The 72,089-nt window shown below is 39.8% G+C and overlaps 1 long non-coding RNA gene across 1 annotated transcript; it reads right to left on the bottom strand.

Moving 5' to 3' along the window:
- Positions 1–16,730: 16,730 nt before the first annotated feature.
- Positions 16,731–61,628, bottom strand: LOC126921698 (uncharacterized). Its single transcript, XR_007712522.1, has 2 exons — positions 60,654–61,628; positions 16,731–17,226 (listed from the first exon to the last, which is right to left on the bottom strand). It is a non-coding gene; the product is annotated as an uncharacterized LOC126921698 (long non-coding RNA).
- Between the last annotated feature and the right edge of the window lie 10,461 nt (positions 61,629–72,089).

The following is a 72,089-nucleotide window of genomic DNA, read 5'->3' as shown; positions in this document are numbered from 1 at the left end:
CCATACAATTATTCTTTTCTAATGATCATTTGTATTGCATTAACACTCCATCATTTACAAGGGAAATACTAAAAATCACAAGCAAGAACGAAATTAAGCCTCGTGATATTCAATCAAATTACATTAATATAAACATTTTAATATAAACAAGAATTGTATACCTACATAAAAAAATAATATTATTGAATAATGTCGAGCTATAGGACAGCATTAAACAGAACACAAGAGAAAAATAGCTATATCTAACAAAACAATATAGATAATATAGTAAACTAACTCGATTTTGTGAAATTGAGAGAATAGAAAAAAAGCTCGGAAGAAGGATACAAGAAATGTTTCTGTAATTTACATTCCCAGTCGTAATAAAAACAGGTATAGCAGATTCTTTCCTTCTTCAAATCGCATACAGACGTTCGTTATCAGTTATCGTCGTTTCCCATGAATTTCTTCGCTTCTTATCAGCGATGGACGCGCACAATCGGAAAAAAGTCGGTGAAAAATGGTCGATGCGCGGGCGTTCGCTTCATTCGATTTCCCCGATCGAAAAATCGAACGTTAACATCGAATCGGCAATGAGGCGGCTCGTGCTGGAACCGGATTATCGAGATCGAGTAGGGAAAAGAGATAGAGAGTAAGGCGAACGTGCTTTAATCTCACAAAGTACTCGTACATTTCGAATTCCGTTCATTCGACGCGTCACTGCCCCCCTCCCACTTCCTGTCTAGCAACGATACAAAATAATCTATTAACAGGGAACATAATCGTATTTTCGGACAGGTTTCGAACGTTATGAATGTCGTTAGAGGAAGCTTCTCGCGTTATGAACGATCAGGAATGTGTACAGAACGTTGTTCCATTGTTAATTATTAAATTGGCGCATATGAAATGTCCTTTTTTTTTTTAATACAACGTAGTTCCTTCAAAATATCATATTTCTCCATTACTTAGTCTAGTGATTTTCACGTGATTTAACGCATTTCTCCAGCGACTAATGAGTTTCGTTATTACAGATTTTTAATAATTCTGATTTCAGAAGAATTCAAAAATTCCTAGAATAGAATTTATAGTTGTTTCATTTACAATTCTATTCCCCTTGAAATAACGTATGTATTAAAAAACGTTCTAGTTGGAACACAGAATAAATAATGCTACCCTCGCCTAAGTACCAATAACCAATCTCGCTTTCGTATTTATAAAAACACTTGTGTTCTTTCACTTCCTATCCTGTATTTTATAGTACGAAAAAGGCGAGATCTAGCGTTAGAATCACAAACAGAGATATCGTATCGTATAACCAAGAGACAATTTCGCCAAGAACGATATTGTACATTCTTCGCCGGTCAGGTGGAGAAAAGTTGTACATCAAGAGACTAAATCGTCAATACCCTTCCAAAGATGAACTACAGTTCGACTCTGACAAGTTGTTCCGGTCACCTATTCATCCTACGTCCCCCTTCCTCGTGTCATCCCTTGAGTTCCTTCTTGTCTGCACTATATCTTGGTCTCCGTTCATCTCGCGAGCAGAACACGCGGCTGTTTTTTCCGTGGCGGCACGTACCATCATTTTTGCTGTTCCAGCGAGGCTCGAACAGCGTCGCGGCGAGGCGCGGCACGTAACGCAACGCGACGTAACGTAATACGGAGAAATAATAGGTTGATGAGGGGGATGAACGTGGTTACACGTTGGGAGGGAGGAGGAGCGGAGGAGGCAGCGGCTACGCCGGCGAGAGGCAGCCACGGGGAGACAGGGGCTTGGCGAGGCACGAACCGAGCTCTAGGGGGTGGCGGCGTCCTGTTCATTATGCAACGACGCGACTGTATCCCCCTGGTACAACGAGCGCCGGTTCTCTGTTGCACCGGAAAACCGGCGCAAAGTACAATCGGGAGCCCCCGTGGTTAATGAGTCGACCGAACAAAGCGAAAAACCGTCCATTAAATAATGCGCGATGCAACGTCGGACCGCCGGAGCTCCTGGATATGCACGGAACCAACCGGCGAAACGGGATCCCCCTTTTCCTGGAAATTCGCCGTCATTGCATCCAACGGCCCTATGCACTTGCGATTCGCGATTCGCGATTCGCGGCACTGACGATGGGGTCGTGAGTGGCCAAGAATTCCGTTTGGTAATTTACAGAAGTTGTTCGCGAGAATAGATAAGTTAACGTTTTAAGGTCCAAGCTATGAAATAATTATTATACCGACTATTAGAAAATAATGTGTATAAACTTAAGGTGTACTGGAAATTTTCATATAAGGAATTTGTCAGTCCGGTTCAAGAAGACTACTCGAAAATCAAAGTTATAATCAGAGTTGGGATAGCATCATTTTAGAAATGATTTTCGTTTAGTTGCGTGACAGATTTAATGCAACAGAGAAGAAAATATGCGTATTCGGGTTAGTTATTAGAACAGAAGGAAAATATTCGAGGATATTGGTTTAAAATTGATAATGAGGTATAGTAATCTGTATTAATTTGATATGATTGAATTAAGAATGGAAATTAAACGATAATGGCTGTTTTTCTAATTTATTGGATAAACTGATCGAAATTACCTTTTAAATACCCGTTTTGACCAGTATATTGACAATATGAGAAAGAATTTCGAAATAGTTCTGGCTACAGTAATTTTTATATAGCATAGCGTCGTTGGACCCGTTTATTTGTTTAAAAATTTGCACATTTTTTGCACAATTTCAATTTTATAGATAAAATTAGCTCAACGATTAAAACGTTAAGCATCGTTTCTCATGTTAGATGGTACCAAAAAATTAAACGTTAAAATGTACTAACATGAAATGTATGCGGTGGATTGTTTCACATTCCAACAACCACTATGGTACATTTATTAATTTTCTCGGTATTAATTAAGTGGTTTCTCAACGTTCTCTCTTAACCAAGGTCCTTCCGCTATCTAAAGATTTCCGATATTATATACAGAATATATTATATGCAATTACGTTAAACCGATTACGCTTGATTATTAAAGATATAATATAGTGTATTAATACTGCCACTTCTTCCATGTTAACAAAGAAAAATTTCTAGATGTTAATGATGTGTGTTTTATAAATTTCATTTCTCATTCACTTTCTCGAATTCTCCATTGAAATTTCTTGACAAACTATTTCATCATGTTGAGATTTTTTACTATATATTTTCGTCTTATATTATATTTCGTATATCATGTCGTATTATATAGATATCACGATAAATAAATATTTGCAACTTCTATATTTTAATACTTTGATGGAGAAGTGATACCTATGAAGAAATTATTTGGTTTCCTTAGATATAGCTCTGATACGACCTAAAAATGGTAGAGAACCTTTTAACACTCGTAGAATTATAATTTCAGACATGTTGAAAATTTAATGAAATTACATTATTAATCCAGTCTAACAGGACGAATAAATCAGAGATGAAGCATAAGTATTTTGGTAAGAAAATTATTTTCTCGTTTCATGACTTATTCATACGTACAACTGCGTTTAACTTCAAGTTCTCTATTTCAATTCGTTGAATTACTAAACAGCTTCGTAAAAATACGTTTGAGAAAGTTTCAAAAGAAATCGAATTTATGTTGATAAAAATGATATTAATTAAATATTCCAATACAAGTTGTACAACGATTACGGAATATCCTGCGTGAAATTTTCGAAATTACAAACCACAAATGGACTTCGTAAAACCACTGGAAGAATTGCCTCACGAGTTTCACATTTATAAATGTTCAAAACAATTAACAGGAACAAATTGATATTGACAGAGAATATTAATTATTCTCAATCAAAAACTACACCGATAACATAATGTTTAAAATAGTCATATATGCCTAATAACAGCCGATAGAAGAAATAATATCTTGCCACGTGAAATAATTTGCCAACGTAGACATAAAAGATTCTGGCCTGGCTGACGAAACGAAAAGGGTGGCTGGGTCGCCATTCACATCCGTGCGCGCGTAGATTCCCGGCAAGCAGTCTCGGCGAAGAGCGAGCTGACGCACCCTGCGTTTTATCTAAACTTTCATCTAAACTCCCCTATGCATCTAATCGCGCCACCCCACCACTATTTTCTATGAAAGGGCCAGGAAAGGAGTTGGAGTGGGGTTGGTCGAGGATGGTGGGGAAACTTGCACACACGCAGCTGCGAGCGAATAAGCGTATATGGATCGCGCTGGAAGGGGTAACAACCCTTAATAAGTGCGCACTCGAAGAGGGCGCAGCAGCTCGTGAAAGAGCGTTAAGAAAGATCGTCGTGAAGCTGTCTTAGGGAATTAACCTACAATTTTACGACCCTTTTATACTGCGTAACAATCATCGCGACCTTCTAGGATCCTAACCACCCTTTATACGCTTTTTCGTGTCTCTGAATTTTGAAACGACAGGATTGATCGAATATGCTTTCAGTTGACGAATAGAATGTTAGTAATTTTGCATAAAAGTAAATTTTCAATTTTTCAGGTGGATATATATATACATAGCTTTTACCTATAGTTTCAACTAGTTTTATTCTTCATTTTTAATTGATATTTATGAAATATAGCAAAGAGGCTAGAATATTTAATAGGAAGATTGAATATCGTTTAAATATCTAAACAATAGGTGCTATAAAGCCTAGATAACTATATTTGAACAAAATCTCTTTCGTACACGTACGCTAAAATACTGAATAAAATTTCTATCTTAAGCATTTTTCTACAACACGTTTTCATTTATTAATAGAAGTACCCTGAAACACAACGAGACATAAGCAAAGCACAAAAACCAATGAATTACAAACTCTACATTTACCATACCTACAAACTAAAACATTTCGTTTAAAAGCCAAACTACCCTTTATCATTTTAACAGCAAAAAGGAATATGCTGATTATTTCTTACGTGTGATGAAATATCTCATTCAAGGCCACCGATAATCAATTCATTCAATCAATGGAAACGACGTTCATCTCAGGATAAATCGATCCTTCTATTTCCATTAGTATTGGTCACCGCCTCACCTGGTTTCACCAGGGATTTGTCTCGCCGAATCCAACGTCACGCGGAATAAAAACTCATTCTCTCGTGACGGGCGAGAAACGTCGTCGGAAGATTGCTAGGGTTTAAAAGAAGCAGAAGAGCGAGGTCGAAAGATGGTCAAGGGTGACGATCGCAGGGCGAGACCCGTCATCTCTGGAAAGGACGGAATTTTTTTTTTCCTCCTCGCGAAGCGGTTAAAATGTAAATTAAGTCGACGTGCTTAAGAATGTGAGATTATTAAGAGAGACTGCCGCTTCCGCGGGTATTACATACTTGCGAAAACATTTCTCTACTTTTTATTTTTTCGTCGGATACGACCGCGCATTATAAAGCACATATTTTCTTCTTTTCTTCCTTTTGTCCTTTTTCCATCTCTCCGTGGCACCGTTGTTGACTTCCTCGAGAGACGCGACCACGCTCGTCGAGTGCTTCTTAAAGTTTCAACGAGCAGACCCTGCCCAGCTCAAGTTCGTTGCAGTTAGAAGGAAGTCCACGAGAGTGTTTTCCGCGAGAAAAATTTCAGCCTCGCTCGTGGACTTTGCAAGTAGATGGTACGGAGTAAGGAAGGAAAGTTGAGTGCACTTTTTATGTTAAATGAGACTACGGCGGTAATGGAGATCTGGATGATGGCGAGTAGAATTAACGGTAGCGAGAATCGTAATTTTCAAATGTGCACGGAATGGTATAATTTTACGCGCGTAATGACGTGGAAGTGAGCAAATTGTGAAATTTATTTAGAATCGTTTCGCGTTTATGGATGAATAATTGAAAGAAATATTATGACATTATTGGTAAAGTTGGAATAATTAACATTGAAAGTTTCTAAATAATTGCGGCGAGTTATAGGATATATGTATGTTTTATATATCGTGGAACATATTGAATTTAAAACATGGAATTCTAACGGATTTGCAAGACACTCAGAAATATAGAAATTCGATAAATTTTATACTTCTACGTGTATTATATTGTAATGTAAATAGGTTTCATTAAATTGCTCTCCAAGAGTCATAGCGAAATTGCTAAGGGAATTTCTACATCGAACATAATTTAATTGTTACAAATAACTGAATTCGGAGACTTGGTTTGGTATTTGCAGAAATTTGTCTGCAACTGTATCGTATGGTCTAATTAATGAAATACAACAAATGCGAATATTAGAGCAGGAAGGTACCTACGAATACTTTACACATGGACGTGAAAAATTAATTAACAGCAGAAATATAGTATATGTATAGTTTTATCAAAATGTACTGCCTTTAAAAATTACTTGTTTGTAGTTCTAGCGTTGCTTCGGGATTAAACAAGAATATATCAATTTTGTACATTGTACATTGTACATACAACAGAACGTAAGTATAGCAGTATACCAGAAGTAAAAACGTAGATATATTAAAACCATCTTTTCAATCTACGCACAGTAGCCATACTTCGTTGAGAAAGATTCGTATCGTAAAACAGAGCTTCAAAACCACCCCTTCTTTATCTCAGAAATTATTCAGAAGAAAACTTGTCCGTGCAATTCTCGTATGCTTGGACAGCGGTAAACTCTTCAAACCGGACTACATCTAAGGCACGATTCAATTACTAAAGGGGTCCGTACGATTAGATTCTCCCCTGCGCTCGATATTTCCAGCATCCCTCGCGAAAAGAGGGCGCCACGTAACCGTGCCTAGAACATATCGAATTAACATTCTTCGCGGCCCACGTCAAACCGATCGACACAGGAAAAATCGTTCGCTGGCCGCGAAAGATAAAACTCTCCACTATGCTGCGCTCCTCTTTCCATACGTATAAGAAAAAAACCGTCGAAAGACCGCAGAAGAAAACGGTAAAGGAAAAGGAGGAGGCAACGTATGGAGATAGTGTGGAGGCAATCAGTGGCAGCGTTCACAAGGAATCGCCGAGTACCGATTACCCGAGGCCATAATCGAATCAAGCAGCGCTATTTATTTTTCCATCCATTTAAAAACGTGTTAAAATGCAAAAAAGCGAATGGCAGACTACGAGAAGCAGGGATTGTGCGACGGTGGAGCGCGGCAGGACGGTTGGAAACACCGGAATCTCGCCGGAGGAAGCGGCGCAGGAGGAAGAGAAAGAGAGAGAGGTGGTCCGGGAGGAGAAAGATCGACGAGCACGAGAACGAGTGAGGCTGCTAGCGAAAAGGGATGCCAGGGGGTGGCCGGGGCGCACGCAGGGGTCCCGACAGGGGGGTGGGTAGCCACGATCAGGCCGGGTGCGGCGGAGTAAAGGGTGAAAATGCAAAAAGGCGCCGGGGGCCTCGCTCAATACCGAAGCGGCGGCGCAAGCGCCTTCATTTTGTTTTTCGTACGTCGCCGCGTCGCTTTCGTTTTTCCAAGATGGCCGCCCGCTCTCGCGTGCACGACGTCGGTAACTGGTCCCCTTGAAGTGGTGCCGTACCGCCGCGGCGCATTCTACTTTGCCGGCCGGAGAAGAAATCACCGCCGAAAACGCGGCCACGCTGCGGCGCTTCGCTCGCCGCGGAATTACTACCCTTTCGAATCTCACCCCGGGAGACTTCGATACTGGTAGAACGACGATCTTCGGATTTGGATAAAAAATCGGAGGCGGTCACGTTTTTCTGACATTGTTTTTATAATTCGAGTTTCTGCTTGAACGAGATAATAGTAACGTTCCGGTCTTTTTTCCTCTATTTAGTCGATGCTATTAATAAATTTTTAGAAATTACAAGTTACAGGATATCGCTATCGATGTATGATAGTAGTAACTTTGGTAACAAGAGAAATTAAATTTCAGAAATATTTAGTAATTGAAAGATATCTGATTATTATATTTGAGAAAAAATTATAAAATTGTAAAAGGAACATCTATAATATATAACTTATGATACATCTAATTTTCCAACGTTATTATATAGCTGGTAAATTACAGTGCAACGACATCCGACCTCTTCTGATATACAAGCTTACTAGGTACGCGAAGTTGAGAATGATAATTTTTTCTGAATTTTTTCATAATCTTTCTTAACCTTCGTTCAATTTTTTAAAGCTCAATATTCTTACGGGTATTGAGTATTTTAAGTTATATAATTGTACAAGTGGGATTCAACCACGGATGGCTTAATTAATGTTATGCTATTTCATAGGTATGCATTCCCCTATAGATATAGGGGAATCTATGCAATTTAACTTTTCTGTTGTAACAAATGGCCTACAATAATTAATTAACAAAGATATTTAATTTATATTATAGTTATCTAAATATCGTGAAACAACAAATATCAGACATAAACATTAGACTGTTTTCATAAAAGATAACTAAAAGCTGATGTCGTTGTATAACAAAATTTCCATGAATGACTATGCTCTGTCTTCGTAGTGAAAAAATTAACTAGAGGATAATATTAAAATCGAGAGAAGCTTTATTTGTATGTAAATTTCACATTGTTATTTCATCTTGTATCAATATACAAAGAGAAAAAGGTATGACCAGGCAAGGTACCAATTTTTAATAAGTCCAATAATAGATTATAACATTTTGCCTTAGAAGAAAAGTAGCACATAAAAGTAGTATATTATTACACAAATAACCTAATACTGTGAATACATATATATGTAATTACATTATATTTCGAACAAATTCTAATACAATTCTGCATCGTCTACAACTTATAGTATAGTAGAGACTCAAGAGAAAAAATATAATAACGTATAGCATTTATATTAATATTAATCCACCTCGACGAAAAGCTCCATTCTAATAAGCTAGTACGGCATATTTTAATAATTGAAAAACGTAACATTTTTCTTGCAACAATGAATTTCAGGACATCTTGATTGACACACGAAATCCTGAAAGCAGCGCGTTCAAATTATTTAATGTGCGTCTGACACGTGACTCTGTTGAAATATTTTTTTCTCCCGCCGTTTCCTCCCTTTTTTTACGGAACGTCTCATTTTTGCGGTACATTTCGCTTCGTGCCTGTCGCTCCGTGTTAGATTCTATTAAAGGACATTTTAAACTTGACTCCTTTTTCCTTCTTGAAAAAATGAAAAGAGAAGAAGAAACCGATAGTAGATCGCGTAACTGCATTCTTGCCTCGTGTATTATTTTGACTTGCACCAAAATGCTTTTAAACTGTCTTTCAGCGAATGCACGTGAATAGATCAGACGTTGGTTTAAGTATCTTTTTTCTTTACGCCAGATGGTTTATTATGCGTATATAATTATGCATTTTCTTACGTTTTTTTGGAAATTATTTATTCTGTGATACTTCATTATAATTCCACAACTCGATATACAATTTATAAGATATTAAAAGACATTGGGCTATTAAGAAATAATCAATGTAGTATTGGATCGATTAGATCGATTTCGAACGAGGACATCGGTATTAGTTTCGAGAAAGGTCTTTTAAACATTGAATATTTAAAATGAATTATTTGTTACAAGATAATGACTTGCCCTGATTTAAACATGTATAAAATACCACACAAAATATCTTTCAAATTTTAATCTCAACTAGAATGATAAGAATAGAAGAATATATAAAAATATCTTAATAGCGACAAATACGTATGTTAATATTTTAGGAGATTTTCGCGTGCTATGCTCGGTCTAAATAATGCTGGCTGCCATAAATGAAATTCGAAAAGTAAAATTTAAACAGAACCCATCTGTCAACCTTCCACTCTCACTTTCCAATTTGCTAATGAGAGAATCAATTCCAATGTAGGTATCAATCATAATCCATTAACAATTCTGAATGCAACTTCTAGATGCACATATCCCTTTGGACACTGAATATCCTCAACATCCTGCTTATTCAATGTCCTCTTCGCAGTGAATAATCAAAGTAGTTATCATATCTGTTGAGACGAAACTGTGGTTCATATTGAACTTTACTATTAATTAACTGAAGTTTGCTATTTTTTGCATGTATGTGCGCATTATCAAATTTTTCCGTACAATGTATAATTTTTAACATCAGAGATTAAACGTTACTATTTTAGTACATTAAAGTTGTAAAGTGTATTATATCAACTTTAGGTTAATACCTGACCACTAACGATACTACTACTTGGATTAAATTAACTACTAAGATTATCTAACTTAATATGCTCTATAGTTCGAATGCTCTATTTCTTTAATTTGAATCGTCATCTCATTAGTACCTGTCATGATCAACTACCAATTACGCAATATCGTAGTAGCGTAACAAGAATGATAATTCGACTTCCAGATGACTTATATATAACTTGTAACAAACAGATTCAATTACAGATATATTTACTTGGGATTCATATTGTAAGCTTGATTGGTAGTGATTATGTATGCGAGTAAATACATATATATGTATATATATATATATTATATATGTATCTTTTTCGTTCCATCCGCGATCTACACTTTCCTGCCACATAATTCCATCATTCGACATTGCAATTTCTGCTTCAAAGGGATATGCGTGCTGAAAACTGCGACCTCTATTTGTATTGCTCTTTCAACAACGTTCCACGTGGGACGAGTTTTTTTCGAGCGCGCCGCTACAGATCTGAAACGTAGAATAAATGATATCGACAACCGCCAGAACTTCCATGTCGCGTATTCTCGCGACTGTCCTGCCTAATGATTTTGACACCGCTAGAACTACGTATATATCGTTGAAAAACATATTAACAACGACTGGAAAAGTGAAATAAGATGGTTGAAGAACCTTGGTATGTAATCAGTGAATGTTCGTTCCGTATTTATATTTTACATGTTGCGGTGAATTTTGTATCGCGTGATAGGTATATCAAACGATGATCATTCTCTGTCTGGTAGATGAGTTTGGTTATAATGTTCATGGATATCTTGTTTTAATATGTAATTAGATAGCTTTAGTGGAGTAACTATTTCAGAAAGGTTTCAGTGTTTCAGCGAGAAATGCTTGTGTTACAATATTAGTTCAATCTGAAATTGAATTTTAATATCCAAAGTATAAGCTTGAATTTGATACTTACACAGAATTGCTCTATATTCTATTTTACAAGCTCCAATAAAATGTTACGAAACTACTAGAGCTGTAATTTCTTAAGATATTGAACTTAATGACAGCCTACATTTGCGGAATAATTTAAGGGATCAAGCTATAAAAAAAAAAAAAAAAAAATAATGAGATTGCACTATAGAAAAATGCATCGATGCACCTGCGAAAAAGTTCACACGATAGAACGATAGAGCTCGGAAAATATCGCAAAATCTTTCTCTATATTTTTTTTCAATTTCACACGAAACTGATGTAGATATAGTCCGATATATTTTCAATTCCTAAATATTATTTCTTAGATCCCTGAAAAATTCCAGGTGCTTAAACATTCCAAATCGGAGCGTTTTATCGCAAAACGGTCACGATGAATTAAAACGATCCAGAGTAACGTTTCAGCATGTCGTTCGCCGAATATCATCGCGAAATAACGAGAACGATTTGCAGTGAAAGAGGCGGCGTTTGCCGGAACGGTAGACCGCGTTGGGAAACAACGAATACTCCTATTTATCATTTCCGAAACGGTCGTTTCTCTGTTCTCTACCATTTTGAAAATCGCTACTCGCATTACCGCGGCGTGTCGACCGGAAGCAACTCGAGCTTCCCGGGTATTCGCGGTTTTCGCAATACCCTCGCAACGATCCGCTTCGCTGGGAGAAGCGTCGAATACGTTTGCGCGCGACGAAATCCGAAACACTGTAACACCAGTGTCTGATAATCGACTGATAATTGCTGAAACGGTCCACACGCTTCAGAATCCCATCAGCGGTACATTACGGTAATAAGATTGCCCGGCACCTCGTTCGAATTCTTTCAGTATCGCGCACGAGACCGAACATCGACCTATCGTGACGTACACGTTCAATGCCGAATATCGTATCGTGACACGGATTTGTTGTAGTGACAAACACAAGATTTATATTTATATTTTTGACATTTACGAGGCGTTTTCGTTACATATATGAAATTTTATATTCAACATATAAAACTTAAGAAACGTTATAATATGAAAATTACATACATTTATAACATACATTTTTATTTATATATAATACGATTTACATATATTCTTAATATTTATAAATTTGTTTTATTACGCAAACAAAATTATGTATCAACTACATGTGTGTAAAATGCATATGTAAAATTAAGAAACTCTACAGCACTTATTATATATAGTACCTACATAATATTTTACTGTATTATATATAATATTTCACTGTATTAATTTCTAATCCACTATTAATTTTACTCTACCATTAATTTTCTACTATTCTACTATTAATTTTTAATCAAATATAAAAATATAAGAAGTCATTTTTCTCCATATTTCGAGGATATTGTTTAAAAAAATGTTAAACTTAGATACTCATTTTTCATTCTGCGATCAGCGTTTTACTCATTAGCGATAATTACCGTATGTTCGTCATCGCAGCGAGGAAAAGTTACGCGCAACATGTGTTTCGCCTTAATATCGCAATATTTCGAGAAGCATTTTTCTCGACGTAGCCATCGTGCATCGCTGCTACATCAAAGAGTATCATTCCTGCTACGATTTTATTTGCATTTTAAATGCATATATGCCTTAAAGCAATCGTCATCTTGAATTGTACGTTGGATATGGGAATTTCGACTTCCATAAGCTTTCCGTGATTTTCATGAGCTGCCAGATCTACTTAGCAAGCACGAAACAATGGTGTCGAGCATTGTTAGCAGATAATGCTGAAAATGAATATAATTCGAACGTATACTGTAGCAAAATACCGTGATATCCAAATAGGAACGTAGACTAGGATTAGACTAACACTTAGTAAATTGAATTGTGAAACTATATCTAATATTTATTTACGTCGTTTTATGCTTTTTTTATTTTTAATAAAGTATTCTTATATATACCAAAAGTTTTCATTAATTTGGAAAATTTAATAAAATCGTACTTTTGGATTTATAATGAACGTGGTTACGAAACAGGTTCTGTTTTCGATTCATTAGAAAGCTATCATTAATCAGCACGTCATTTTCAAAATCTGCTGTTACGTTTAAGTAAAAATATTCCGTAATATTTTTCATATTCGGTATGTTTAATTACAGGTAAAGAAAAAATTGCCAATAACAAATTAAAGTGCAGTACACGTATTAAATTGATTTTCAATACCTTTAATTCAGTTTTCTTTTATCGATAATCTGACGAAGATTTAAGTATTATAATATCTATTTAGGAAAATTCAAGTATTCCAATATTTGAAAACCTAATGACAAATGAAATCAAGTTTTAGATAAATCGATAATGGGTAATTTGAAATTTTTTATTTGCTTAATGTGCGATTACGTTATACCCAAAGAGGAGAAAGAACGATATATTATCCGAATTATAAAAAATGTTATCACTATTAGAAAATTATCCAAAAAAGGGAAAAATGCGATATCGTAACATCTACATAGAAGGAAAAACATTGCTTTTGCTACGAGAGAACCGATTGTGCTTCCTATTAGCATGAATAATTTCATCCCGAAATGTTAGTAATAATTTTTCAAATCACATTTAATCTTCTGTAAAAAATCTACTTTTCTATTTTTCATTTGTTGTTTAACTTAATTATCCACTGAAATTTCAATTTTTCCATTCGCGGCCATATTCCTTTATTTTCCTATATATACAGAGTGTATTTCATCGTACAGTAAGTAACTATGCAAAGGAAATCGATACTGACCTTGAAAGCCTCGAAAAAAATGGGCGAACCGAATATTTTTTTTTAATAAAATAGAATATAAATTTCTTTCGAAAAAGAGCAAAACCTATTACTACTGTTACTAGCTTTTATACAATTTTTCCGCGATATACGGAACAAGTTATAAGTAATTTACTGACGCTCTATTTTGCTGTTTCGAAAACATTTGCTTTTAATTTTTCGCAGAGTAAACGTTCCGATATTTAATCATTTCCTTAAGATATATGCAATAGAAATTAAAACATTTTTTAGATATTATTTGCAGTCATTATTTCGCGTGATACAATTTCGAAAACCTTGTAAAATACATAAAAATCGTAAAATGCTGCAAATGGAATAATATTGAGATAACAAGAGGATTGAATTTTACATAAAAGTTTTTGCCATTATTACCAATGAAAAACGTGTTTGTTTAAAAAAAAAGAGGAGCAGCGCGTAAAAAATACAAATAAACGTTTAAAACATACAAAGATAATATTCAAATATTTCACTCTAAAAATTCCTACGCGTCAAACAATCGCGTATTAAAAATGCTTCAAGTTACATCGCTTCTAAAATAAATAAATAAAAGAGAATCACCGTTGGGTGGTAAAAGAAACCTGTAAAGAGGTGCAACGACGTCTCCCTAATACACGAAGGTAGGAAGTAAAAAATTCTACAACGTAGGAATAAAAACAAAAACAAGCGGTAACAATAAAAAGAACATCAAAGAATCTTATTCAAGATCGTAGGTTGGAAAACAAAATGTTCTCGAAGCAAGTTGCCAAGCTGTGGCAGTGTTACGGTATCGTCGACAAGTAGCGCAGCGATATTATGCCATGACATTGCGTTTTCCGCGACATTACGTCGTATTGGCGGCCATTAAAGCAACTAGAGCAGGCGTTCGCGACTCTCGCTGAGTTTTAGCCGGTTGATCTCGCTCGCCTCGTTCCACGAAAGATGGGAACGCGGCGGAAAAACCAGCGTTGAAAAAAGAGGATCCTGGTGACCGTAGATGCCGTGCATCGTGGCGAGACCAGATAACCGGCGATATTAAACATAATTCGCGCGTTTATCGCGCCGCGGCCGCTCGTAATCCGGCATTCGACGCACCCGCGCGCGATGGCGCCGCGACGACCAACGCGGTCGTTTACGCCGCGTGGAGAGCCCCGCGGAAAACAAAAGAGAGAGCCGACCCTTCGAAAACACGCTGCGATACCAAGAGATGGATAGATAGAGGGAAAAAAGAACGACGCTGGGTGGTCGCGGGACAGAGACAAAAGACCAGAATCAAAGAGAGCGCGATGATAGTCGCGGAGAGGAGGACGCGATAGCGGCGAAGGAAAGCGATAGAAGGAGATAAACGGGAAACGAACGAAGGAATGGAACAAGGACGGACGAAAAAGAGGTTGTCGGGATGAAAAAAGGAAGCACGGGATAGGCTGGCGGAACAGAGACGGAGATAGGTAAAGAAAGGACGAAGGGACGAGTAAGGGTGGACGCTGGGGAAAAAGAGAGTTGATATCAAGCGAAAAGAGAGAGGGAGGCTCACCGCCGTTGGACATTAAGAACGTTTCGTGCGGCAATTTAACCACCTAGCAGGGACGCCGAGAGCGGCGCAGTCAGCGTTGCTGCTGAAGCCAGCCTGAACAGCTATATACGCGAAGGGAAGGTATATAGCTGAAAAGAAACGCGGGAAAAGAGTCGAAACGAGACAGACAGAGAAAAGTAGATAGGTTCCACCACGGTGTATATGTGTAGCGGCGGAGTTTATACGACTTCTTCGCGCGTGCGCCTGCACACCTGGAGATTAGGTTTAACAGCCTTAATTTTAAAAAATTGCCACCTCTCCCCAGACGATCTGCTCTCTCCTCTTGCCTCTCGGACGAGCTTCCTCTTGTTCTTCCCTATCCGACTCGTTCGACCGTTCACGCCACCCCTACGTATCACCTCGACACCCTTCCCACGACGAAACGAAATTGCGCCGCTTTGCGCCGTTTAGAACCAACTTCTCCACGGCTTTCTCTGTTTCCCTCGAATCCTTGATGGTGTTTCGACGGTCAAGAACTACAACTGAGGCACATTGGCCATCGTGGACGTGGAAAAGCAAGGGGAGGCTCAGGCCATTTGCTGCTTGCCTATACGCACCGATCGGGATTAGACGTCACGAAGTGGCAGGGATATGTCGTCGGAATTTCAGGGAAAATTGTTTGGGGGTGACTAACGTGGACAAGGGTAGACACCAGGGAAAATAAAATTGTGAACCAATGGAATTTCGACCAGAGACCTGCTTCATTTTACGTTGCTGCGTTCAGATCATAAGATAGTTAATTGAGGCTTGGGAAATACATATTTAGATGTTTCAATGGATTAATACGTTGTGTTAAAGATATTTCATTTTGTAATTATCCCGAATGTATTTCGACATGTTAAGAATTGTAATTATCGCTTTGCTTTGTTTTTGTAATTGGGAAGTTGAAATGCTGAACGATGCAAATCCCACAAGTGATGTTTTCTAAATCAGGAAACGTATTTATGTTAATTCTAGGGCTTATATCGTTTATCACTTGAACGCTATTGATCATCACCTTTATCAACTTAAAGGGAAAATAAGTAGTAAATATCTATTAGTTATTAGTTAGTAGTAATTTTTAATTACACGTTTCGAGATTTATCTATGCACGATCCGACTAATTTCCAAAACTAATTTGACCAGAAGCTTTTCGTTAATACTACTATTAACTAGTTAATTCTAGAAATACCCAAACGTATTTATCTAGTTTTAATTAACAACACACAATTAATTTTGTAATTAACTAGAGTAAACTAGTTCCTATAGACGAAAAGCATTTGCAACTACTATTGACAGAATTCGGCTTTTACCCATAACACGTGTACCAAATTACCTTTATCTCACCTAAAAATACTATTCCTAGAAATACAACAAATATTCTAAAAGATAAATAATATTAAATAATAGTAAGGAAACAATTTACAGGTTGCCTGTATGAAATTTGCAACGCTAATCTTTTACATACAGACACATATATTTCTATTCTATTCATAATGCATACATTTCCATATATATCTTTCTCTCAGAAGACAAATTGATGAACTCCATTTTTTATCAAGTTCTTAATTTCATTACGTAAGTAATTGATCAATAATTAATCGCTAATAATTAATTCGAAATTAAATTCTAAGATAAATTCTAAAATAAACGTAGAAGATAGTATTTGTAATGTCATCAGTTTTCTGAACTTTTCAGAGCAGATCAATTAAGCTTCTCAACGGCTTATACGATTTATAGCGGCTATAACGAGAAACAAGTTAATTACTAATTTTGTAACGCCTTTGATGACGCAAAAATTATTCTTTGCGCAATCATCGTCGGAGCTCGATCATCGCCATTGCATTCTTCTTCCAGATAATTTGACTCGATCTCCAGCTAGCTTCGCCCACGATCGAATCAACGTTACTGGTGAACCTGTAAAAATAAAACGAAGGCTATCAGCGATGTGAGTATAGGAGATATTTCTTTTTTAAAGTTTCCTGATACGATCACGTGCCACGACGCGTATCGCGACGACGCGACTCTGGAAGCGGAAGAAGTTGCCGCCTTCTGCCATTCGGCGCGAGTCAGCCGAATAACTCAACACGCGTGGCCCGTGTTCGCTTCGAGCGTAAATTGATGATGCATCCAGTGTATTTGCGAGTTTCGTCAGACAAGTTGCGTAGAGCGTCAGCGTAGAGAGGAGCAGAATATCTAGATGCCTAGATTAATTAACAACTTCGTAGACCGTCCTTTCTCGTGGACCCCTTTCCGTAATTCCGTGGAAATTTTTGCCCCGACCCCGCCCTCTCCCTCTTGGTAGCCGACTGTACCGGCCGGCCGCAATAAAATCCACGTTGAGCCAGGTTCCAGACTCGTGTGAAATATCGCCGCGAATTATCATACCATCTGAAATTAAAGGGCTGAAATTTCGGGCTGGTACCGCGCCGGCGGTGGTGCCCACTGGAAAATAATTTTGATGCTCGCTCTCTACTTGTACGCACGCTTTGCCCCCCCCCCCCCCTCCCGCCATCCTCTATGAACCCCCTCAGGCCGCTAATCCCGCTGTTCACCCTCTTCTTCCTTTCCTACCTTGTCTCCTTCTGTGTCGACTAACGTGGAACAGACAGAGCCGAGAGTAAAGTCGCGAGTAGAGGGACGCGAGTGGAGAAGGGACGAAAGCAGGCGGCTCGGTAACCGTGACGCGATGGGGATGACGACGATGGCGAGCGAAAGAGAGGTAACCGAGCCAGCTCTCGGTGAAGAAAGAGCAGGCCGAAAAGCGCTACGGTTATACGATGTTCTCGATCGTGAAGCGGAGAGACTACGAGGAAAAAGGAGAAAGTTCGACGCGAGGGACAGAGAGGACACGAAGGGTAGCAGAGAGCGATGTGGAAAAAGAGGTACCGACGATACTAACGTAAAGGAGAAAGGAAGAGGGCGACTTCCGGCGGAGCGAAAGGGCGCCCTCTTTGCCCGCTCGTGCGCATTTGCCTCTCTCTTCCTGTCCTCTTAGCCAGCGACCCCCGCGCCCTCCCTGCACCCCGTTTTTTTCTTTCGCGCAACGCGTCGCGCGTTTCCGGCACGGCGCGCGCTGCTTTTCCTGGTCGCGAGCGACGATTTTTCTTTGGCAGCGTCTGCGCGGCCACGCCCTCCCGCTGCAATGGCCGCGGGACCGAAATTTCTCGCGGGGGCGGCACCCTTTTCCCTGCTACCCCGCGATCTTTTTCCTTCTCGCTTCCAACGCAGCTTTCCCCTCGTTCGTCTTTTTTCACCTACTGTTCTCCCCCAACTACCCCCCACCCCAATTTTTCTAATTTTTCCACCGGTTTTTTTTTCCCCTCGTTAACTACTACCCCTTCACACGCTATACATCTCGCGGCCTCTCTCCTCTCTTGTCTCTCCTTCTCTTGTCTCTGTTATCCTTTGAATGAGAGCGACGACGACGACTAGTACGACGACCAGCAACAGCTCGCCGACCAGCTTTCCTTCTCTCGCCGCTGTGAGCTGCAAGGGTGTGTTTTAAGAGGTCTCTCAAACAGGCCCGTGGCTACGACGCCGACTGTCTGTGTGCATTGTACTTGGCTCGTGTAATGTGTACGTACGTCTTTGATCGAGTGTTTATACGGACTCGGCTCAGGAATCGATTGGTCCCTATGGTTAATGAGTCGCGCTGAATGCTATTGATGTTTCCGATCGATTTATGGAAGCTGCTCCGCTTCCATCGTTATTGAAGAAGAAACGCAGGACAATCGTGGCGGACTTGATTAGATGATTCGCTCTATGTCGTATCGATTTCGTTCGTACGCTTTTTAATTGATCTGCTAGTACGTAATTCGATCGGGATTTGTCAGGATCGAACGCAACCCCAACGTCGACCAAACACGCTGGTTCAGCCTAAATTTGAACGCAGGCAACGAATTTAGCATCGGTCAACCGGGCTTGTTTAGAGGCAGGTTTGACGCGATTTCACGAACCTTGGTTTTCGATGAATCGATGGAAAATCGTACTTGGTGGATGTTATCGTGGAAATCGATGAATCTGACTACGTTATAAAATAACGCCCTGTGAAGTGGGACCACAGCGAGGACTCGATTTAACAGCCGATTATGCCGAACGATTAGCAAAGCTCGTGGATGTTATAAACGATAGATTTACAGGATTTAAGAGTTGATATCTGCGGATTAGAATTTGAGATATAATCCGCACTCGACGCGCTGTGATTACTGATAATGTGCTCAGCGTTATTTCATATTTACGCGACAGCTTGAAAATATTGCGAACGTAAACGAGCAAAAGTAGCTATGTGAATATACGTACGATATTCCGTAGGGACGTTTTCGAAAAAGTAAGATGAATTCAGGTTTAAGAACGTCGATGAATTTTTCAAACGCTAAATCACGTTAAAAACATTCCATCTATTCTCGTATTGTCGTGGAATATTTTCTTAATTAGAGCTAATTTGATCCGATGAATGACCATCTCTCGATCGTGTGTATCCAAAGGAGTCAATATTTGTCCGACTTGGAGAAATGTGTACTTAGCTCGTGCAAGCTTCTTGAAGCTTGTTTGGGTCGATAATTCGTGCTCGATGCTAATCGAACACCTATCAATCATTCCCATGGTTGGTTTATCGCCTTTTCGCTTGGCGGGGCGTTCGATCAGTCCAATTTGAGAAGCAACAGAGACCAAAAAAGATTAAATTAAGAAGAGAATGAACTTTTCATTTCCGCTTGAAACGAACATGAATCATCATCATGGAAGATTAAACATAGTTTTAGCCGACGTAACAATAATGAGATCGAGCAGTTCGTTCTTCATCATGGTGCGTTTGTAAATGAACGAATGATTAACATCAAATTCGCTGGAATATCGTGAACAGCCATCGACGCGATACCACGTTGCGCCCATCCGCTGAAATTTGTCTATGAATTTTGTCATGAAGCACGCCAACTGAATTTTATTCTGAATACGAGCCTAAATTAGTACCGTACAATTCCTGTGGCGCTTTATTAGTACGCGAATGTTAAAAGAGGAAGTTAGAAGGGAAATTTTAGATGAGGAATTCAAAGGGAATATTAAAGGACGGGATTCGTTGAAATTAGAAAATCAGGTGATTCTTTAATTTGTTATTCAAAATTACGTACCACGTAAACAATAATTTTCATCTACGAATAAAGTTTGCAAAAATTTTCATTAAAAAAAGACTATTGGCAAAATTTTTTTTAGAACAGTTATTTACAGTTAGTTAGTTTAGAAATGCGAGATACATCGGAATACTAATTACATAGAATTGAATGAATCGAATGAATGAGACTTCTATGATAAAATATGGAAAACAATTTTCGTTCAAGTATAAAGAAAGCAACATTTTTTACTCTGTAACAGAAAAGAATATTAAACAAAGATTTAACAGCAAAAAGATTTGAAATCGGCATATTAATTGAACAGCGTTAAAGTAAGTCCAGGGGAAGAAGAAATTTTCATAGTAAAATACAAACAAAATTTTCCATTCTAAAGTATAAAGGATATTCAGAAAAATGTTTGGAGGTGGTTATTACTGAGGAAATCGGAAAAACTTGAAGTAATTGGAATAGTAATTATACAGGGTTAAATAAATCGAACGAAAGAAGTTTCGATGGTAAAATGTGGAAGTAGCAAGAAGACAAACAAAAATTATTCAAACCATGAAACGCGTTTGTTCGACTCGCAAATCTTCCACGTAATTAACATTCTTCCAGGAAAGAAAAAGAGAACCAGGCGAAAACGTTCCGGCTGATAAATGCAAATCCCGTTGGCTCGGCTATTTCGCGAGATGTCTCGCAATTATAAGGTAATCAGAATATAAACCTACCGTGCAAAACAATAATTTAATGCGTACAGAACAACGGTATCACGGTGCCCGGTTGCCTGTCTCCCGGTTGCTGCAATGTAAATTGTTAATTTTAATTCGACTGCTCGTTATTCTACCTAAAAATCCTGATATTGTCTAAAATTTCACAAAGTACCATTGTCATTCGTGCAACGAGTTTTCTCACAAACCTCTTACACCAAAATCAAATTCTTATCTCGTGAATCAATATCATCGAACGAAATGCACGAAAGGTTGTAACTTTCGTTTAAAGACTTAACTTTTCTATCGAGCAACAGACAGTAACTGTCTTCACTGATCGAAGATCGTGCTTTAATTGTGTTGATATCCGCGACGAGGAAAATTAACGAGATTCATCAAGAGGTCCAATCCGTACAAACGTTCATAGCTCGTCGTATTACGCACGTATGAACAGCTATGAACTTCTCTCTAACGGTAGTCTCTCTGTGGCTCTATCTCTGCCTCCCTTCACGGCCCTGCAGCCTGTAGTGCACGGGCGCGTGTAAAATTTAACGAAATTTAAAGGGCTGGTTTGTGAGCTTCGATAATTATAATTATGCCACAGCCGCGTGTAATTATCCCTGGATTTCCATCGGTACGCTCAATGGCGATGCGTTGGCACGCGCGCGCACGCCTCGCTTTCGAAACGTCAAGAAATTATATAATCGTGAAATTCGCGAATACAATGAAACACGTCAGTCTCGTGTATCCGTTCAATGACGCGAAAGGAAGAGAACTCGTTTCAACCGAGGCCGTCCTCCTCGTTTTTCCCCTTTCCCCCACTATCATGCTTTTTTTCTAGTTTGGTCCATTTCAACGCTTTCCTTCGACCAGGTTACTCTTCCATTTCGTTTGCTCATTTCACCGGGTTGGACGTTTTGATCGGGGAACACGGGGAATATTGGCGAAACGACGGGGAACAGTTTACGCGGACGAACGCGTTGTACAGAGAAGTTTGTATTGGCGTCGTTTAGTTTCGAAGTCGTTAATTGCAGTAGTTTGCAGATTTAGTAGAAAACTGCCACTTGGGGGGGCTGTTTCATGGTACGCAACGAACGGAACTAGAAACGCGAACCGTCATGCGAACGGTTTTATGATAACGTAGCTCACGGTATCAGTTTTATTCTTCTTTAATATCCGATCTTTTCAATCGTTCGTTTTATCCCAAGTCGTAAATTGCCGAAAAACAATGGCCTGGCGAGCTTTCGACGCTTAAAACTAAGGAAATTTGCCGACATTAAACTCTCGGAAGCAAAAGTCCGCGCGCCTGGATAACGAGCGGGGTTACTCTAGCTGCGGGTTGAAAATCCACGAAGCGAAAAGCATCTGCATCGATGATGCGTTAAATGGTCGACAGCGCACAATTACGAGACGAGAGGTGCACCGTCTAACGAAGTTCCTGCCGAATTTCACGTAATTGTTTGATATGGTCGAGGAAAACTGCCGCGAGAAACATAAATTATCGTCGAGAGACATTGAAATAGCGCTCGCGACGTGGTCGAACAAGAGGCTACACGAGAGAAGAACGTATATTCCGCGTAGGAGCTTGGCGACCCTGGCGCGTCGAGAGGCGCGCGTCGACGCGACGAAAGCGTTCACCTCCGAGCGAGGCACGTGATCGATCGGACGTAGTCGCGATCGGTCGCATCGAAGTCAATGGGAACGGCGGGAACGGCGTTTCGTACGTTCGACTCGTGGAAAACAGATGGCCAAGTATTTGCACCTCTCCCGCCCTCTGCGCCGATACGGGGTTGGCCGTGTTTTCCGGACGCGCGGGGCGAGTGAAGAAGATGGAATTCTCAGGCGAGCGGAAAAAGGAAGAACGGGAAAAAGCAGGCAGGGGAAAAAAAGGGTGGAAATGAAAGGTAAAAAAAAATTTGGGGAAAAAAGAAAGGTAGTCGACGACGAACAGGTTGGAAGGGATTGAACGAGAGTTTTGCGCAGGATACGTTGCAATGGTGGGGAGCGGCTGGAGGGAAAAAGACGAGCGATTCGGAGAAGCAACGATGAGGTGGGGGTGTAGGATGGTGTAGCGATCGGTGCACGAAGGCGGGAGAGGGGTAGGCAAAGCAAAAAGAAAGACAGAAAGAGGCGTGCAGCGACGGTATCGGGGGAAGGAAACTGAACAACGCAAGTCAATCGTGCGTCTCTTAATAGAAAAGTGGGGTCGATTTATGGGTTATAGGTAAACTCTGCACTCACCCCTCTGGATCATCGAGCCCGTGTCCCTCCACCCGGCATCGACACCCCCTTTCTACATCGCCTACACACGTCCAGTAGCGGCCACCGATCGGCCGGCAGATATCGCTCTTTCGTTTCCCATCGACACTATCCCCCTTTTTGTCAACCGCGTACTCTCCGCGGCCCTGACCGACTGCCACGTGAGAAAACTTGCACGTGATGCGCGAACGCGCGCAAGAACCCGATCTCGAGGAATCCTCCGGAGAGGAAACACCGCCAGAGATCCGGCGATTTCTGCTTGCCCGGAAATTTAAGTGTGTCTGTGGAATTTGGGATTATCGCCTCGCTTCGAGGATATTTCAGTTATTTGTTGTTTCACCGTTATTAGTTAAGTATGTTGGGATAGATTACGCGGACTTAGTTAGGTCAAGTTTTCGTTCTGCTCGATTTTGAATACAGGGAATCGTCGAATACACGGCGATATCATTAGGACATTTAATTGTTATTAGACTGCGGATATTTATGCATTTTAATATTGTTGTGAACATAACCAGAGAAATGAAATGTCTTATGTGTATGTTTCTACTTTTAGGCGTTAGGCACAGAAGCACATAAATATTCGCAGTTTAATTATTATGAAATGATAGTTTTGTAATTACGTGTTGGGAATATGAAAAGTGAACAGAACGGATTAGAAAGTCGTGAATTTGTTGGTTATATTTCTAACATTATGGAAAATGTGATTCGGCGATTTTATGGAATTTGGCGTATTAATTATCTCGTTTAATCAAATTCGTTATAAGCGAAACTGCTTACAGAAAGGGAAGAAAATTGAAAAGGAAATTAAAGTTAATTAGATGATATTATCTATATCACGAAAGCAATTCGGTAATTCTATTAAATATCTACTTTCATTTCAAATACTTTCTGACGTTTAGGATGCCAAATTTATCTAAAGATAACTGAAAATTATACTCAGTTTAATCTATGTATCATGCTTCCTTTCCAAATGGCCTTCCTTTCCATATTTAACAAAAACTACTAGTAATAAAGCAACGTATTAATATAAGCAAAGACAAAATGAAAAAATATGATTAATAAGTGTCACCATATTTATATCGTAATACATCGAAAACTCCGTTTACATTTAAAAAATGTCATCAAGCTATCAAATGTATTAATGGGAGCTCTTTAGGAATAACAAAAAATTGTTAATGTTAATTTGGACACTCTTTAAATTTAAATATTTGCCCTCATTAGCTGTATAGTTAACTATCCTTTAATTATAATACGTTTCAAATCATGCATTTCTCATTTACATTAGGAAGATGGAACTACCAGATGTATCGATACGAAGAGATAAATTCCACGAAGAATATTTAAATGACTCCCAAATCCTCTAAGAAATTATCTAACAAATAAATCGTACAATGACACAAAAGTTCGTCCACTGCTCGAATTTTATTTAAAACGCTACAATTTCGGCCCACCAAAGAAAGTTAGGCTATCTAAACGCAAGTCCAAGTCGCGATGTATTCGCGGCGGGGTTGATTAATAGTCACGTCCCAATTTCCGTGGTGGTCGCGTTTCCGCAAATGAAGCGTGCCGCGTGGCCGACGTTATACTATTTAAAAGGCAAACAATTGAAACGTATGCGCCCACGCACGCGAAACGAGCACGACAACACTAAAAAGGGAATGGTGCGGAGATACTGGACGTATAAAGAATGAAAAAAAGAAAGAAAGAAAAAATACAAAACACGAAACGGAAAAAGAGCAGAAAATAGTAGTCAGACTAGAATGAGACTAGCCAGAATTTCTCCCCTAGAAAATTTGTCCTGCCAAGAGACGGCTATGATATGCGGACACATTTTTGCAATCGTTACGATTCGCCGGGACGCTGATCGCGTATTACGAACGCAGCAAGCTGTGTAATTCTCCTTGGTCCGGAGTTATAATTAGTTGAATTTCCGAGATTTCGAATTCACCAGGAAAGGAGACTCGCCGTTCCCGCCGGTATTCCCTGTAATTTTTTTGTAATGTGCGCGCGATTGCGTGCACCGTGTATCGCCGGTGCAGGGCGGGAGCCATGACTGCGCTCTTTTTTCAGGAATACGCGATACACGCGCAGGAAAAATTAGCTCGTGAGAATGGCCACGGGGTTTCGATCTTCGTTTATGGCTCGCGCCGCCGTTGATGGAGGGAGTAATCGATTAACGATCGGGGAAATTTTGTTGTCACAGGTCGTACGCCGTGAATTTGTAGAGACGTAACGAGGTTGTTCGTGCAGGGTTTCAGTGAGAAGTTGTAAAGATGATGGATTCAATTTGCCTGGAAATATGAATAATAATGTTCGAAATACGAGTAGCAGTTCCCTACGCTAGCTAAAACGAATTCAAGGAAATCAGAATTTGAATTATTAAATAATTGGACGTGGACGATGCGAAGTAGAAGTAAAGAACAAAAGTAAGACTAAACTTGCCTACATTTATTTCAATATTGTGCCCAGTTCTTGGAATTATTTCGCATTAGATTAATTATAGCAACAACCAATTTATAAATTTATGGCTATCAAATCTTCTTTATAATTTTATCGACATTTACGATTTTAGATATATGAAGATTACGTTTTAGTTGGAAGAATAAAAAACGAGCTATATAAATAATCAGCCTCGCACTGAAACTAATCGATACAACGATAGTTTAAGAATAACGATATTGAATTGTTACCTGCGCTAATTTGACGAGTGCATGTTAGGATTTGAAAATTTAACAAACCACTTCCTCTTTGTATTTTTGGAAACGAAGGATAGTTTTTAATACGCTTTAAATTACGATAAAAATTTGTATTCCGTTTCGCTGATCGATTTCTTTCTTTTTTTCTGTTATATCGGTTACAATATTCCTTCGAATCTAAATCTAAAATTTACGAACCAAACTCTACTAACTAATCAATTAACAAGCAAAAGATTCTATTTTATTGAGAACTGTGTATCAATCTTTTCGTATCGCGTATACGTTTAGAGTACCGCAACATCGAACAAATTACCCTCAATACACCGAGAAGATATGTGTAGATAATTTGAAAACGCATAGGGATATTACTCCCCTAAATGGAGACGCCCGGAGAGTGACACGTAGAACAGAATAGACATTAAACGGACATTTCCATCGGTGCCTGATGTAACCCGTAACGTGGACGCATAATTTCCAAAAATACATCTATTCCCCGTGCACGACCACTATCAGCTATCTACAAACATTAGCGATAATTATCATTATTGCTAATTGATGTATACGCAGAATTATATCATTCTGATTGATCCGTTCCACATCAAAGCGGCGGTCATGAATGAGTAACAAAAACAGGCAGCCTCTCGTCCGCCACTCCCCCTACTCACGCTGATGTCACGGAAGAATCCTGACGAAACATAAATAATCAGCCCGGACGCGCGAGCAATCGAATTAATGACAATACCAACGGTTCGGTGCCCGTTAGAATCGCGTTATCAACGAGAGCGATCAAGGTATCAACCGGTTACCGGTTTCTAATTTTGTATGCAAATCTGTCACGACCGACTAATTGAATCGAACGTAACGCACGAAATTTATCCGGCTGATCGAGGTCCCTGGAATGCACGATTCTCGAAAGAGAGGAACGGGAAGACCGGCTACGATACAGCAGGTGCAGGACTTTTTACTACCGGTCGACGTGAAAAATTCGTAACGAAGTAATCGAAGTTAAGCGACGACAAAGGAGATAAAATTCGAAACTTTCACGATCGAATTGAAAATGCTTGTAGACGGAAGAAGGCGAGGAGAAAACGGGACGTAGAAGGTTTTCATCGCTGATTAAAATAACACCACGATCAGACGAAGGTACACGGTGAAAATAAAGAACGAAGAACGTAACGAGACTGCGAGGCGTCGATCGACGAGAAGCTCTCGCGATCCGGAGACTAATAACCCGATTTCCTGTAAATTTCGCGCCGGCCGGCCGCTTCTTTTTTCCCTAGGAAATAACCGGTTTAATCAGGGACGGCTTCCTTCCCGTGCTATTTGCACGAAATTTCGGAGTTTCGAGCCTGCACGATACGTGTGGGTGGCACAGCTGCGCCGAATGCCTGCTAAAATTAGGATGTGCCCGCGTGCGTATATGTGATCGTGTGTCTGGTCGTGTATACGTGTACGCGCGTTCTACTCGCGCGTTCGTCGTTCCGTGTGTCCGTAGTAAGCTTTTGCGCTCTCTCGGCCGTGCTTCGCCTCTCTCAATCCTATCGCGAGCGCGAGCTCACGTACACAGATATACCAGCCTGCTGTACGCTACGCGTCGCCTCCTCTCTTTTTCTCTCGCACTCTCTCTCTGCGAATCTCGATCTCGCTTCAATCCTCTCTGGCTGCGTGCTTTTTTCTCGTGTGCGCGCACGAAGGTCGGTCGCTGGCCAGGCGCGAGGACGAGGCGAGCGGAGAGAAAACGCGAGAGAAAGAGAGAGGCCCGGTGGACTGAGGGAGGAAAAGAAAGGGTACCAGGAGCCGAGAGGGTCGATAGGTGGGCACCGACCACCCCAAAAGTCCGCGCACCACCGCCACCACCACCCTTCTGCTCATCCTCGTTCCTCGTTCCTCCTCGTCCTTCCTCTACCGTCGCCTCATCCTACGGCTCACCCTCTGGCCTCCTCGTGCCCCCTTGGACCAACTGCTGGGGCGGGGGTGCGACGCCCGCTTTATAAATATCTACCGTGGAACGTTAAACAGTTCGCTAGTTACTAATGAAAAAAGAAATAACGCTTGATATTAGTTGCTGCTGCGCCCTTGCGCGACCATTTGTCGACGAGCCGCGTTCCGCACCGACGAGACGGAAGGGTGGAACGACGCTCTTTTCAGTTATTTTCCAGCCGGTAATCGATAGGCAGAGACGCTTTTAAGAATGTGTAAATTAAAAACTCCATAGTTTGAAAAAAGTCGGGTTAAACGCTATAGAGCGATTCAATGAAGGAATAACGATGATTCTGAAGTTTCCAGTTATCGTTGTCTATATTGGTTTTGGTGTTTGTTAAACATCGAATTATTTTATACAGGCAAACTGTAATGATTCTGATATTTCCTTTTCCTATATTCAGCTTTATTTTTGTTAAATACTGTATTATTCGTATCAATTACTTTATCTCGATGATCGTATGACGAAGTTTACTTTAAACGCGTGATTAACTTTGACAAAGGATCCTCGCTAAATAAAAATAAATATTTATCGAGTAAATATCGAGTTGCTAAATTTCTAGCAGCTTGAGCGATCAATCGATTTAATCTCAACCAAGTTTTCTAATCAAACTTTCGAGTAATCTCGCGCGACGACATATAACGACGGATTATGCATATTCTTTAAACGGAACGAAGTTCCGAATTAAAGAGGTATGAATCAAAATTCAGTAAAATACGTGATCGAAAGAAATTATCTTGATTAAAATTCCAGTGCCGCGCCATCGGGTGACTCGCGAAAAAAGAGCGCAGAGAGCATCGTGTAGGCGCGGTTTCGTAGATGGTGATCGATATCGGGGGCAGAGGGGGCGAGTTTTTTAACGTCGCCGGCGATAAATGTTAACGACCACGGGACGAGGTACGCGGGGGGAGGCTATTGAAGGGTGGTTACACGTAAGAGTGGCGATAACCGGCGATAATCTCGTTTGGTAGGATACTTACTTATTCATGCAAATATTTATAATTCACCGTAAGCGTTTTAATTGCATTAGCACAGTAACGAGTACTTGCACGCGTTCATTAAGTATGGAAAAATGGCAGGGAATAGGTTGTCGGTGGTTGCCGGTGAATTTTCAAAGGAAAATATTGATCGCGGTGCCCTCTCTAGCGCGTGTCTTCGCCTCTCGCGAATTTATTTGCACTCGCGCGACGCATTGCACGGAAACAGAGAAGAGACGACGCACGGAGGCGGAATGGAAAGAGAGAAACAAGAGAAACAGTGAAAAAGACTTGAGCCATAAAAAAATCGGGCAATTTGATCTCTTTCTCCCTCTTGTAGAACACTCAGACCGTACACACGGTCAATTTCATTAGCCGTGCATTTCGAAAACGGATTTGTTCTTTGTGCCTGGGGTCTGGGTAATAAATTCCGCGGAAATGGAGACGATGGGAAGCGAACGTTACTCTCGAAACTCGCCACGCGACGCAAGAAGCATATAGTAATTATTGATACCATTCCCGCCACCGGCATGGTTTAATCATTGTATTGTGATGAAACTGACGCAAGAAGGGAGGGAAAAAAAGAAGAGAATAAATGAGGCGAAAAAAAGTGATGTGTAAACGTCAGGCGTACGCGCTGAGTATCTCTATCGGGCAATCGAAGAAAACAACGATCAACGGTGGTTCAGCACAGAGATACGTCTTTATTATTAACGCATAAAGAGTCGGTTAATTGGAAATTCATATAAGCGCCTAAAATATGCAAATTCGGGACAAAGAAATTCATTTCGAAGTTTAATTAAAAACGAGCGAAGCAAAAAAAAAGAAGCGAGAGGAGAGAAAGAAAAAAGAGAGAAAGACAGGAAAACAGGGAGAGGGAGAGGTAGGATTCCTAGCTATTATGCGTCAAACTTGGCGCACCTGCCTCTCCCTGTCAAATATGCCGCGAAATTAAATCAGGCTCAAAATGTTCTTGTAATGAGAGTGCCACGGTGAAAAGAAACGAAAGGGCGAGAAAAAAAGTGCTGCACGGTCAGAGTTGTCGAACGCGAGGAATTGCGCTTAAATGCTCGAACACGGTGCAACGACCACGCGAAGGAGATCCGCTTCCGGTTGAAAGTTCGCGTTACAAAGCGGAACACAGGCTGTTCCGACCACCCGGTGGATTCGAGCGTGCATGCACATTCGCCCATCCAAGCTCTCGAAGAGAGTTGCGCGAGCGAGCAAGCGAGCGCCATCCCGCTTCGGAGGGCGCTGCCTGACGTCTGAAATTTAGAAGCCGCAAAATAACAAAAGCTTAAACAATTTCCGCCTACCAAAGCGGGACCATTCTCCATTCTCGTGTCGGACGTCGCGTCATTGTTTGGTCTTGCAATTCGCGATGAGGAAGGGATGGACTAGTCCAGGGCGTGGAATGAGCAACGGGATGCCACGGTAATATGTTGCAGACATATCGCGCAATATCGCTTTAAATAGTACGCCGCGTGGTGCCCTATTAAGAAGGAGACCTGTGTTCTATGCTGGCAACGAGCTCGTGAAATATTTGGCTCGGCGTTTTTTTCTAATGACCGCAAATGTAGGGTTTTATTCGGCAAGAAAGCGGCGTTAAGCAACGTTTCAGTATTTTTTTTTTTTTTTTCTTTTTTTCGAGAAATAGATTGAGGTGCCGTGAAATGAAGCTTTGAATTACGTTTTTATTAATACGTCGCGAAAGCAAGTCTTTTAGCAAAAGAGTTTACACATAAGAATAATTTTGCAGAGGAATTTTCTTCGTAAACTCAAAAGGGTAGAATCTTGTGTTCCTAGATTTATACATATATTTTAGGAAAATATTTCTTAGAAAATTAAAGATTAAATCGTTTCAATAACTTAAAACTTACACTGCTTTTCATTTACTAAGTACTTAAATCGGATGGATTAATTATTATAGAAACATCGATCAATTTTTTAAGTTCCGCAATACTTCCCGAAAGTAACGAAATATATCTTACTAATCCAAGTAACGCAGCAAAAGAAAGTAAATCAATTTTGATACCGATAAAACAATTTCGAGATCATACTACTATTTAGTTATAAACCTTTCAATTAATAACTATCAAATCTACTTCGATAAAATAGCAATAAATAATAATCGTTTGATATATTTCAACGATATTTCATGAGCATCGATTAACGAAATCTTCTTGTGATATCTGTAACACAAAGAGGAAAGGAAAAGAAAGTAAAGAAAAGTAGAAAAATAAAAAACGGACAAAGCTCACGTCCACTCCAAAAGCACGATCCTTATCCTCGGCTACTTGTCTGGGGATGTTGCGCGTAAAGTAACTCCGCCGATCTACGTGCGCTGAAATATCAAAAGACCTTCCCCACCCGGCTAAGGGAGGGACGACGAAGAAGAAGAAAAAGGGGTTGGAGGTCGTCGCGGTGTGTGTCGTTGTGTCTTGCAGCAGCTTCGAGCTACGTTCGTAAGCATGTAGTGGTATTAGCAACATAGAAGCTAGGCAGTATTCTCGACAGAGTTGTTGTCGACTCTGTTCGAGTGCTAGTGGTAGTATGGTGGTCGGTGGGTGGTGGTTCGGGCGACGGTTATCAAAATTGCGCGTGCCATTATAATTTTAAAGCCGGCTTTCCTCGCAGCACCGCCGCCTGCTCGTTGGACCACAGGAGGTGGCAGAGTTCTGGCAGTGGGTAAAAGAGGAGGAACATAGAGAAACGGGTAGGATGAGAAAGAGGTTGGAGGAAGTGGCGGCGAAGGGTGGTTGGGTGGCACGGAGGAAGTGGAAGAGGAAGAGGAAAGAGGTGGACGAAGGGTGGCAGCGGCGGCAACGAGGGTGTTGGTGGGTCTGTGTGCACACGCTGGGGATTGAAGTTCGGGACGGCACGGGGGTGGACGAGCAAGAGAAGGGCCGAAGGGGGTGGGTCATTTATTTCCCTCCCGCACGGCATAATTTATCGCGAGGATTTTCGCGAGAACACGCAGAGAGCACCGCGATAGAGGAAGAGCTAGGTAGACGAGAGGAGAGAGGAAAGTAGCAAAGGGAGGGTCGGGACAGAGGAAGGGTGGAAAAAGGGTGGTCTGCCGGCGGCAGCGGCCGCGGTGGTGCCGGTGCCGCGCTGCTGCGGCAGCAACTCGCTCGGGGCATCAAGAAACTGATGTAAATGGAGGCAAAGTATACGTCCTACGAATGCTCGTTCTCGTGTCCTCGTCTTTGATAAAAGGACCCTCGATTTACGGTCGTCTGCAGCCGGAATTTTGCACGCGAATTTCGAATTACGTCGTTAACGATTCCAAGCAGTCCGGACATTGTCCACGGCGTTCAACCTCTCACGAATTTACCTTCTATTCAGCCTGATTCTACTCTGCTTGCTAAAAATATTCTCCTCTCAGATTCCAAACGTTGCGATTGGACGGTATCGTATATCGATTTAAAGAAATATTTACACGTGTATTAGAATTTCTTGAACGATCATTTATGATTTTTCCTCTTTCGCGTTTCTTGATTGTCTTCTTCGGAGACATCGGACGATCGGTAATCGCAATTACTAAATCATCACGTTATTTTCACGGGAGACACGACGGTAATGCAATTTATTATTTCCAACAGCGACCGATATCCGTCCCAAACGTCAATTTCGAGGCTGGTTAAATACAAAGTACAACTGAAACAATCGTAACCAGTCTAGAATCGTTCAGTCGTGGCTATTATGCATGTATTTACTTTAGTTCATTATGAAATGACAGGCGTCATAATTAATGCCAGATGTATTGCGCGATTAGAATCGCGGAAGGGCGCACATTTTCAACGTAAAACAGACGAACGCGCGCGCGCACGCGAACGAGCGAGCGAGCGAACGACGGGCTTTGAAGCTGGCGCGTATCAACGCATTTACAACAACCACGTATGACGATTTACGTGTGAAATTTTCATGAATGCGCAGCATAGTTGGCAAAAATAAAGAATTAATTACAATTATAGTATGTTTAACTCGGTAGCGTATTATTCGGATATTGAATATTTGTCATTAATTTTTGAACCATTTCGATGGACTTATGACTGTTAAATTTTACTATTTATTTGTCTGTTACAATTCAACTAAATATATATATGATCGAATAAAGCGATCGTCTGTGAAAAAATTGGTTTATTATAGCCAAGAAAAAGGAATAATTTAAATGATATATAAAGTTTCGAATTTAAAAAAATAACTAAAATCAAAAGGAAGCTAAGTCAACTTTCGTTTGGTTGCATTTTCATTGCAATTTCTGTATTCGGTTGTATTTTAAGTAAACACGCGACGAAATAAGACTGTGAGAATTTTGAAGATGTATCATTACCAAGAAAAAATGTAGTTTAAATGGCGTGTAGAATTTCGAATTTAGGAAAGTATATGGTTGCTTAAAACTGTGTTTTCTTTCATGAGTTATGTCCATGTTTTCCAAGACACAGTAGATGTAAAAGGTTTGTAATTTCAGCAGTACCATGAAGATCGGCATCGATGAATGTTAGTAGACGGAAGTGGAAAGAAATACAGACACATCGTATCAGTTATGAATCGAAATTTTGCGAGGAATGATAGCTGCTAAAAAACGTACCATGCCCGCAGTTATTTATCCTGCGATCGATTACTTACGTGTTATTGTTTCATTAACAAAAGGGAGGATGGATACCGTTTGCGTTCGAAAAATATTCGAATTTTGTCCCGCGGTAACGGAATCGCGACGTGTTCTTTCTCCCAACATCGGGAACAGGACGTTTTTTTAGAATACTATTTGTTTTAAAAATGTTCGGGGGACGAGATGGAAAATGACGAAACGTAGATAACCTGGACGATAAGCAACTATATCTGTACAATTTGAACATTCTATATAAATTTATAATTGTCTAATTACCAATTATTTATACAACGATCAATATAATAGAGTACACAAAGCGTTTCCGAAATCAAGCAGGGATTATCGATTAGAAACAAATCACTCTTCGTCTCCGACATAACCTGACACAGTTTAAAGCCAAGACCATATGACACCCTCGACCGCGTGACACTATCATTCATACTCGTCCATCCATACATCGAATCCTTCTCATCTGTATATCGATCAGCGTCCACGCCGCGACCGAGAAGCCGAGCATCGTTGGGGTAGGGGTGGTCGAGCGGAAGGTGGCAAAACACGCGAGGAGAGCGAGCCTTGAGGACGCAAGTTTCGCTCGGCACCGATACACCATTCGGTTATGGCAGCGAAGAAGAAATTAGTATTTTTTACATCCATTAACAGTTATAAAACCGGATACAAAAAACAAAAAAAAAAAAAAAAATAACTGAAAAAGTGATAGAGTGTTAAAGAGTTGGCCATGGTATTCGCGGAATTCCAATCGATTCGAGAGCCTTGAAAATCCAAGGCAGATTATTTTGAAATTGATCCCAAGCTCGGCGCCATCGTCCGCGGAAAAGTAGCGTACTGCGCACACCCGTGCATGGATAGCCCCTTCTACAACCCCTTTTCCACCCCTACGATGCCGACGAGGACGAGGAGACACGGTCCGAAGAGAGGGGAGGAAAAGCTCGGAAAGCCACCCTCGCACGACTTCAGAGGGGAAAAATACACGTCGAAGTGAGTGTGGGACGTGAGAGGGTGGCGGCGCTGACGATGTCGCTGTCGTTGTGATAGCAGTAGTGGTGGTGGTCGTGCCGACGGTGGAGGTGGAAAGGTAGGCAAAAAGTACGCCGGGTCCGGATTGGACTATTAGCCTGGGGTGGGGCACCTTTTCGACTATCGTTCCTCTTTCCTCGCTGCCCCGAAAACCATCGTCGGGCCGAGCCACGTCGTTCACCCTCGCTCGTCAGCTTTCATAAAAAATATTTTTCCTCTGCGAAACGGCACTGTACAGGGCCCCGCGGAAACTCCATACACTCCTGGTCTTTTCGCGATATCGGTATTGTTTTGTGATTCTGAATTCAATCCGACAAACGGCCACCGGGTTGCTCTCCGAAGGAAGATTCGATAATATTTTTAAGAAATCCTCCGCGACATTATTATTCCGTAGGATTAAAGGAAACCTCGCCGTGAAAATGTCAAGGTGGAATATGAGTCGAAGGAACGAGTATTAAGATGAAATTCTGTTAATTTTATATCGCCTTCCTTTATGTATACGATTATGATAGAAAAAAGTGGATTTGTGATTTATATGAAGACCAAAACAATTTATGAACTTGACAATATGTATGAATCGTTGAATTGAAGGAGAAAAGGGTTCACGATTAGAGTAACTAACTTAGATGCGTCTCTATCGCTTGTCTTCTTCAATTGATTTACAGAAACGTGTCAGAGATGTATAAGAATTCAACATAATGAAATATACAAACACTTCTAAGAAATCCAGAGGGCTATAAAAAAAAATAATAACTATTTAACGAACATCGAGATCACAAATGCATTTTATACATTATTATACTATTGTATTATACTAATTAACCTGCGTAGCTTATCAAAAACTTCTATAACAACCTACGTTACGAGAAACACTTTGAATTTAAAAAATTATTTATAAATTACGACGACTCGTCATTTTTGCAGAATTCCAGATTCAAAATCTGAATAGAAAAACTAGATTTTGGAAAAAACGAATGCCTGGCGGAGGTGTCTGGCGTCTTTCGATACACAGTGCGGAGCAAAATAGAGGAGAAAATAGAAAAAAAAAAGCGGCCGGTGACCGGCTCCTTGTCGCCTAATGGAAATTTCTCGTTTCAGCGCGACGAACGAGCGGCGAGCCGCCCTCGAAACGCAAAAATTGTCACTTTCAGCCGCGCTGCTGCATAATACGCGTTACGTAGCGATCAGCATTCATAGAATAATTTCGTTCTAGAGACTCGCGCACGACCTATCTGCCCGTCACGGTTGACAGGCTTTCCGCGGTCCCATTTTAATTATCTCATCCTCTAAATTATTCGCCTGGGAAAGTTCGACTTCCTACAACATCCGCCCCTTTTATCTCCCTCGCGACGATTCTCGAATTGTTCGAGAAATACTTTGCGATTAATTCAATCAATTTCTCAGCAAGAAGGAAGAGCAGAATTTCGCGTCGAGGTGAGTTTGAAACTCTTCGTTGTCAAGGGACAAATTTAAAGAATATTTCAGAAACATCCAAATTGGTAGACAGAATGAAGGGAGAAATGCCGTGTAACTGATCTTGAATTTGATTTATATTTCGCTTTACGTTTTATATTTGTTAAGAGAGGTTATCAAATTCGACATAAACGTACAAAGTTTCAGAAGATTTGGAATGTTGTTTGTAGTTAAAGATCCAATAAATAATGATTGCAGATGTATAAATTAATGGAATTATTATGAGAGTAGATGATTTCTTGTTAATTTTGGTTAACGTGTTTTATTCGCTTAAATAAATTATTCGATACAATGTTTAACACCAGAAGGCGGTGGAACTTAGAAAAATTTGCCTAATTCGTACTTTTTGCAAAATACATTCCAAAGATGACGAATTTGAAGTATTTGCTACAGGTCACACTTCTCTAGAGAAATTTCTAAAATCGTAAAATAGTTTAAACATTATGAAAATATCATGGTATTGAAGATTTTAATAATTCATGTATTTGTTTTTTAATATTCGTATAAAACAACTTTCTAATATTATATATATGTATAAAGACCATAAATAATATAAATATCATAATACATGAATAACGATACCAAAAAAACTAATAATAAAGAAATAGTAAACTTTTTTAACAAACGATCTCGTTGAGTCGAATGAAAACCCACGGAGTCGGCTGTTTAATTATATTTCTTTGTGGACGAATAGTTAAAAGTATCGGCCTCAATGCTGCTACCTTATCATCTGAAAGTCAAAAATTCTATCGGGCGATAATTTGCACAGTCGTTCCCCTACATCGGGGAAGACCTCGCGATAATCGAAAGCTTTCCGGTCGCGCTCAATTTATCTTTAAATCGTCCTCCCGAAGGCGTCATTTTATTCAGGAAATCGTTCACGGCCGGATGCCTTTTCATAATTCCCCGTAATGTCCTCCTATCGGGCGCGTTTCGACCGCCACCGGCCGAGGGAAAGGACGAGAGCAAATAGGGTGGATCTACCGAAAGGAAAGAAAAAAAAAGCGAGAATCGAGGCAAAAGAGAGGAAGGTACGATGAGGGAAAAAGAGAAAAAGGCGGACCTCTAGATCCCGACACCCAGCTCGACGCGATAATTAATCAAGCTAAGAAAGCCGTACGACCGTGAACCGTGGCGTCGGTCGTGGGGGTAGTGGTCGAAGGGAAGAAAGAAAAAAGAAGCAGAAGGAACGGGGAGGAGACACGAGGCTGAATTCCAAACAGAAAGGTGGCAGCAGCTTGTAGGCAGGGAATTTGGCGGGAAAAACGAATCCAAACACGACGACGGGGAACACGCCGAGCAATACATCACGTTCTTCTACTAGCGGAGGGAACAAGTGGCAAAAAGTAAAAAAAAAGGGGCGGAAGGGGAAGGGAAAAAAGAATAAAAACTACGGCTACCTTCGAGAGGGGGATAAACGATTCTCCTGCTCTTTCGATTCCTCTTCTTTCTCTCTTCTATTTCTCCTTCATCGTTCCTCTCTGCCTCCACGCTCTCCTACCATCTTCTCCCTCGTTTTTTTCAAAGCGACGCGTCACGGTGGGGAGGAAGCAACTCCACTCCCGCAACTACCAACATCCCTTCTACTTTTCTTCCACCACCGCGACTCCGCACACCACCAAAGAGAGAGAAAGAGTGTGAGAGCGGGGTAGGGGGAGAGGTGAGACTCATAGAGGGGACGGAAAAGCGGGCGGAAGGTAATTTTTAAAACGCCGCTTGTGGGAAAATAAAAATTAGGCGGGGATGGGAAAGACCTGGCAGATCGGTGGTCTTCCGTGGTAACAGAGGAGAGACGTCGAGTGGAGCACGTAAGAACCGAAAGGGAGGAAGACGCAAGACTCGTGGTATGGGGATCATTTTTCAAGAGGGAGAGAAAAAGTCGGGGAACGAAGGACGGGTGGAGAGGTCAGCATCGAAAATTGGTGGGGGCGAGAAGAGAAGGGGCAGCCGGAGGAACATATCGAGGGAACCACACGGTAGTCGATGCCATGCCTCGGTCTCCGTGGAGAGGATTGGGAGAAATTTACAGGATGTTCCAGAGGAGGCATCGTTCTGACTGACTCCGGTTGACACACACGATGTTTCACTCCGAGGGTAACGTGCTCCACAGCGATCGGTTTGGCGGGAAACCGTCGAACGTTACAAGATAAAAGTACGCTTAACGACTGACTGATACACGCGCCACATTGCACGGCTTTGATGTTGTCAACGTCCTGATCAACGAAAACAATCCTGTCGAGAATCGACATCAGTCCAAAAGAATAATTTACGTAATTCATATTAAATATTCCGGCTAAACAGGTTGATTATTTTTATCGTCAAGATTTCTATGAAAATAGAATCGTCGATAATTACGTGGAAACACGGATACAATCAGATGTTGGTAGTTCATGAACGACGATGAAAAATGCAGTCACAAGGAAGAAGCTTAACGGCGATTATTTTGTTCAGGATCAATTGACCGTCACGGTCGAAAGACACTGAGGATATATATTAATGTATTAATAGAGACGGCGGGGAAAAAGTGAATTCATCGAAGCAGTACAATCCCTGGCTCGCCCTCTCTCATCGAGGGAGGATCAGAAAAATTTATAGGGTGTTCCAGGAGGTATCTGCGCTCCGCGCAAATTTATTGGCACGTGCGATGCGTCACGGAGAACTACGTTATAGCACAGCTACGGATCGATCAATTTGCCACGGGAGTTATAGGTTACCTGACAGACGCGCATCTTTAATCCCCGGACTGGCTGGATGTGGAAAAAGTTATAAAACAAATAAGCCCGCACATATCTGATGAGACTCGCGCGTTATAGTTTCGCGTAAAACACAATATCCTGCTACGGTAATAGGAATTTATTATCGTGATCGAATAAATTAAATTATCGAAAACAAGAAGCGAAGAAAGCGGAAGAGAGATCGAGACAGGTTATAGATAGACCTTTCGGAAATTTTGCATCTACATATCTTTCTGCTGGAAACCTTCCGTTACAAAAAGATTTCACAATTAGATTTTAATGTCAATTGAAAAAAGATATTGTATTATTATGAAATTGTAATTTATTTTATGAAGATAGAACGAACAAGGCTTTCTAAGAACCGTTAGAACTGTCAATTATAATTATTAAACTAGCTAATATTAAGAAATTAGATTTGGAACTTTTGCGATTTATCCAATTTGCCATTTTGCGTTATGGGCTCATTTTCCAAAAAAGCTTTTGGATCGTAGATGTCGATATAGGTCATCAAGGAAATGTAATTTATACATCTCAATTTGCTTTACTATTATCATTGTTTAACAATTTTGAAATTACGATTACGAGCTCTCTCCTCTCTACTCCAAATTACATTGGAAGTATTACTCGAGGCATAAGCACTCTGTCGAATGAACTTCGATGACTAGTCAATTAGTGATATCAGAAACTAACTTACGTATCACGCATTGGCGCGTAGTTGTTTCACAATTACGCTACAAATTACAAATTATCCAAAACACAGGAGAAAGGTTTCTCTTCAAAACATTTTCTAATTTTCAAAAATTACCACGACTGCTGTTGCCTTTAGCGAAACAAATCGTTCATACGTCACTGCTATTTACGTATAAGCGAGCGTAAACGTGCGTGCAAGAGTGCACGCGAGCGCAAGTGGTGCTATTTTTCTATCCTTCTCGCTCGAAATTTAGAGAGATTTAAAACGCTAGCTGGAAGTATTGCTCTGTTCCCATTTATTGGCACGTGCGATGCGTCAGGAGAAAACACGTTACAGTACACTGACTGATCGGTTTGGCGGGAACACGTCGAACTTTCCACGGTGAAAGTTCGATCGGGCCGCGCGCACTGCAACGAGCAAATGCACGCGAGGGTGCATCTAACGGATTGCGTAACAGCTCGAACGCCGCTCCATGGATACGGAATCATGACAGTTCCTACCATTTTTGTTCGATCCTCCGCTCTTTTCCGCCCGGAGAGACACACTTGGGACTCCTCTCTTTCGAAACTTGGGATAAATTGTTTCCGTCCGTCCGTTGCCCGGCTTTCAACAAAATTTAAACGTTATACCGTTACTATCGAATTTCTACGAATTAAAATACGGCGGAAAGGATTTTTTACATGAAAATGTATAGCGAGGAAAAATGCTATTCGGAGAGTGGTCGCGTTATTATTTCGGTGAATTTTAATAAATTTCAATGTAAAAATAAATGGCGAGTACGTGACGTCTTTAAAGTGTTTTCTACAGTAAGAATTTGTAGGTACCCGGGTTTCAAGTGTTACTTACGGTCTACGCAAAGTAATTTAGCATTCCGAGAAGAAAACACGAGGTGTAATAAGGAAACACGAAAAGCGAGATACGGGGCGCGAGAAAAGATGACTAAGAATGTATGTACGTGTGTACACAAGTAAAAGATAAAACTGAAGAATAATCGAGGAGCATACGTAGAAAATTGAAATAATCTTCTTACGGCAAAAGAATACAAAAATACTCGTGATATCAAGTTAATTCTCCATGTTGCACATTTTTATAAATTCCTATAAATTCATAAATCTCCACAAACCAATATTTATAACTTGGACAAAAAAATCCACCAAAATGTTCCATAGTACTGTTGACATCTTAAAATAAGCTCTTTCGCCTCTGTCAAGAAACAAAGAGATTTCCCGTTTTTGCTGTTCCAACCAAAAAACCTAGGAAATCCACGACGAAGGCTGGACGCTCGTTTTTCATCTGCCAAAGGAGCAGACAAAACTTTCTCGTGACGGTTGAAAATTACACCTGCGCCCACCGATGGCAGGAACGAGGAGAAGGGACGTCCGCGACAGAAATTGCGAGTAAAAATTAATTATCGCTCGCGCATCCGTTTTCCTTCGATTTTCGAAACGACCTGTCATCGAATTTTCGCCAACCCCGCGACAAGTCGCGCCGCGATCGAATTATCCTCGGACTGTCCATTGTGAGCGCGCGACTGGATCGCGTGCGCATTCGTAATTCGTCGCTGGCCGCACTTAGCCGCGCTAAATTGCGTTCGCGAATCTCGTTAGCGTGGCGCGTTTCTGGTGCGCGTCATTTCGCACAGGGAGAGAGCGAAACTTGGAAGGTGGCGGCCATGATTCTCGGGGTCGCGAACGGACCGGACATCCGGCGGGAGATCCGCAATTAAACGCGGACAGGAAATCGCGCGCGAGCGAGCGAGAGCGATCGGCCGCGCGCGCGCCAGCCACGTAAATTGAAAAATTTCGAAATACCGTGCCGGACGACCGCGCCGATCATCCGCTTGCGGTTTCGTACGTGAAACGTTGCTCTCTGGACGTTTCCCCCTGGCTGTCCGCCGGGAAATCGTGTTAGAATTTCACGATTCGATTGGAAACGATTGAATCGACCCGTCTCCCTTGATCTGCTTCCGAAGAAGATCATTTTTTCCAACGTGTCGCGTAATATAATTTCTGTTGATTTCATTTCTCTTTTCGTTTTACGGGCTTGGTGTAGTTTACGATATTGAGAGAATATTGAGTTAAAGCGATGAGCTGTTTCGTAGAAATTTTTTGAGCGTGTTGTACGAACTGTATTAGGTATTTCGTCGTCATTTTTAAGGAATTGAACGCGATATGAGTTTCACGCGCCAACAATTTCTTATTCGATAGAAATATTGAGAAAAGATTTGATGATAACAGAAATATTTGAAATTGAAGAAGTTTGAGTACGTATATAAATTACCTTATTATAAATTTTGTTATACATACTGTTATTCATAAATAAAATGAAATGTTTTGACTTCGATCTTTTATATACATAATTAGTTATGTGTTGACATTTAAAAGGAAATGTTTCTATTTTTAAATTATATTTTTACTTTCATGTTCTTTTTTGGGGGGGATTATAGAAATCAATTACTACTACGAAACAGCAGTTAAAATTCTTTGTTCGTTTTCTCATTCGTTATAGCTGTAGCATATTTCCGACTATGTAAACACAAATCTAGATACAATTGATTATTTCACAGAACGAGAAGTAATCATTAAGAATGCACACGACAAAAACGATGCTGTATAATTTGAATGGTTGCAGACAATAATCTATAGCAGACCGCATTTTGCCGCGCTAATTTGCGCTTGCGAATCTCGTTAAGGTAACGCCGCCAGTCGAACATGTTCCAGCAATTTTGGTACGATGTACATGAAAGGGAGAATTGCTCTATGAACCGGTGGAACAATGAAATCTGCAATTAAGCTGAACTGGGAAAAGTAATATGCGCGTTACATACATTGGAAAATCTAGAATCTGTACATGACCGAAAGAACCGTTCAGAAACGTTCCAAATAATTTTTACCAACCCAACTACAGCGGCTGGGTGAACGCCCTGCGCGCCATGATTTTCGTGATTCAATCATGAAATCTATCGAACCGCATCGAAAAAAGAATGGTACAAAAAGAGGAAGTTACTAAGGTAACGTGCAGTAATGGGCGAAGAATCAAAGTCTCCAGACTATAAAAAGACACGAATCGACACAGATAATTTATCCATCGAGAAATAAATTAATTACAAATAACATACAGGTCGTTATTAGCTTTTCGCTTCTGTTTAGAGTAGAGAAACAGAGGGTTCCTCTTTGCTTTCCAAATTTACAAATAGTATTATTGAATTACGCGCGTTACTGCTGAAGCCTCTGATTCAACGTGATCAGATATTGCACTTTACCTCAGTAATGGCAAGAACGAAAAATAAATCCGAGTCGCAGAGTCAAATGTTCTTATCATCGAAAGTGACACACTAACGTGTCCGACTGGAAAATCGTTTTTTAACGTACGAACGTCTTACTAAATTTTTTCGCGTTGTAACTGGATAATTCTACTCGTGGAAAGTGTAAAATGTCGGGCATACAGTTTCAACGGTGATTTCCTCCGGATCAATAAGCGATCTACGATACAAGAGGATCGTTTATTACAACTCTCTTCATCGGTCACGAAATTCCAGCCAGCGAGGTAAAGGCTAATTAGAAGGGGATGACGCAACGCGCTTTTAAATTCTCTGTCACATGAAAACCGTGGAATCCGTCTTAAGCCGCGTTCACTGTGACCCCCGCGATCCTCCGTCCAGTCCCGTCCTTTTTTCCCGTGCGATAGAGGACGCTTAATACCCTAATTAATGTAATTTGGTTTCTATACCGACACAACTCCCAACTGTCCGACCGAAACCGTTCCATACTTCGCCCGATGGCCACCCCTCCTTCCAGTATCATGCCCCCACCGCCCCTTGTGTCTCCGTAGCGTCTCTCTAGCTTCTGTATATTCCAGCCAGCCATCGGGTCAACCCCTTTCCGGCCGCCGAACGGCTCGACGGTCATCTAAACTTTTCCCGTAATTAGTTATAAATTTCATTCGCGTTCTACGTAACAATATTCGTGCCCGACCTCGCTGGAACACCGTGTACGTGCGAGGCCGACGAGGGTCGACGGTAAAAGAAAAAGAGACAGAAAGCAACGACACCGTGCACGGAGGGGGTTGTGGACGTGCGAAAAAGAGAGGGCGAAAGGTGGTAGGAGTAGCTGAAACAGCAAACTAGAGAAGGGTGGAGAAAGAGGATGACAGGGGTGAAGAGGTGGAAAACGGAGGTTGTGAGAAAAAAGGAGACAGAGAAAGAGAGTGGCGGGAGGACGGAAAGAGCGAAGGTTGAACGGGAGACGAGGAGGATTCGAATGGGGTGAGAAAGAGAAGAACGAAGAGAGGCTGGTTTCTAGTTGCCGGCGGTGGCGCTGAGCAAGCGGCGAATCGGGGAGGGGAGAGTCACAAGTATGGTGGTGGAAATGGAAAATAGAGGGGAATATTGTAGCCGGGGGACCGATAGGAGAGGGTTGAAAGAGGCTGAAGCTCCGCCGCCGGCAGAGAGGGGGTGCACTAACGAACGACGAACGAACGGCAAACGAACGAACGAACGAACGAACATACGGCGGATAGAAAGAGAGCAGGACGGAGAAAATTCGAGCCCTCTACACCCTCTAACCAGAACAGGCCGATAGTAGAGTGGGGGTGGCGGCCATTTTGCGAGCCGCGAAAAACAGCCCTACCACGAGATAGCGCGAAGGGGGTTTCTGCCACCGACCCCGCAATCCTTCCAACCCCCTGACGTCCCCCCGGTTCGTTCACGCCCTTACTCTTTCTCTCTCGAGTTTCTCTCTACCCTTTACGGAACTACGTCAACCCCCTCGCCGCGGACGTGTGTGTTACACACACACACACACACACTCGCCGCTCTCTCAGCCGCTCTTATTCCCTTGATTCCCCCTACGATCCTGTATTAAGCGCAAAATGTGGACGAACATTAGGCACTAACGTTTTACTTTAAAAATACATTCGTGTTTGGGGGATCTCCGTCTGCCGTACGAGCCTCTCGGGCTTTTCCATGGGGTTGATTGTCTTCTGGAGGATGCATCTCGGTTAGATAAAGGGTTAAACGGAAACAGTTCTCCTTTGTTTTTTTTCTCCTTCTGCTTTTTTCCTATTCGTTCGTTCCAGAAGGAGGAACATATATAGCTTCGTATCTACGCCGGTAACGCTTTCGGTTATTGGAAATTACCTTTAAACCTATAGCACGAATTTACTGTTTCGTTGTTTCATAATCGACTTAAAAATACTCCCCCGCGGTAGAAATTACGGACTGAAACTACGGTTAAATCGTCGGCTCGTATTCAAAACATTGATCCCCGTTCTGATTATCTGATTGCCAAAATAATAACCGAAAGGTGTATTAAACGTTGTATATTATTTGTCTCTAATAACGTCCACCAGTATACGTGTGTATGTATATATATATATCGTATCTTTCGCGTGATTTTCTCATCTGATAGAAACGTAACTCGAAACCTAGGATAATTTAACCGTCTATAACCCGATTTCGAAACGGACGGGATAGTAGACAGAAACATGGCACGTAATGCATACGCGATACTTAATTAACGCGTCGGCCGTGAAATCGAAAGTCCCCGTGACCCACATATTCGGGGAAATTAAATTATTGTTATTTTCGAAATCACCTGTTGGCAATACTCCATCTGATAATATCCAGCGAGCCACAGAAGCGAGAAACGGCCAACGCCGATATATCGTGCGCTGCGTTGCTGATTTTTCGATATTTTCCCGAAAACTTTGACACCCCGACAAATTACGGGCATTGGTCGCTTTATCGGTGATACCGCCGGCCTCGATATAATTACGTAATGCCGATGATTGTTATACTGTTTACATTATTACCGGCGTACCGGCTATTTATTTCGAACGCAACACGTGGCGCGTTTTTGCTTTTCGCGTTGTCCCGTTCCCGCCTGTCCCGTGCCATTTTTCACGACGCGAGCTCCGTTGTCGTCCGACACCGTGCCTTCGATCATGTGTTCCCGTTCGATCAGACACTACCCCGCAACTACCCAGTCTCGCTCCACCGAGGGTTCCATTGATTTTAATCTCGAAATCGAATTCGAATTGCAATCGAATTCATCTGCTTTCTTTTTTCTCTTTTTTTACACCTACATGGCGGGAATAGGATGGTTTTATTAAAATATTGGTTTGTGGAACAAGCCACTTGATTTTTCATAGCCTCCGTTACCAGCTATTCATCGTAAGCAGTCTGCGAAGATTTACGAACTAGAAATTTTACGAATACAACATGGAGATGAAGCCTTATGAATTATGATTTTAAGTTACGTGGTAATTTTATAATTGGCGATTTAAGCGAGAGATTAAATTTGATCGATTCCAAATTAAATACAATGGCTGTTTGTATATCATTGTATCTCTTATAATATTTACATAGCAATTAATCGAGTCCGAGTAGGTATGTTAAATCTTGATATTGTATTTTATATAGTCGCGTCAATCTCTTTTAAGACGGTTTTTTTCTCGGAGGAAATTGAACGCAAGGTCAATCGATTCAATCGAATCTATCAACTCGTTCAAACATCGGAGGCTTTTAGTTTCGACATCAAATATTTTACACGTGGCACAAATTTTTTCCAATACTATTTTTGTCGATAAAAATCGTCCAAAAAATAAGGTAATTCGATAAAGTCTACCAATTCCATCAAGGATAGGTCACTTTCCGTTTCGATATTCGATCTTTTCGTACACGCATTTGTCGATAAATATTTTAAACAGTAACAATTAAAAGATGAAACAACAGCAAGATTCCAAAATCTCGAATATGTTGATAACTAAACTAGCATATTTGAACATGAGCGTAATATTTCGGAGAGTCAAATATTCTGGCGAATGAATTTATAATTAGATTTTGTTTAGTAATTTTAAATAAAGTTGAAAAGGCATAGAAAATGCGATAAATATAAAAAGTAGTTGCACACTAGTAAGTATATTTATCTCGACATTTACACATTATTTAATTAAATTCGAGTATATTAAATTTTCTATAATTTAAATATACATAAATAATTTTATATCAGTTGAGATATTTAACATTAAACAAGTAAACAGTGGAACGTAGTTATGAAAGAATTTATCTAGAAAGAAACATGGATACGTATAAATACTTGTTGCATCCACTGTAATCCGTCCGCTGAGATCTTAAAGACGGTAATTTTTGTCGGATAAAACACCTTTTCACGGACCAGATAACTTCTCCTTTAACGCATCTCTTTACATAACAAAACTAAAAAAATGTATTTCGGACTCCAGCGATAATTAACTCGGACTACGTGATTTCAAAATCAAGTTATCAACCAACAAACAAGACACCTACACCGACCCGATACTTAATACGCTCGCTATTGGTCAAATTTTCATTAAAATGTATTTTCACATCACAAAAATTTACATACGCTTTTTGAATAAATTAGATACTATAAAAGGTCTCTCCAAAATTTTATTATTTTTGATCAATACATCAACAACGACGCGCTTCAATTGACATCTCGTGCAAATTAATCGCATTGCAATGTGCAAACATGAGATACAAGTACTTCCAATAATGTTAAACATGTAATGTAAAAAAGCGATCAGAGCCTCTTTAATATACTTTTCAACTGTCATATCAAAATCTTTGATACGAAATACAATTTGAACTTGCTCGCACCAAAACCTTGTCGATAAAGCATTAATACCATCCGAATGAGTATGCATAATCGTAAAAGTCTATCCGAACCTGTTAAACCAGTCAAATTTGAAGCCATTAGTTCAACGCGTATCCAACGCACAGTGTCACGTATCGAGTGATCGAGGTCGCGTGTCACCTATCTCCTTTATTCTTGCGGTATAACGAAACGTCACCCTTAAGCTTTAGACCGGTTGACGATCGGTGGTCGAACAGGCTTCCTCCGAACGGTACGGTGCTGAACCGGCCCCGAAAGCCGCAGGTGCAACGAGCGAAAAATTGATGCCGTCCCCTAACGCGCCGAGACTTTGTTTGGAGAGGTTTCGCGCGGCGTTATGCCGGAGCAAGTGATTCCTCGGGAGAGGTAGCGGGTGCCCGCGAGGGTTGCTCCGGACTGCGTAGAAAATAGGGGCTGGGGATATTTCCAAGGCAAGGATAGAAACGAGCGAAAAACAGAAAACGAAGGGAGCAAGGGTAGGAAGGAATAGAGTCCAGCCGGAGGACAATCGAATTCGTAACAGCCGTCTCGGACGGCTCGTTTCGTAGCGGCCCTCTCTCTTATTTTCTCCCTGGTCCCCCGGTGACGGCCACCCTCGTCCACCCACCTCTTCGCCCCTTTCCTTCGAGCGCTTTTCTACGACTCGCTTTTCCAACCGGGATCCTCACCCTCTTACTCCCCTCTTCACGTGTTCGTAGCCCTTTTTCCTCGGTCTCGTTGGTCGAACGAGACACGGCACCCGGGACGAGGGCATTACGTCCAATTACAAGAAGCTTTCAGCAGATCAAATTCGGTAGCGTGGCGGAGTTTTGATCACGACCCAGAAGAGCGGCTTGGATCAATTGGAAACGAGGCGGTATCCCCGGGTAAATTCGTTTCTCCGTAAGAGAGCGACCGGACACACCAGCGGAGCCTGGTCTTTCCTTCTTTCTCTCCTTTTGATCGACTCCGCCGGACCATGTCCGCCGCGCGTCCCTTCGACTTTATTTCGCCGCGCAACCGGCTCGGCCGATTGGAAACGGACGCGACCGGGCACAAGCGTTTCTTTCTTTTTCTCGCTCTATTTCTGTTTTTCTGTCTCCCTTCCTCCGCATCCGCGCGCTTTTATAGCGCGTTTCTGATCGTTGAAGCACGCAGCCCGCTCGATACACACACGCGTACGATCGCGGGATACGCGCGGCGCGCTCTGGCAAACGCTTCGAAAGTTCCTTTGTGTTTTGCAGCGTTTCCTGTCTGGAAAGGGTATCCGATATCTCTTGTCGCGCGCCGTTGCGGCTCAGATAAAGAGCTAATTCGCTCTCTTCGCCACGCTTTCGAGGAACTGTAAGCGCTCGTCATTTTGCAATTTCGCGGCGCGCTGCGCGCCCGTTGCGTTTAAGGACGCTTCAAAAGCAACGAAACACACGGGTTTTGCTTTTTTAAGTGAGATTATGTTTAGGACCCTTTGCCAGTCTCTGGAAGCACGACTCTCCAAGTGTATGAGATGTTTAGTCGGGTAATCGTATGTTAAAATTCTTGTGTATACGGCTTTTCATGGTAAATTGCTTCGGAACTCTTGGAAATTTTACGGTAAAATTGATGCGAAGTCAGACAGATTATGTCTTTCTCGTCGAGTAATATTCATAATTTATTCGAATTATTTCGTCATTTTCAACAGTATATCTTTGAATGAACGATGCATCATTTCTAGAATGGAGAATCAGTGAAACGTATATTTTCATAATATTATTAGTTTTTGATGTTATAATTTTTTAATTGTCGCGTTCGCCGCTATAGTAGGTTATTAGCGACTTGGTTGAAATCATAGGTTGAATTTTATAGAAATAACTCTTTTTATTTCCAGAAAGATGAATATGTTCTTTAAAAATACAGAATGAGGTAGGATCTATTCGAAGTTTGTTGAAAAATTTGCTAATTGGAACGTATTCGTTGATTCCCATTATCATGGATTTTGGAGCGTATCTAGCACTCATTAAAAATTGAAATCAAAGTTTATTTTGCTACGTTGACCAGATATTTGTCTAGAAGTATCCGTTGTTATAAGATTACGTTATTGCCGATAGTATAATTCGCTCCGTTTAAGCTCGTTACGTGATGAAATTATCAGTGATGGAATAATTAATATCTATTTCGGCTGTTTTCATCGATAAAATTACAATCTCGTAATTTCGTATTTTTCTCAAATTTTATCTTTTTCTATTTTATTACTTTAAGAAAAATAATAATATTTTTACTTTCATTTACAGAATCGCGGAAACTTTTCCAGAAACACGCGACGTCGAGTACCAAGCACGTAAAATAAAAGAAAAACGAAGTAATCTGTACAACGACGTAAGTAATTAAGAAAAGTCAATCAACGTGAAATTGATTTTACAGAAGCCATCAATTCGATTTTCATCAATAGAAAGTATTCCTTTTAATCTCAATAGTAATCTCATTCTCGTTAATACACACGCGATATACACACATCATCTATTTTACTATGTAGATACCACGTTCGAATTTCTCTAAGCCCAATGAAAATCGTCTGACGGCCTGGACGCCGCGTTACTCCATCGCGAAATTCAATCACGTACTGCATTGTACGCGTCTGAGAACAAATTATGTTCCTCCGTTAATTTCACGCGGAAACATAATACACAACGGTTGGAGAATAGCGCCTTTTATCGATTGCTAAAACCGAGCGGCCAACGTTCCTGTCGGTGGTGCACTGTAACCGTGTATTTCCTGCAATTCCCTCGAGAATAAACACGTTTATTCAGATGCTAGACATTAGCTTGAACAACGCCGACAACTACGAGGTCGTCATGAAAATTACCTATGCAGGGCAGAAAATTACTTATGCAGGGTGGTCAGTGGGCGGTGAAGAGACGCAGACGATGTAAACGCTCAACTACCGTGGAAAAATGAATGTGCCGTCTGCACGAGAATGAGTTATATAGATTGAAGTTTCGGAAAAAGTTCGTTAAAAATGGCCAAGAGGAAATCTACCCGTGCGTGTGTGCGTTCGCGGGAAGGGTGCTAGCCCACGAGCGCGCGCCCAAGCGCACGCGTATCCGTAAGTCGACGTTTACAAACGACCCTTTACACTTGTCGCCGCCGCGCCGTGAGATATGTCTTATGACTGAGAACCACGAAAAAAGATCTGTTGCATCGCGCATTCCGTGTTTCCCGCTAAGCATTTCGCTTACCACATGCTAAGCTCTTTTTGTAAACTAACGAGATTTAGTGGCATTTCTCCCTTCCTTTTGCCCGTTTAATTCGGAAACAGATGATAATAAATTTTCGCATTTTTCAAACTATTCGACTGTTGATTAATATTCGTTATTAAGTACAAATTAATGTCTTATTAATTATTTATAACTTGCTTACTTTGCCAACTGTACTCTGTACGATTCGAAATAATCTTCAGAGAAAATGTTACGTAATGGCTATAAATCAAGGCTTCTATATCGTACATAAGAAATCGAAGTTCGATTATAATAATTATAATCGCGTAAATATTAACAATAAATATCATCGAACAGTCTCAATTAAAATAACTTTTCAATTTATCAAACTACGTCATACATTCACTTTAAACACCTCGTACAGCATACGAGAAAATCGAACAACCATTAATTACAAAATGTTCACTATCCCCTTGCAACTGTAATAAGCAGATTCACATTCTTCGATCTTTCGATGTTCACGAAACAACATTGACAGGATATTTTTTATTAATCCTGGCACGTTGCACGGAACGTTAGGTTAGCCGGCATCGCTAGGATATCATCGAAAATCCCAGTTGCTGCGGACAATAAAGAGGCTGGGCAGAAAGTTGGCGATGCAAAAGGTACGATAACGTCGCGGGAATTCAATCATAAAAACTCCGGGGGGTAGGTAATCGTTTCATGCGCTAAGTGGCCTCTGAAAGAAATTTCCGCTGAAAGGAGTGAGATGGCCAGAGGACGGAGACTGACGCGCTTATCAACAGCAAAGAGTCAAAGGACTTGGAAACATAATGAATCTGAGAATTTCTCGTAGTCCCTCGAAACAAAGTGCTGTCACGTGTCACGAGGCAGGACGGCGACGACTACGACGACGACTTGGTCCCGCGGAGAGGACAAACATCGGAAACCTGTCGTCCGCGGCCAAACAAACATTAAGTAAGAACGATAAGAACCAGACCGAGAATGGGCGCGAGTACATAGAAATCGTGTAAAAGTTACACAGTTAACGGTTGAAACGCGGGACAAAGAAATTAAACAAAATGAAGGATTCAAAGCTGTGTGACGGAAATTCTCATTTGATCTTGGTGAAGCGGGCGTGACGATCCATTCCCGGAAGAATTTCGAGGTGGATGCGCGCATTTCCAAGCGGTGGCGCAGGGAAAAACGGGATGGTTTTTGCTATGGCGGTATAAAAATAATAAATATCTGGCCGATGAAAGAACGCGCAGATCGCACTGGGCTTAAAGCCCGGGGCTTACATTAAGCGGCATGAAAATTCCTGTATTAAAATGTACGACAAAGCGGCCCAGGATTCGTCGCACGAATACATATTTTTTTCGAATAATTTCAATCCCATGGAGCGGTATTTTTTTCTCTCCCTCCCTTTTCCTCTTTTTGTTTTGACCGATCGACCGGCAGAGGCCCATCTAATCGAACCTGCGTGTCAAATAATCAACTTTCTATTGTTATCGATCTAGCGAGGGGAATAAATTGTTTTATCGGTGTTCGGGGACACTTTAAAATATTTCTGCTACGCTGCTGCTGTTTCACTTGCTTTAAAAAGGGATTAAAATATGATAGTCGACTTTGGAGCGAAAAATTTCGAAACGCATTCGCGGATTTAGACTCTATTAGCGGTTATATTTTTTTTTAGGAGTAAATAAACCTGTATATGTAATATATAATATATAGTATATACAATATATATAATAAACCTATCTATATATATATATAGATATATATATAATATAAATTTACTCCTCAAATATACACATATATGTATTGTATATAAAATGTGTAAATATATATTGTATAATATATTTATAATATATTTATAATATATTGTATAATATATGATACTTATATTATATATGTAATCATATTAGGCGATTTTTATTACATACATACTATGTAGGTACATGTGATAAATAATAACACGTTTTCATACTAATTTTAATATTTATATTTTCATACAATATTTGACGCTAATCCTCATCTTGTGCTTATTAAATGGCGACAATTTTTAATCAAAACAGTTTTAACGGCAAATATATGTTATTGCAAAAATTTATCCGTTATAGGTAGTCAATAATTTACTATTGAAAACAATTTTTACAGCAATATGAATAACAAAATCGATATAAAGTACAAAAAAGAGACATGATCTCAATTTTTTAACGATTTAACAAAACCGACAATTCATGAACAAATCCAAATGTTCGACAGGACAAAGTCTACATGGCTAAATCCTCGAAATATCCAGTCTCAAATATCCCTCGCAACCATCGAACATCTACATTCGACCAAAAAAATGGCGCCAAAAACCATGCTCTCAAAGCCGACTTACCAAGCGAAGCCGTGTTTCTCGTTCAATGGCAATTGTTGTAAAGGATTCAGTTAGTTTAAGAATCTTAAAGATTTAATTTGACGTACGGACTTCAAAAAGCATGTTTGCAAGTACAGAAGTTTTTGATTAATCCCTGAAGAATCAAATGGTAAATTGTCGCAATTATTAATACGTCGATTTCTTTAAATTATACAAAATTTTAGAATCGAGAAAGGAAACAAACAGTGACGAAGGAAACATTTGGCGAATTTTCTTTCATAGCCACAGTGTAAAGAGACAAAATTCGATGATATAAATTGATCGAGAAAGGAAGATCGCAAATGAAATTTTGCATTAACACCTAATGATCTAAGGAAGAACTCAATGGAGAACAGATTAAACATGTTTCACGTTGCAACGATATCGGAAAAACGAATCGATCGGTCATTATGCAAAGAAGTAAGACACGGAGCGCCAATTTCCAGGCTCTCGCGCAAAGTACACTGTGTTAGCGCACACGGATGCTTTCAATCGGCGTAAACTCTCGTGTAAACAGTAATCGCGCATCGGCATTTCCGGTCGATCAAGCAATCGCAGGTCAAGCATACCGACGAATACGTAACGATGGGTTAATGTAGCTGTGGATATGCGGAGTTCCCTTGTGAACGCACCTTGTTGTTCTTACGTTGTCGCCTGTAACGTTATTTCTCCGTTCCTCCGACTGTCCCATTCTCCAACTACAGTGGAACGAGCACCGCAGCGGCCCGACACGCCAATAAACAATGAATACATGAATATGAAAATTTCCATGAGAATTCACCCGCGTACATCTACGGTGACGGGTGTTCTCAATGCCGCGATTATATTAACACGCACGCCTCATATCGGCACGCATCGATCGTCTCTGATTGGATCGCGAGACCGTGATTTCACGCATGCCGATGTGCGTGGATTATGAGCACACGTTTTGGGCGGAGGCGATCGCAGGATTTATGTAATTTATAGGTGTTTATGCATTGGTTAGAATTAATTACAGAAGGTATTAGAGAGTAAAAGACTTACGTTGAGTAGAGAAAACAAGAGCGTTAATGATGAGAATTTTGTCAGATTGGTTCACTTGCGTCGTTTTCATTATTTTCTAATCAATAGCTTCTTTCTATCTCTAAGATAAGTTTTTAGTTTTTGAAAGAGATCTGTTTGGCTTAAGAATTTTTTAAGAATTTAATTTAATGAATGAATTTTGCAGCGCGGATTAGAGAAACGTGTCTGGGAATACGTAGATTTATGGCGGATTGTATTTCAGATACAAATGTAATATTTATTTATGAAAGATTATAAAGCAAAATTAGACCATTTAAATATTTTATCTATTGCGACGTGCAAGTTAAAATGAAAATAGGTATTGTTTCGTATCGGAAAAACTTGGAACACGTATCTCTTGCAAGTACCTATATCTTATGCTTGTGCAATAAATATAATAAAAAACTGTTTAATTAAAAAAAGTTCTCACGGAATAGAAATAAGTAATTATTCGTATTTTTAAAAATTCAATAGAGATTATCATTTTTTTCATTAATACATTAATATACTTTACGATTTTAATATTCGTGTTTCCAGAATTGTGAATATTTCCATAATACCATGAACTGCATTGTCTTATCATAAAACCTGTAAAAATCACGGGATAGCCGAAACGAACGAATATGCTCGCGAATCAAAAATACCAGCCGGATGTTTTTCCAGAAACAAGCCCGAAAGCAGTCCGATCTAAAGACAAAAATGTATGTTTATTAACGAAACAACGCCGGAGAGCAAGCACAAATCCTCGGAATAGACGAAAGATAAAGAATTCCAAAACTGATAGGAGAATTCAAACTCGATTAACGACAAACCGTAGTTCGAACAAAACATTACAACCGTCGTGCAGAGGAAATTATTCGCAAAAAGACAAGAAATTGTGAGAAAAAGTGGCAAAGAGGTAAAAAAGGGAGGGAGTGAGCGCGTCGTTCATTGCCGACTAAAATTTCCAGGCCCCGGGGGCGTTTTCCTCCACTTTCTACAGGACAGTTGAAACATCGAAACGCGGTCGAGCGAGCGGAGCGAGTGGAAGGAGACGAGGCCTTTTCCATAATAACAGATGTAAATTACGTGCGTACATGGATAGGTACGCGTGGACAACGGTAGTGTACGCGCGCGCTACCAGCGAACGTGTGCGTGGTCAGAGGAAACCGGAACGGTAGATGAATGCACACGTTGTCGAACGACGAAGAGTGCACACGCTCGACCGGTGCGTGTGTCCCGGCACACGCGTATAGCCGCGGGTCGGGAATATTTGCAAGCCAAATTTTAATACCGGAATTAATTTGACCCGAGGAGGCAGACGAGTTTGAGGTAGTTAGGTACACCTCTGTACGCGAGGACGAGGACCGTCAGCCGCCCCCTCGTCGTTGATCCAACCACCAGAGCTCCTCCAGTCTCTTCTGGTGGAAGCCGTAGAAACGGATAGAAGAGAGAGAGGGAGAGGTTTGCTGCTTCTTCCATCTCCTCGGCCCTCGTCGTCGCATTATGTAAAAAGTGTAAGCTAATTTATCGACGTCGGACGCCCAGTGCACCACCCCGAAACTTTCCTCCGGCCAAGGTACTTTAGCTTTATATCGTGAATTATTATGGCCAGCCTGGCTTCAACCCCCTTCGCTCCTTTTCGGAGACCGAGGATTCGACCTGTTCCTCGTCTCTCTTCATCCCCCTTTGCCTTTGCTCTTATCCCTTTCTCCCTTCCTCTACTGTTTTTATCGTCTTTCTCTATCTACCCACTTCTTCTCTCATTCTATGCCGCGTTTTGTTCTCCTCTAGCCGCCTCTTCTCCTCGTTTCACCTCGTGTCGTTTGCGTTCTCTCCGTCCCGCAAGCGTCCATCCGTCTCGCTCCTTTTCCTCGATACAAATGGCCAAAGTAAACTTCGCCATTACGAACCGTGCACGGAGGTCACCCCGCTACGGAGCCACCATTTTGGCTCAACCAACACCGCCGCCACCCTCGGGAGAAGCCCCCATCTGGAGTCGGGAACGAGAGAAAGGGGCCCCCTACCACCGCCCGCCAACTATCCAGCTTTATGGCGGCTCAAGAGGGGCACCAGAACTTACTCCGCCGTTGTCCTAATTGGTACTCGGTATTAAAAAGAGTTGAGGTCGAGGGACGTGGAGGGGGAGCGTGGCATGCGAGAAAAAAAAATAAGCTGGAACTCTTCTGAAGGTAACTGCGCCGCGGAACGTTACGTGGGACGGGTTAATGAGATCAGGGGTTTTTAGTTGAATTAACAAAATATGCGTACTAACTGGAAAGAGCGCCGCCGTAATTTGCAGTGAGAAATGAAGCAGGTTAGGCGGTATGTATGAAGGTTACTGGATAATACGGGTGCTCTACTGCTTCGAGGCGTTATACCCAGGAGTTATCGAACGACTTCCAGTTTTTAGCGGATTATCTGATTCTTTAAGAGCATAATCGATCGGTATCAAGAAGATTTAACACCAAAGAGGAAACTATCAACGCAACACCTTTGAAAAAGAATCATCGAAAGTTCTCACCATGAATAGATGATTGAAATTTCACCAAAAAATCCATATCAAACGTTACAGCCATCACAAAGTAATAAAAATTGAGATTTTTTTACTACTGAGTAAATTACGAATTTTCAAATATAAGTTCACCCAAACTTGCTCCAAAATCCAACAGATGAATATCCCCGATGTATATATATCTTAACCCAAGTATCTTCCAAATAGAACGAATATCTTTCAAAAGGGAGAATTTCTCAAACGTAACGAAGCTCTTCGAGGTGTAAAAAAATTAGAAAGCCAAGTACCAAACAAAATTCGTGGTCAAAATTCCTGAGTGAGGGCCTCGTTTGGCGTTCTTATCGCTTGGGCTGCGAAGGCATCGAACCACTTAACAGCGAGCGGGTAATTAAATTTCGTAATCGGCTCGGGCCCGTTCAACGACTTTAATTAAAATTATTTAGAGGCGTTGCACGAGCCGATAATTAATTAAGAGTAAGGATACGCCGGTAATTAAAATCCTCGTGAAGAAGAGGCCGATCCATGGAAGAGAAGGGCGTGAGAGCGTAGGAAGAGTATCGAAGAGGACAGAAACGAAAGAGGATTGGGGGAAAAGCTTTCTCGCGAGTTATGCGAGTTGACTCGTGCCAGGAGTATCTCCTAGGAGTATTAATTCAATATCTAATTAACCCGAGACGCGGTCTCGCGGGCGTGCTGTTTCTGTTTTTACGTGACTATCGCGAAAACGTCGTGTCGTCGCGTTATCGCGACGAACATTCTCTCTCGCTGAAAAGAAACAGAGAAAACAGCTCGAACAGGAGTGTAAATAAGATAGGTGGGCGTAATTGACCGACGTCCAGGTCGGGACAATGCGCCACGATCAAAGTTATTAAAAAGCACAGCTTTTGGAACCACCGCTGAAACGTCGCTTGCGATCGTAATTGAATTCACGATGATTTAAGCGGTGAACACCTTCAACGTGGCCACCTCTGCTCTCTTGCGCGTCGGCGCTCTTCATTTTTCTTGTTTCCTTTTGTTTCTATAGACCGACCGTACCGTGGGGAGTAAAAGAGGAATGAACTTTTCTTTTAAGTATATGTATACGCGACGCGAACAGAACTGTATATTTTTAGTTTGGATTTAGAAATCTTTGTCGATGAAATTCATAGTTTCAAATAACGAGGGATATTTGTATTAAATTAGTGCCGAATGAAATGGAAATAATTAAACTATTGTTACCTGGATATTTCATTTTCGATTGTATTCCGTTGTATTGCCACGTTTAAGAAATATATATTATTCGCTTATTGTTTTGGTAGAATTAATGACTTTTTTGCAAAGAATTATGTGACGGATTCATTTTCCATTACGTATAGATTAATTTTTTTACGACTGGTGTTTTACCAACATAAAACTAACACTCGTTTCTCGATATAAATTTAAGTATGTATTATCACAGAGAATGGTATAAAATAACGAAATATTTCTTCTATTTAGAATTACATATATTGAAGTAAAGCATATCTCATACACATCTACTACGGGAATGACAGGCTTCGCATTTGTTCTATTCTTATATTAAACTGTTTAATACTGCTTCGTCATAAAAGCAATCGCCAGTAGTTGTAATTATTTGAAAAATTATTTCACAATTTCATGAACGACTTCAAAGAAATTTCATGAAAGAATCCAGGAACTTCATTTACCACGACAGATTTACACTTTTCATGCTAAAGCAAATTTAATAAGCACATTGAGTATTATTGAAACTGATCTATCTTTATCGCCCTGTCTCTCTTTGTACACGCACTACCAGACAAATTTCGACACTCAGTCGTATCGTTCTTAAATCACCTTGTATATATCCAATATACTTTCACGTTCTGTTCACGCTCACGTTTTCCACTCTGCTGTTCATAAATATTAGCACACTTACAAAAACTTAAATCAATTCATGCTTATTTAGGAGAAATTTGAAGAAAATCTATGGAATATATGTGGTACAAAACACAAAAGATACACAAAATATCCAAAATATGATACTCATTAAAATATTTGCTGAATAAATTATATCTCTAAGTAGATCCTATTTTTCCATCCATTATCCATCATGATATATATTTGCATAAATATCCATAACGCAATTACCACGTTTTGTATGAGATTAGTAATGTATCTTGAACAGAAGTGCATACATATAGAAGTTCCAACGATCTCGAGGACGAAGTCCGTGACAATTATCGCCATTAACCATCAACTGCATAGGTATCGTCGCCTTTTAATAAATACTACGGGCACAGCGGCAAAGATCGATTCTGTGTCTAATTAACCGAGCCTTCGGAGTCTATGGTTCTCGCCTAGTCTCGTGGGCGTACCGTTCCTATTTTACGAGCTGTCGTGGAAACGAGCAGCGGTAACCAACCACGAGCGACGCGGCTACTCTCCAGAGGAACGAGGGAAAATCGCTGCCACGTACTCGTCCCACGTCCACGACCCTTTTCGTACCCTTCTGCCATTCGATAAACTTTGTCGATTACACTTTTCCGTGGAGTTCGAGCGGACTGAACGGGTTGCCGCGCCCGTGTAAGTTAATGAATCTCACGTCGAGACACAAGGTGGACCGACATCCGTCTAGAGCCAAGGAGCATACGGAATTGCTGAGTTTCTCGTGCACGAGATAAAGGAGGAAGTCGAAGGGGAATAAGTCGCTAACGACTTCCAATTGGAAGCATCTGCTTCTGCTCTGTTTTTTAATCGACAATGTATTTATTTTTTTAACCTCGTGTTTTGTACTAGTTTAATGGATATTTATGTATTTGCGAGAACTTTAAACACGTGGAATTGTACAGATTACGTACGTGATATTTAACTCTTCGACAGTGTAATAAAATAACGAAAGAATTTAGAACGATTTTAGACAAAATTCTGATTATGAAAATCTGATTCCGATATCAGATATGAAGATTATGATCCCGTCGTGGACTGTGGCATTTAAGATTTGATATTTAACAACTTGTCCGAGTTTTCGGATTGACACTATCAAAGGGTTAAAAATGTTCAGAATCAGTAAAATATACAATTCCTTGCTATCGTACGTTTGATGAATAAAAACAGGTCTCATTTTTCAAATTATATTCATGAGAATGGAAATTTGCATAAATATCCGCGATTTACTAATAGCTTTTGTCCAAACGAAAGATGGGAACGACACGTTAGAAAGATCGAATGGGTGAACAGGGGAAATAATTAATAAATGATGAGAATTATTAACACATTTACCATCGAATGTAAATTTTGCTTTTCTTTCTTCAGATACTATTATGATATATGAAGATGTTATTTAAAAAATGCAAGACTTCTCTTATGTTAATGGTAAAGAAACAGTTCTGGTATAGAAAGTAGAAGAATTTATAGTATTTCATTAATGCGGAAGTTCTTCCGATCGAATCAAGTACATCCTCATCGTTTTATGTTTAATTCATTCAACAATTATGTGTTTTATCTTTATGTTTAAAATAGGAATAAATTAACGAATAGCGAAGATAACTGCTTGCTAATATAAAAATATTTCTCAGTATAAAAGAAATTAATCAAACGACGGAATGCTCTATGAATAAATTAGAATCGATGGAAATGTGTAAGCTAACAGTATTTTCGAAGTATTTTTCGTTCAAATTTTGCTCCACTTTTTTTTATCAATTTGGAGATCAAAACTAGGCAAATAACTTTACAGATCTAGAGAAATTTCAACCGAGTTAGGCTGTAAGAGATTCTACAATTTCGCTAAAACTCCAGCGATTCCAAATTCTTCAAAAGAACACTGCACACGAAAATCCAAATACGATTGTCTAAACGAAAAACGAAAAGGAACATAACGATCCGAATAGAGAGCACTAATAATGCAAACGAACATAACGATAAACGTCGATATATCTGAAGAAAAATTTCGCATGGCCGAGCAAAAAGAATAGCTTTGCATAACGGTTAGCTCGCTTTAAGCGTATACGTACTGCAATCAAAGTGGCTCTCGTCTCTATCGATAAATTTAACGATATCATAACACGACGGCCGACGGAGTATATATACGGAATTCATACAATGGTATTTCATTTGCCGGACAAAAGAAGAGGGGAAAAAAACGAAGAGTATAACCGAGACCGTCTACGATCGGAGAGCGGAGGCGCTCTTTGATTTTCACTCTCGGCATCCTTGACCTAGAAAGGGGTTCGATTTCAACGGTGGCTTCAATTTTTTCCCTCCTTCCCTTCTTTTCCCTCTTCCTTCTCTTTTTTTTCTCTTTTTTTACACCTCCGATACTCACCGTTCTCCTAGTCACCCATTCCAAACCGCCTGCGCTCCCTTCGACTGCTCCTTCATCCCCTTCCTCGACGAACCCTCTCCCTTCTTCGTCAATTCTCTCTGCCTGCTTTCTCGCGTCGCCATTTTGCGCTCTTCATCGATCCTGCGCCCACGCACGCTCCGATTTTTCCCGCCATTTTTCTCCGCGTCCACGTCCCGACACCGTCTTACTCGGCATGGCTGTACGATCGTCTTCCAAGCAACTATCAGACAAATTCACGAGTTCGTCACCGTCTATGAAAACCAAGTGTGTCGAACAGCGGCCGATTTTCAACTGATCGAGCAGCGCAGCGCGTTCTTCGATCTTGAGCCTGGTCGCCGAACGATTTGCATAGAGCTGGCGAAGAACCGGAACGAGATAGAGTTGAAAAGGGAGGCATGGCGTGCTAGTACAGCTACGACCTTTTATGGTGGAGCAACCGATCATTGTTGGACCCCCAATAAAGCTGCAGCTCAACCCCCTCCATCGTACCCCGTGCTCCGCGTGCAGACCTTGCAAGCGTCTGCAGGATGCTGCAGAAGTTCACGAGTTCTCCACTTGGTGGAACTGATGGTATCCTTAGCTTCTTGCAGAAGAGAGCGCCAAAGTGGATTAAGGATTGAAATTTAACGAAAAAGATAAAGGAATGGAAGATGAAGAGTGCAAGTTCGTTCAGCCTACTAGTTTAATATCTATTATGAATAATTTATTATTTTCGATTGTATAATTTTATTAAACATGCAGCGACTTCGTAAGAGTTCAAATGGTCGATAGAAGAGAAATCTAGAAATTTCTTTAGGTTCGTTGTACATGAATACTTTTGACAAATTCGTACTAAGAGTAATATCGTAAAGAGACTTCATTTCTTCTTAGCATTTTCGCCCTTGATGTTGCGTAGATATATTTAACATTGTATTTTGATAAGTTAATATATAATTAAGTAGAAGATAAAGTTATTTGTTTTCGGTAACATTCATCTAATATTTTGTCGCATTTTGTCTTTGCGATATTTACATTTTTTTTACATTTACTTTACATTTAAAATATGTGTTTCTGTTAACTATAATTAATGAAAAACAATTTTCCTCAGAGGGTAAAATAATTTAGTTATATCCTTTATCTTTTAACCCATTATCTTTTCGATAAATTATCAGAATCTTTTTTCATAAATTACTTCTATGTGATAACGTCTGATATATTATTTACACATGTATTACGTATGTGCTTGTAACATTTATAACGACCATAATAACTTATTATTAAATAATCTTCTCATTCCTCTTTTCTACTTTATCTAGCTTATAGTAAAATATTACTTAATGAATTTATATTACCAACTCACTTTACGTCCTACAAAAACAAAAACGCAATAGACACAAAGCAGAAACTTTGCTGTAATAATTTTACAATTAAAAATAATCGTTCAAGAATGAAGACATTCATTAAAGGTGTAAATAAAAAGTGAAATAAAGTTAAAGACATAAGTAGATGAAATAAATTTCATTGCAATTTAGAAGAAGGCGAGTAACTCTTTAGCTTAAGCATATGGAAGAAATATCGCAGGAGATGTAATTAAGACTTTCGCGAGAGGGAAAGTGAGGCTGCAAAAGAATTAAATGAAGGTAGACGTAAGTCGTAATATAGCACCTTCTACTTACTCGATTTACGCGCCCGTTTCTTTTAATTGCACTTTAAGCTAATATTTTCTTCTTTCTCCTCCAAATTTTTATACTTTCACGATATAAATGTTTCCAAGGATATTCATAATGACGGGCATTTTAATATTATTTTCACGAATTGATTTACGATTAATTTACTGTAATCTAAAAGTTATTTAATCTGAACAACTTTCACACTATTTAGAATTTAATATTAATATTTTTTAGAACTGAATTTTTTATCTATTTTAGTATCCTTTATGTGGAAAAATTAAAAAAGACATTATTTTTCTCATCAAAAATATAATCTCGTTCCATATTTTACTAATAACTCGTAATTCGTAATTAAGCAAATCTAAATTAATTCTTACATACGATAAGAACTGTCTATCCGGAAATATTTTTCTGGACTAGCTATATAAACATAATATAGACATTCCTCGATATTATTGCTAATTAATAATATTATTTCTCGATGAATAATTGAGATTAATATATTTATTGAAAATGATATATATTTTAATTAATGACAGATATTAGTAAACTTATTTTTTCTTACAGTAATATTTTTTATTTTACTTTTTCTTTCGCATTGAATTTCTTTTATTTCTTCATTATAAAAATTTTTTCTAGTCACCGAGGTTAGTATACGAATACAATAATTCGTTAATCCCTTTCTCTACAAATTTCTAATTCATGCAAAGCATCTAAAAAATAATTATTACACACTAAGGATAAAAATTTTCGAAAAATATGTCAAGTTTCGAAGTTAATTAAATTTTTCCATAATTTTACCTCCAGTAAAATAATAAAAAGTGAAATTATTGCTTCAATATTTCTTTTTGTTTTATTTGTTGATTCTATGGTCTGGAAACAAAATTTTGAGAAGTGTCAATATTAATACCAATAAATATATATATTTCAGTTAAAATGCTTTTTAAAACGCTTTTCTGTACTTCTTGCGAGCTATGTCGGTTAACTAAAAGTTCTTGAGGAAACACGTCGCTGTTCCATGTTCAAACAAACAACGACGTTATCAAGCTCCGTTTCAGAACGTCTCATGATACGTCTGTGAGAACTTTTCGTGCTTGCGCCTCGAACTATTTGCGGTTCAGTATGCCGTGCTTTCAACTTGCACAAAGTTCTCTCTCATATCAGTCCTTCCAGGTCGTGTCGGAAAATGGTTGGAATGAATTTTGCGGAAAATACTTGCGCAAATAGAAATTAACAAATTTTCGCCGGCATTGTGTCTTTCGCCACGCCCAAAATGAGCAGTCATTACGTCTCATTAATTGGTAATAAAACCACAGTGCCCGTTTATTACGAAAATAATTTAATCATAACTTTGAGCCCTGATAATATCTGAAAATTACTTAATCATGCTCAAAAAAGTATGTAGAACTTTTTTTACTATCAATCATATACCGCTGTTCCCTTACACTATACAAAACAATCTTTGTAACGTAGACAAACAAAATGATTAAAGAAATTCAATTTAAGAATTCTATTAAAAATTTGCATCTAAAAGTTTGAATCATCTTATTGTTTTTTTTTTTTTTTTTTTTAAGAATATTATAACTATAACTTTCGCGTTTAAAAATAATTAATCCCAATTTCAATATTACTACAAAAGAATAATATAACGAATAATATTAAAACATTAAAATAAAAATTCTCACGAGGCAACTTTTCGTACATATTTACACGATATCATTTATGAAGAAAGATCTCTTAATAACCCGCTGCATATAGTACGATTAATTTAATTCCAGTTCTTACGAAGCAACTGTGAATCCCACAATTTCGTATGCAGGAGTTTATCGTCCATCCTTGGATATCAATCCAATCGGATTCTCATTTCCCTGGAGCCATTTTTTTCTAAAAGTTTAAGAACCGACCCTTGAAACTCGAATGCTCAGACAATGACCTCTCGTTTCGAGTTATCGTATAACATCACCCTTTCGTGAGAATATCGTCCTAATGAATAAAGCTAAGCAGTAGAAAGGCACGAAGGATCGCATTGATTTGTGAAACGTGCAAACAGATCGTTTCTTGAACGATTTCTTCTTCCTCTGTAAGGACCCCCAGCGAAGAACCGGTTATTGCAGACGTGTCGTGTAACATCGTCATTTTAGTTCTATTATAAACGAGGACCAGAAAACTGGTTTGAGACGAGATCAACGACTAGCTAGGGATAACAGGTTGTTCCAAAAGACTACAGAGCACGAGGTCTCGACCTAAAGGTAACACCTTTGACCCTCTGCAGGTATTTCTGGTGTTAGGGTAAATTATTTGGATCGAAGATTACATTAGCTGGAGATGACCTACGAAACGTATTGCCGGGTAGCGTAGGTTTCGAAAACCTTTTAGAGTTGTTAGAAAATTTATTTAAATTTTTAATAACTTTTAAAAGTTTTGAAAAATTATTGAATTCAATGTGAGTGATTTTAATATAATTCTAAGAATCTGGGTATGATTGTATAATATTTTTGATGTTTGTCCTGGATTCTTCGTCCTGGAACAACGTTCATTCCTCAAGATCATACGAGATAGTTACAAACTATTTTACAAAACGACGTAAGTTTTACGCGTTTTACTTCAATTAGTGTTATAATTAATGATTATGATATACGTTAAATTTTTTATATTGAAATTCAATGAACGGATAAATTCATTGAACGTTTATTCTGTGAAGAAACATGTTTAGCAAATTATATAATAGACATTTGTTAATCACGGAAATAGACACGGGGCTGAATAAATTTTAGATTAACCCCGCAATTGGGCGTTTGTACATTTATGGTTGGACAACAAACGCGTTTAGAAACGGCTGAAACGGTTACCCACACGCGCCCCATAACGAATATTAGTTTTTGTTGAAAATTCTAAATTGATAGATTGTCAATTTGTGAACTCTGCGACTATTAAATTACGTGTAGAATCGGTGTACAAATAAAAAATACATGGTTAGGATCGACATAAATATAAATCGTGTAACCGTACCTGTGAACGTGATTGGAACGCACACATTTGGGAAATAGAAAATATATCCCTGATTGTATTCTCGTTCGGGCATACCCAGTCCTGTTCGCGAATAGCTGTTTTCGTCGTATCTTTCCCCTGTTACGCTTTCCTCTGCGTATCCCGATATTGCATACCAATAACTCACACGGTTCCTGTCATTAATGCCGTGTTACACTATCGTTGTCCTCTATAATTTTAATCAATGCCATTGTTTTAATTTTCCAATTTTAATCTATAGAAAGCAGCGTTAATAAATACGTATATGTTAATATCTGGATAAAGCCAGAGCTTCATGAGAAATAGTTTGCTTTTTGTTTGTAAATTGTAGTTACTCTCGTGTAGCTTTTTTTTACAAACTGTATAATGCACCAAGCAGTTGAGGAGAGTTGATTGCTTCAACACCGCGATGTCTAACTTGTGTGCCGCAAGTTTAAAACGTCTACTCTGACATTCCATCGAGATTCCTCGAACTCGTGTGTCGCGAGCCTCTTCCGATCGTCGATTTAGCTAGCGAGTCTGGTTGCATCGGCAATGAACGCCGGAATCATCCATGTTAAACCGGGTTATCTTGATCGGGTAAACTGCATCAGATCGAGCGACGTTGCATCGGCTCGGCTGGACGGCCAGTTCGAGGGCCGATCCACGCGACATAGGCCTATTATGTAATCGGTGTGTATCGTGCTGTGTATCAATATGTCTGGTGTACATATGCAGGCACGTCTATGCCATCGTATCCCGTGAACAGTATCGGACAATGCGCGGCCGTGTGCCGGGTATAACGGGATGGCGTGGCGCGGTTCAGCGTGGCGTAGCGTACGCCGGCGTGGCATGGCACGAAACACATGTCGATACGGCCACATAATGGGAACATAACCGCTATGTAGGTACTCGTAGTATTTAGGTGTCATGGTGTCACAGGTTAATTGCACATGATTGGTTATTGTCCATCTGCCGTCCGCGCCCGTATCCATTCGTGTCATCTACTTTCGCTTTCCGAACGTCGCGACGTATGTCAGGGAACCCTAGAACGAATTTCTTGCGATACATTCGGATTTGGAGGGAATGGAAACTAAGTTGGAATGGCTAGATATGCGTATTTTCCTATCAGCCATGATTCCAAATCCCATGGAAATAACACGGAGATTAGAAACATACGTTCTAGCACTCTACTCGCTCTTCTGTCTAGATGTGCAATAGATAAGACTATTTAGACCTGTCAAGTAGTGGGCAATGTTTTCTTACGTATGTCTATTTGTATTTATAAGGGTATTTGTCAAGCACGTGAATTTATCGATTTCAATATGGTTCACACTCGATATGGTATTAAATTTCGATGTAGATACTTTGAATTTTATACGACGTCGGACGTAATCACTGTCGTTATCAGACTATCGTAAATATAAAGCTTCGAAACATTGTTAATGTGAATACGACAAGAGTAGCCAGATTTAGAAAATTTACCATGACTCTTTAGGTATTTGTACTTTTTTTATTTTTAATTTGTATTTTTATAATAACATAATTAATATTTTTAATAACATAATTCGAGGCTTAAAAGAAACACATCCGAAGAATGTATTTCTTTCTTACAGGGAACGGTTTTTTAAATTCAGAACTTTATCAATCAGTCCAGTGTTCCCAAAATCGTCTTTTTATTTAGTCGTCGCTGTATGCTCGTAAATAGGAATGTATTTAGCGAAACATTAAAGGAATTTTCATTTCAGCCTAAAATATCACGTGAGAGTTCAAGTTCGAAGAAACGAAAGTCCAGCATTTGTAACACATGTCCGACTGATCGATCGTCTTCGTGTACGCGATAGAGAGAAGACGTAAACAGTCGGTATTTCGTCACAGCGCGTCGGCGGACAGGTGGAACGCGACATTCGATTCGTTTTTCGATCAATGCTGCAGCTGACCGCGGGAAAAATTGAACAGGAGCAAAAAGAAACGCGCACAGTCGAACGGCTGACCTGACCGATTTATTGCCGCGTCCGCCGACGCAGCTTTTTCCTTTTCTTCGCTTGTTCCAACTGTTCGCCGACCCCTGCGTTTAATCCGCGACCTCTGTCGCGACGAAGATGCAATCATCCACGTGGGTTTGACGAATAGACCACGTGGACGACGTGTTTTATCTCGAGTGATACGAAACAAATGATTTCTTTTCATTCAAATATATTTACGATAATATCGAAGATATTATGACGGTTTTTTAAACGTCTTCTTTAAATATTTTTATATGGAACATCACATTGAAATTTTTATTTACGGAAAATTTTAATTTACAAAAATATATAGAAATCTATAACGTGCAAAGGTATAAAATCCAATGTAAAGTATTCCTTGTGATATTTAAAAGATAAACTATATCTCTATCTAGGTTGCACATCTAATTTATCTAATTATATATCCGTATGCATTCATAATTTAATTGAAAAAATATAAATATCAAGTTTGAACGTTTCTGTATATTCAATGAGTTTTATTGTATATTCAATAAGAAACAAAGAATTGGAAAATCTTTTTATCTCAGCTTTTGCTACGGAATTAGAATTTCCATAATGATTTCGTTATGGACTATCATTCAATGCATTATTAATTGTTGATTTGCACGGGAAAACTCACTCAAGAGCACAGTGGAATTTTCTGTTTCAGAGTTCCTTTCATAAAAGTCGCTTTTATCGTACGTCGATGAGCTTAAAAATCGAAATTTGAAAGGGAATTTAGACGATGGACGTAATGACTCAAACGGTCGTCTTATCGTTGCTCTGTCATCGATTTGGCAGTTGTGTCGGTCTCGAACTGACCACGAGATATGTTCAATAATCGATGATAATGCGATGACGCGTTGGAGAGGTTTGACCTTGACACTGGACCAATTAACGCGTACCAACCCCCTTCGTGTCCCTCTATCCCTTTACCACCCCCGATCTGTGGTCCAATGCTACTGTACATACATGTGCCAGGTTAACAGCCACATGCACGAGACCGGACTGTATACTGGGTGGATCGTACCGGTTGGTATGCAATTCCATGATTATATGGCAAAGCAGCTCTGAATGAACGTTGATGTTCTAAATCAATGGCACGCAGCCTTGTCGATCTTGGCATAGTTCCCATATATGACACAAAGATACAGCGTGTCTGTTTTTCTTCGATTCGGACTTCTAAGCCCGATTTTAGACTTACTGGTGACATATATAAAATTCATTTTATTGTTATAGTTGCTTCGAACAAACCAAAAATCATGAAATATAGTATTTTATATGTAAAAGACATTTGAGATCAATGGACATATTTATATTGCAATTTTATATTATGTTACTCGTTTGATAGTTGTAAATGTAATATTTACGATATGTGATTTGCTCCTCTAAATTATCTGGTATTTTCATCATTGTATAATTTTCATCTACCTTTACACCATTTTTACATAGACTGTTTTGTATTAAATTCGGAACAGTAGAATGAAAATATTGCCACATTTAAAAAAAATACAATAATCATTATTATGGAACAAAGAAATTGTCGTCTTTGTCATAAGTGCTTTCGGAAATCCAGAAAAATGCAGGAAGATACAACAATAAAAAAAATACTTGATTTATCGTAGAATTCCTATAATAATACTAACTATTATAACGATATGCAAGTTGATATACTTGTGCTACTCGAAATATTCATTCTACCCTTTCAAATACATAACTTGACTGATTTTCGATGTTAACAGATTGATCAATAAACCGTAACTTAACCGAAAATCTAACAAATCTATAACTATAAGCATACACAGTGTTATATTTATCTTATCCACTTTAATATCTTTGTTACTTTTGCAGATGCAAACGAATGTACGAGGGTAATGTTTGGTTTAGAATGGCGAATATTGTGATTCATGTTTTTCTCCCTTTAAGGTCACTTTTCTCGAGTTTTCATGTTCATCCACGATTTTTCAATAACAATAACATTTTCAATAACATATTTCTATCATCGCATTATCGTAGCTGATAAAAAATGCGTTTCAAATAAATGTTAAGGATATGTTGACCTTTAAAAAACCCTGAGTAGAAAAGTCATGATAATTTCAATTTAAAGTCATGATAACAACTTTCTTCTCACATAATTATTTGTATCTGCAAAAGTAACGAAGATATCAAAGAGGACAAAATTAACGAAACACCCCCTGTATATATATGTTATGATATAAATATAAATATAATAAAAATATAATAAATAATAATGATTATAAATGCAATAAATATAATAAATAAATATATAATATATATGTATAACTTCGAACGAAAATATTTTATTCGACATCTTCTTCTTCTTTTTTTCACAAGGAATCACTTCCCACTCTTGTTATGTTATTCGACCGCATTCTGTATATATAAATGCAATGAATTATGTATTGCATTTGACTGATATTTCACGTTTCAAGACTACATAGATATAATTGTCTAAATGGTTATCTGGAAGGTGAACGATTTCATTAAAAACATACAAGGCAAACCAAGAAACGGATATAATCTGTTTGCAGAATTAGTTGAGGCAATGAGGAGAGAATCGAGGGGGATCGCTCGAGCAGATGGAAAGTCAATTCATCGTCGGTCATTTCAACTGATTACGCACCCTGTCTTCATTAGTGGGTCGGCGTACCGGCACCCGGTATGTGCGTGACCGTGAACGCACATTCTCCGGAACATTGCGGAACACTATCGCTGTCAATGACCGATATTACGCACGGCCGTACGTCCCGTTGGCTTCTGTGAATCCCCTATGGCAACGTGGCGTGGCCCATTTCAAGGGCCGTGTACCTGTGAAATTGCTGTCGTAGGGAAATCCCTTGTATTGTAACGTTACGAGCACTATGATTCCCAATCGACATAAGTTTAAGAAAAGACGAAAGTATACGAGTTACTCGGAAGCCAAAATGACTAACTTCGTGAACTGCACAAGTTATTTTTAACAATTTACCTTGGAATTTACATTTATTTGTATCGTATGTACGAACGATTTTGCTTAAACGTTGATCAATCCATTCGAGTGACGGTGTTGTGAGATTCACGAAAAGTGGGATTGATCAGTTTGAATTAAGAGAGGTTCGTACAACAATAATTCTGCAGACAAATCAAGTTATAAACTCTGACTACATGATTTATAAAGATTTCATTCCAATATTGGATTTAATAAAATGTTCGATTAAGTTACGTTTACTAACGAACGAAGTTGCTGCCTTGAAAGATCTGTGACTGAGTGGAATTAATTTAATCGAGCTTAATTAAAGGTCGATTTTAATTTCCACCTTATTCCATCACATATTATTTAAATAATTTTCTGCCAAAGGCGAAAAAATTTCATTATAGAATAATGTTTCTTATTAAAATAAAATTATAATCGCTGTATTAAACTCATCGATGCCTATGTATCAACCCCAAATAACTAACGAAAAGAGTGCATATTAATAATTAATAGCTGATTTAAATTCCTAATAAATTCTAATTATTAGACTGCGGATGTTTATGTATTTATGGAAAATTTAAATTATGTAAAAATATACAGATCGTATATAACGTGCAAAACGCGTGAATAACAAAATAAAGAATATCGAAAATAAAGTACTCGATATAATATATAGACGACGAAACAAATTTTTCTGTAAAAACACGATCCTAGAAAAGTAAATAAAGATCCTGAATGGGTTAAAGGATCGTTCGTTTACAAAAAGTCCGGATCGCACTATAATTATTAATCACTGTATGTTAAGAGTATATAGAAACAAACAGAAGGCATCGAACATTGAACGACGGATCAAGTGCGACATAAAAAAAAAGGAAGAAACGCGAAACGAACTACCGAATAAAAATAAAGTAAAAAGTCAAATGAACACGCAGAAAACGAAACGATACCGGCACAATAATAGGGGAAGAGGCGCCCAAGGAATGATAAAACAGCTAAAAAGAGAGAATGTCCCTGCGGGGATAGGAATGAGAGGGACTGAAAAAAAAGAGAGAAGAAAAGATGCTCGTTCAACTCGGACAGCTTTCCCTATATCGGTGTCAATCCAATCAATGGTTTATTAACCGACGTGTGAACGACGAAGACAGCCACCGGACAAGTGCGATGAAGACAACACCGTCGAATAGTACCGGAGGAAAAAGAGAAAGAGAGACAGCTGGCACGGTGAGCATTGTATCGCGAAGAGGATCGCGGGAATCGACAGGCGAACAGTGAGAAGGGCGAACGGGGTTCGAGGGGGTTGAAGGGCCAGCCAGTCGGTTCGCGGTTTGTTTGGACGATGGACCTTAACACATGGTCCTGTGGTACACATGCATCGTACACTCGCACAAAAAAAAAAAAATCCAGAAGAAGGTAGAAGAAGCGAGAGAACCGACGTGGTAGAAACGACCGAGGTAGAGATAGAAGAAGAACAGGCAGGGATGATGGTCAGGGGTGAGCGAAAAAGAATGACATATCGAGAGAGGAAGCAAGAACGAAAGAGAGGAATACCGATGAAACAAGAGGGACAAAGGCGAAAGAGAGGGAAAGCACACCCTCTGCCGTGAATGCTGTATTGTTTCTGTATCCCCTGTTGTTCGTGGAACAGAGACAGGAAAAGTTTGAAGAAAGAAAGAAGGAAAGGTCGGCAGAGCGAGAGAAGGCTATCGGTTATTGGAAATCTGTATTTTTGTAGGACATACCTCTTCCGCGCGTTAACCCCCGCATACAGTCTATAGAGGGT

The sequence above is a fragment of the Bombus affinis genome, chromosome 11 (genome assembly GCF_024516045.1).
Source record: "Bombus affinis isolate iyBomAffi1 chromosome 11, iyBomAffi1.2, whole genome shotgun sequence".
Lineage (NCBI taxonomy): Eukaryota > Metazoa > Arthropoda > Insecta > Hymenoptera > Apidae > Bombus > Bombus affinis.
Note: the sequence above shows the minus strand (reverse complement) of the source record. Positions and strands in the feature narration are given on the sequence as shown.